Genomic DNA, 72,089 nt, shown 5'->3' on the forward strand with positions numbered 1-72,089 from the left:
GTCCAAAAGAATTCTCTAGTACCTCTATACTATCATATTTCTTTCTATAACAATGTAGGAGGCTTCATTCATGAACTAGTTGGACAAATAATTATTTCTTCACATATTAGCTTTCTTGATTAACATTTGCATGTCAAATTTTTCATGAGCTAAACCACTTTACAGAGGCAGTAGTGTATGTAATCCTTAAAATTGATTAGGCATAATCATAAAACACAATTCCTAAAATGGACTTCAAAAGTCTTACCATATAAATGAGAATCCAGTGATCCATTGCAAATATATTCATAGACCAACAATCTTCTTCTATCCTCAACACAGAACCCAATCAGCATCACAACGTTTTGGTGTTGTGCACAGTTTAAAACCTCAACTTCCGAGCAAAACTCATGATCGCCCTGGGAACTAGCCAATTTATGTTGCTTGATAGCTATTGCATGGCTATCTAGTAAGACACCCCTATGGACAGATCCAAACCCACCTTCGGCCAAGAAATTTGCCTGTGAAAATCCACCAGTAGCAAGTTCAAGCTCATAGTTGAGTCTTCCAAGTCCTTCACAGTAAAGTTTTGAGAATTTCTCCACCAAAGCTTTAGCTATAAAAGAATGAATGTTCTTGAGCCTTTGCGAGCTTTCATCAGAACTTTTTAACGATGAGTTGCTTGAACTAAGAATTTTGGCCATCTATGGTTGAAAACTTAGACCAGTTGAAGGTAGACTTAGATCTGCAAGAGAAGGCTCGATCGATCGGTTTGAAGTTGGAGGCTGGATTGAAATAGAAATCAGATGAAGAGCATAACCAGTTTTCTCGATTTGTTTTTGGGTTGGGCTATTTTTTGTGCAAGAAAAGAGTCTAGAGGTTTTTTATTTTCTATTTTTTGTTTAAGTGTGGCTAGTCTAGCAAACCAAGCACACGACAGACAATTTGTTTCATTTCTATTTAACCTAAATTGTTTACATGGTCTTTTTCTAACTAATTAATTTAATTAAGAGTAGGTATGTTAATAATAACACTTCTGGAAGTCACATTATAAGTGATTTCGAAAACTTGGCAAAGTCACTTTTAAAGTTATGTTAAATATATAGATATTACATCATTTTATAAGTGATACGGTGAGTGACAACACCTTTAAAGTGATGTTGAGCACATAGATATTACATCACTTTATAAGTGACACAACGAGTGACGTAAAAAAGTGTTATTACATCACTATCACAACATCACTTATTAAAATGATGTTCTACAACTCTACTACATCAGTTTCAGAAATAAGTGATGTTAAAAACAATTGTGATAATTATTACATCACATGCTAAGAAAAGTGATGTCATATTTTACATTTGACATCACTTTGCTAAAAGTGATATAAAATTAGTGATACCATATGTCATATTTGTTGTAGTGATGGCAGCGGCGCCATTTGATAAATCTAAAATAAAGCTTTTACTCTTACTTAAACTAATTAAACTAGGCAGAAGTAAAAACACGCTTAATCTATTGCTTACCAAAGTTCTACTCTCAATTATCATGCAATAACTTGAGTAAGAATTCGTTCCACTCCTAGTTGCTTAGAACGTAACAATTTCACTAATTTAAACAATTTAACAATATGATGAGAGTAATAATTCTAATAGAACTAATATGGTGAGAACTAATATTAAAGATATTCTAAATTAAACTATGGCAATTTAATATTAAGATGTGGATATAAAAAAGGAATTAGGGAGATTTGATATCCACCTTGATTAATCCCTAACATGCTAGTATGGAGTTTGTTTCAATCCTAATCTCTATGTTTTCACACAAGATTCAACATAAAGGTTAGGTCATTTATCCCTAATTATTCATGGCATCTTTAACCAAATAATAATTAGCATGAGAGGAAGTTGAAACCCATTCTCATGGTGAATGAACTACCCTCTAGAATTGAATCTCTTAAAGAAACAACTATTCTATACTAACACATCAAGTCTTCATCAAAACTTAATCAAACCCCTCTAATGGAGGTTTAGCTATCATTCATTAGACTATCATGGACATAATAATAAGGGGAAGAAGACATAATTAAAGAACACTTGTATTGGAAATTGATTGGATTGAATTAATGGTGGCTAGGCTAATAAAACAATAACTAGGTTTTTAAAACTAAAGAAGAAAACTAATTTGTTATCAATCAAAGAGAGAGAGAGAGCTAAATTATTCTAACTAATGTAAGGGGGAGATATTAGAGTTTTGCTTAAGTCCTCTTTATATAGGAGAGGGCTAGGTTTACAATTCCATACATAGGCTTCAGAGCTATGTTTTAGGCCATTAAATCAAGTCCAAAACCTAAATACGTAAGTCCAAAAAGGGTTTCTCTGTTGGAATTTACTACAACAGCCTTCTCGTCCTTTTTTACTCCTATGATTGGATCAAGTCTTGGACCATTAGAAATCTCTTTCCGAGTTGGTCGGTTTGACATATAGTAGGCCAAATTCCGAGGTCTGAGTCCAAAGATACGGCCTGCGGAAGTTTTGTTTACTTTTATGCTCTATTTCTGCCCGCGTTGACTTTGACTTTTCAGCTTTGACTGGGCTTTAAAAAGGATTTTTCTCTTTGAAACTTTGTCTTTAACCATAGAACTTCTTTGTAACCAACCTTTTCTCCTTTCTCTTTTAAAAGTGACATATTTCTTCATATATTTGACTCCAAGACCTAAAATACACAAAAGTATAACTCTTATTTATTATAAACATAATTGGTCTAAATGTAATATTATTAAGGGGTTAAAACTACAGTTTTGGGCTCTTATTAGTTTGTTTGCAATGAAATCTCCTCAAATCATACCATAGCAGTCCTTTGAAGAATTGCTCTAGAGTGACACATATGGGTATTAGTTCTGAGACTTGATTATACAGTCAGGGTAGCAGCCTCTAATGGTAAGCGCTGATGAATCTTTTTCTCCTGCACATACTGCTTATTTCTGTGATAATTGTAAGTTTTTTTATCGACCAGATGGGGAACAAGTGTTTTATGTTGACATTGATAGTAAAACAATGGATTTAAGCAAGTTCTTGCTAGCCTTTGCTATTGGACTTTCTATGCCTGCTGCCCAAAACTCATGGGGCTATATGGCTGATAATATGTACATCTACAACTATGAGTATTTGCATCAGACCTATGAGGCGGGAATTTTTTGTGTAGAGGACCAAGGGCAATATAATGTAGCCCTTGGTAGCTTGTCCCTTATCATGGGCACTATTATGTTCTTTATCATGCTGAATATCTTAGAGGAATGACATTTTTCTTCTACGAATAACGCCACTTGTGACGTCTTCCTTGTTCTAGTTTAGAGACATATGCTCTATGACCTTCCCCAGACCTTAGTGTCTAGTTTAGCACGAGCCCATAGAATGAAGCATAAGTGCCTTCTTATGCCTATCTTGGTTTTCCGCATAATGTTATGTTTCTTTCCTATGTTTTGTACCTATTTCATGAATTAGGTTGGGGTTGACATTATGAGACCCACCAATTGCATTATACACTCTTTCCGTGCGATGATTTGGCCGGGGTAGAGGCTACAACCTAATTGGGTTGCACCTTACACCCCATCCGACCAAGTGGTGCTTAACATGTTAGCAAAGGTAGATGATAAATGGCATGAGGCCTGGCAAATTATCATGGCTTGGCAGGACGCAAAGAAACATAACTTCTTTATAAAAGGAGAGGACAACGTTTAGTGCTGGATATGAGGTAAGTTTTACTTTCTGTTAGTGTCTGCTTATATCCTAAGTAATTTAATTTTTGTTATTCCCATAACGGGTGGAACTCATATAGAGCTGCGTCTGTTTTTCTTTGCCTATATTAGTTGTTTTGAATTTGTTTTGCAGATGTTCTAAAATTTTCACGCATTTCCATGGTATTTTCTATCTATCTTATTTCTATACTTTGAGGACAAAACATATTTTTGTTTAGGGGTGGCATAGAAACACACGTAAATTAAGGCACCTATTAGGATATATATGTATAATATGCAATTTGCTTTTTAGTAAAAAAATTAAAAAAAAATAAGAAAAAGTATTTATACTATGCACTTAGGAATATTGTTATTATTTCTTTTTTATGTGATGATAGTAGTCTAGAAGTTTCGCGTTAGCTCTTAAATTAGAATAATTTTTAGAAACTTAGGTTAATATGTAGGTAATAATCATTGCATCTTTTCATAAATATATTGCAAGAGCATCTATATTTGTATTGGCAGTAAGTTTCTGAAATTTAGGCTAGAGTACTTATTCTACAAATCCTGTGAGAATATAGCCTTAAAGCCTTATATGAGTGAAATATCTTAATAATGACACAAAGGAAAAGTAAATTCCGAATAGAGAAATCACACGTCCACTTGCTTGATCACTATACCATATCCTAAGCGAGAATTTATACCTTTTTTGGATCGATATAGCCAGAAATTTAAACCTATATGAAATTATTTTCCGCTAGTCGCCCCTCTGAGCATTTCTTTATCCTTTTCATAAACCACAAATCTTTTTCTCTTTTACAAAAACAAAATAAAAATAAAATTAGCCTACCCATTTTTGAATGAGTCTGAGAATATAGATGAAATGAAGAAAAGAAAAGAGAAAGACCTGTGGAAAACTAAAAATTTGTTAGTTGCTTCAAATAAGAAAAGAAAAGAAAGTTTCCATCAAAAGAAAAGAAATAAAATAAAATAAAATAAAAAGTTAGAACTCCGAAGACATAATCAAAGGAGTCAAAAGCCAATAGAAAAAGAAAAAAATGGCTAAGGATGGAAACAAAATATAGAAGCAAAGTAAGAACAAGGTTTTCTCTAGTTACATATTTTGAAAACCCTATTATCTCAGACTTGTCCTTTTGAATATCTATTTCCTTCCTTCTTAAACCATCACCTAATCCCTACAACACCTAATGAAGACCTCTAACTCAATTAGGAATAGGTTAGTGTGATAGTAAGTGGCAGATGTGTTTGATCGACCTCGGTTTCCTTGTACATCATTGAGTTTGTGAGGAAAAGTGTGCCCACTGCACACTGGAGTGAGTTAAACTTGAGTGGAAAAATTATAGTGTTTTTGTCTTGACATATTTGTGAGGACCTACTTAAGGATGTTATTCCAAAGTTTCAGAAACGGACCTGTTATTGCATTTCCTAGCATAGTTCATTATATATATGATTATTTATAGATGATTGATTATTATGCACGTATTAACTTAGGTTTCCAATTGATTATTCTGTATTTATTGCTATTGGGATGTAGGTATCTTAGATTAAATAAGGAAACATTAATTTTATTTCTTAGTTGTTGTAGTATAAATGAAATTTGTGAGTATCTTCTCTATAAACTCTCACGAGGCTATAACTCGTCCACTAGGGAATTCCTAGTGGTTTAAGGCTTTGTTGTATATGGTCAATGCAATCGCACTCGGTGAAACGAGATTAGTTAGAACTCCATTTTTTGTCACTTATTTTAATTTCTCATATTTGTTTGAGGACAAGCAAAATGCTATTTGGGGGTGGTTTGATAAGAGCACAAAACTGTAGTTTTAACCCATTAATAATATTACATTTAGACCAATTATGTTTATAATAAATAAGAGTTAATAATGTTTAAGTACTTTTGTGTATTTCAGGTCTCGGAGTCAAATATGTGAAGAAATATGTCACTTTTGTAGGAGAAAGGAGTAAAGGTTGGTTGCTAAGAAGTTCTACAGTTAAAGCCCAAGTTTCAAGGAGAAAAAGCCTTTTTAAAGCCCTGGTAAAGCTGAAAAGTCAAAGTCAACGCGAGTAGAAATAGAGCATAAAAGTCAACAGAACTTTCGCAGGCTGTATCTTTAGACCCAGCCCTCAGAATTGAGCCTATTATATGTCAAAATGACCATCTCAGAAAGTGCTTTCTAATGGTTTAGGCCTTGATCCAATCAAAGGACAAAAAGTGGACGAAAATATTGTTGCAGTAATTTCCAACAGAAAAACCCTTTTTGGACTTAAGTAATTAGGTTTTGGGCTTGATTTAATGGCCCAAAACATAGCTCCAAATCCCATGCACGAAATTGTAAACGTAGCCCTCTCCTATATAAAGAAGACTAAGGCAAAACTCTCAATATCTCACCCCTTAGTTTATTAATTAATCTCTCTCTCCCATTAGTTATTTAATTTAGTCTAAACCTAGTTTTATGTTTTATTAGCCTAGCCACCATTAATATAATAAAAGTCAATTTTCAATACAAGTATTCCTTTAAATCATGTCTTCTTCTTCTTATAATTTATTCCATGATAGTCTAATGAACCATAGCTAAACCTCCATTAGACTTGATGTGTTAATATAGATTAGTTGTATTTAAGAGCTTCAATTCTAGAGGGTAGTTCATTCACCATGAGAATGGGTTTCAACTTCCTGTCATGCTAATTATTAGTTGGTTAGAGATGCCATGAATAATTAGGGATAAAAAGACCTAACCTTTATGTTTAACCTTGTGTGGAAACATAAAAATTAGGGTTGCAATAAAAATCTATACTAGCATGTTAGGGATTAATCAAGGTGGATATCAAATCTCTCTAATTCCTTCTTTATATCCACATCTTAATATTAAATTGTCATAGTTTAATTTAGGATATCTTTGATATTTGTTCTCACCATATTAGTTCTATTAGAATTATTACTCTCATCATATTGTTAAATTGTCTAAATTAGTGAAATTGTTACATTCTAAGCAACTAGGAGTGGAACGAATTCTTACTCAAGTTATTGCATGATAATCGAGAGTAGAACTTTGATAACAATAGACTAAGAATAGTTTTTAGTTCTGCCTAGTTAATTAGCGTAAGTAGGAGTAAAAGCTTGTTTTTTACTTTTATCACTTTTGCATTTCATTGCTTATGTTTTGTATAATTATCTTTAGATGCTTAAATTACTATACATATGTTCTTCTGAGTTCAAAGGAGTTTGTCCTTATTTACCGCTAATAAGATGTATGAACTTCTAAAAATAAATAAGGAAACAAGACCCTTTGTACAAAATAGAAGAAGTTTGTGAGTACCTTCACTGGAAAACTCTCATGAGGCTTAAAGCTCGTCTACTACGAAATTCCTAGTGGCTTAAGGCCTTGTTGCATATGGTCAATGCAATCCCACTCTGCAAAATGAGATTAGTATAACGTATAATAAATCACTCATTTGTGATCTTAGTTTTTTCTCTCATCCTTGCTTGGTGATCAGCTCCCAAATGTGCGTTTTATTACCTGTATATTGCTGCATTACAGTCCCCTCTTACGCTTAACGAAAAGACAACTCATAGCTTTTACTGCCTTTCTCAGGTTAAGGAGTATTTCAGACCACTTATCATAAAAGTTGCGTCCTAGCACCAAAAGGAGCATTAATCACACTTATTTTGAAGACTAGTAGCTGCTATGGAAAAGTGTTAAAAAAGTCAAGTCAATCGGTCAAAGTCAATAGTCAAAGGACTCAAATCAGAAGACCAAAGATGGAGGCCCTTATTTCAAATTATGACGACTTATCCCTAAACCTACCTAAATCAAGAAAGCACCCATAAAGCAAAAGCAAAAGTAAAAGTGAAAGGGGTGAGGTGTCTTGTTTAGAATGGATGGGGGCAAATCTGTAAATGGCAAAAGTAGGGGTATATAAACAAAAAGCAAAGGAGAGAGAACTCATCCATTATCTTAGGATCCAAACCATTTGGTTTGTTTATTTTCTTGTCTTGTTTTTAATTTCTTGTTATTTCATTTCTTTTATTTCAATCAACTTGTTACTTGTTCTTTGTTTCAATCTTCATCTTATTTGCTTGTTTTATTTCAATGTTTTAATCAATCTTCATTTCAATGTTTTAATCAATCTTCATTTCATGTTTTCAAGTCATTTTAATCTAAAATCAAAGCTTTCAAATTCATTAGCTTATAACCATTTTAAGATTCAAGAGTTTACCTTTCTTTTTCTATCTCCCTCACTCAAACTCTAAACAATTTAGGATGAACCTCAACTTCTAAATACTTTTGAAGTATAATTCCACCAATACTAAAGCTTCACTGCACCCCGAAAAGGCTTAGAAACAACTTACCCAACTCAGATTTTAACCATCGTTTGAATGTTCTCCTCTTTCGTGACAAAATCAAATTATTGAACAAGACAGTTCACTCATATGTAGATAGCTACTAATCGTGCAACAACGTCCACTGATACGTATATATATACTAAACATGCAAACAAATTCTAGTCATACGTATATATACATGAACATGCGTATATACGGCATTCATCCATATATCTATCCTAACATGCAATTAATAATCCATATCATGCTATACTATACATACTAGATAAAACACAGATGAATTATCCAAATATTATATTAAAAATTAGAACCTGTAAGTGTCTCGCAACTCCGCCTTAGAACCGAAACCGTCGTTTCACACACGTGAACGTGTCGAACTCTTGAAGGTACTGGAAGAATCCAATACAGCTGCAAAGAACTCAGAACAACACTAGAGTGCTACAGAACAGGAGGTTATGTTGTTAAAAATTGATTGGAATCTAGAACATAAATCCAGCGCATGTGAATGAAATATAGGCGCGCGCAAGTCGTATGACTCGCGTGGGCAATTTATTAGCTAGCACACACGATCCAACAAATCTACAATCATCTAAAATTTGAACAGTAGCCTTAGATATTGGTGTACATTCTGTTCCAGGTATGAGTTTGTGGTACCTGTGAGCGCAAAAAAATTACAGGAGACGGATAATTAGCGAAAACGTGAAGAACGAAAACAAAAAAAAGACAAGACAAATGGAAAGGTAAAAGGGGGGTGTGTGGGGGGGAGGAGGGGTTCCCCTTGGAGCTATTCTGGCTTGTAACGTATGGTCCTTTCATCTTTAGGATGGCAGTGGCGCCATTTGATGTTAGCACTTTGATGGTTTTATATGTATGAAAGTTTCACACCCATTAACGTACCAATATTCAAGATTTCCTTACTCATGTATTTTCGTGTGTATGGTTAGAGCAAGGGTTATCGTTCCAACCTTAATACTAGGATGATGTTACAACTGAAATTTTAGCACCTTAGAGAACTATGTGAGTAGGGTGTTGATCTTTTTATTTTAACTTCCTAAGATAACTTAATATGCAAGTTAAGGTAATTGATAAAACTTTATTTGAAAACTAAAGAAAGAGAGAAAGATAGAGGATTAATCCTACTCATGCAAAGTCTAACTACATATTTTTTAGAAAAATCATCACTACCATCTCTAATCCGTTTTTGGTTCATAGACAAGAAAATTGACTTGAATATCGATCCCTAGCAAGATGTACTAATCTCTGAGTCCATCTTACTAGCATGAGGAGTTGAACTGATATTTCATCTCTGAAATACCATCTCAACTCCTGGTTTTATCCTACATCAACCTGTCAAATAGAGGAGTCTGAAATCACCAAGGGCTCATGCACGCGACTAGCCCCAGTGTCACATGGGTCGCACATGCGAGTTCATCTCGAGCTCTAGGCTTTGAATTTGGCTAGACACTACCATTTTGGGGTAGGATGTCAAATGAGTCATAAGTTCCTAAGTCGTGATTCTAGAATCTAAGAATACGTAGCTTGATCCTCACATGAGCATCATTAACCCTCCACCTTGGAGGGTTTTAGCTCATGATCATGGGAGTAAATGATTATGCAAATGGGCTATGCTAAGTTAAGATAAAAATAGAAGAAGAAGAAAGAAAGACCTGATATTTACTTGAAGGACAAAAACTTTTATTTGATGAACAAAGGTTACTCCATTAACACTATTACAAGAAAACTTAAAGCTTAGCTAGAAAATGAAACATGCATGAATGGGAATGAATCCTCCCAATTCCAAATTCAATACATATGAGAGCATTCTCTCATTTACCACGTGAAACCACCTCCCACCAATTACTGACATTTATTACCATCTTATCTTCAAATCTAATCATGCCAAAATTAGCACTATTTTGGCATAAAAAGTCTAGTCAAGGTAATTAATATATGCAAGGTGTCAATTTGTGCCAATAATTTGGCACTTTTGTCTTGACTTGCTCCATGATTGATGACTCATCTCTTCTTGTGGGCCTACAGAGTGGGTCCATATGTTGTGTCCATTGGTGGGTCCGCAAGTCGATTTCTACAAAATCTGGCCTGAGGTAGAGCTTTTCGTACTGATCATCTGGGCAGCTTACTCGCCGAAGAGATATGAGCTTCGAAAGTTTGATACTTTTCTGCACGTAATCCCGTTCTGACTTGATAATGTCCTGTTTGAGTCCCTGGGCTTTAGTCTGGCTTTGTTGAACTTTACATGGGCTGAATAGGAAGACTTCAGATATATACATACACTATTCCCGTGTTTTAATGCAGGTTTAACCATTATTTTCACATTAACTGCGAAAACCTACAAAAGTCCAAAAATATAATTATTTCATGATTATTAAGCACATAATTAACCAAATTGATATGTCTCTATGGGGTTTAATATTACACTTTTGGGTGCTTATCATCATTTACATTCAAGTCTTGTCTTTACTTTTTGTTATTCAATTCAATCTTTTTTTCATTTCAAATTTATGTTTTTGTTCTTCAATCAAAGATTTTCATTTCAAGTTTATGTTTACATATTCACTACAAGTTTTCAATCTTCAATCAATTTGTTTTCTTTGAGTTTTCTTTCAATACAAGTTTAGTCAACAAAAACAAGTCCTAAAAGCTAAGAGTACTACATTTTATCCTTCACAACTCCCATTCAATCCAAGTTCTAAACAATTTATGATGAACCTCAATCAAATAATCTTTGAAATACACACACTAACTACTTCAAATGGCATCGTCGTCATGAATTGAAAAAACATGGATTCTTGGTTGAGCTCTAAGGAGGGAAGCACCATTCCATCCCTTCCATTTCTTGTTGTTTTTTTTTTTTCGTTGATATATTTCGTTATTTTTCAATACTGATCTGTTTTATTTCAAATCTAGGTTCGAGGTTCAACTGTTGGAGAGGAGCTGAAGCTGCTGCTAGAAGCCGATTGAACTTGGCCGAAACCGATCGGGCAACTGCCCGCACGACCGTCGTCACGCAACCACCCAAGCACCTCAGGACACTCGACTTTCATTTTTTTCACAGTTCGTTCATTTTTTATGTGTAGTTGTAACTAGAGATTCAGATTTTGTAATAGAGTAGAATAAATCAGTTGACTTTGTTGTAATAGATAAAGATAAAAAGAAAAGAAAAAAAAAACGAAAAAAATCATAAAAATAAGATTTTTGTTAGTTATGTAGATTAGCATGAGTTGAGCACTTGGTTGAAGTTGTGAACTTTCCAAGAGTTAGAGTTTTCATTGCCTTGGGAAGTTCAAGTGTGCGAGGCAAGCCATGAATCATACGCTCGTGCACTTTGAATCAACTTGATAATAAACACTCTAATTACGATTAGCTCTAGTTAATCTAGATAATCTAGCTAAACTAGGTAATTTATTAGTCTTAGTATTAGTATTAGTTTACTTTTTTGTTTTGGGCCCTTGAAGTCAAAGTTGTTTAATTATTAAAACCTCGGATTGTGGGCATTTTTTAAATATACCTTTTTTTTGTAACCTAAAATAGGGAACGCTCGAACGGTTGGGCCTAATTCTCATATCACGCGCCAACAAATGTTGTCTTATCCTCAAGCAGCGTGTAAGCATGGCTTAAGAGGTAAATTATAAACCTCTTCGAAGCCCATGTAAGAGGATACCTCGTGTGTTCAAGCATGCTTATGTGATTGTTTGAAGTTTAATTTTCGCACTACAATTTCAATTCACGCATAAGGCTGAACCCGAGCCACATAACAACCATTGGGAAGTCATTCCCCAATGTAGATAAATCGGATGTTGCTTGATTCTTGAAGCACTAGACCAAACAAACAAATTAAAATCAGTCAACCAAAGCCTAAAGTAGTCACGCTCCTCTAGAAAATGACAAAAATATAGTCACGAAGATTTAAAGTAATCAGTTACCAAATTCTGGTAGATCAACTACCTTCCTCACTCCCCTCTCCCATATTCATCATGAGTGAGATTCTTGGTAACACACCACTTAGTGAAGTGATTGCTTACTCTTCTGAGCCGTATAGTAGATCCATCCTAGTCTCGTGCCCAATTGTTTCTTAGAATAGTAATTTATAAACCCAACAAAGATTTTCAAAACCCTAAACTTGCAAAAACGAATTTCGATTGCTTGAGCATACACTGCATAGTTGCGAATGTTAGGATAGTTTTGCTATCTTGCTAAAAGTGAATGATACTACGTTCAAGCACTACAAGGTTTAGCGAGAATAAAACTTACTCACGTAGTAGAGCACGTCGTCCTAGATAATCTCTAATTTCTTGTTCTCTACCTACTAAGATGGTGGATAAAGTCATGCAAGATGAAAAGCCTCTCTCCAACTTCTACACACCATTGCAAGATGGACCTCCATCTTGTATACGACTCACACCGCTCACGAGCGATTTTCGCATTCCACCAAATGTGTTCAATCTTCTACCCATATGTTACGGATTTGAACACGAGTTACTATACAAACATCTACGCTGAATACATGAAGTATGCAATAATTTCCACCATCCGGGCGTTACTGACTATTAAGTGAAGCTACGAGTGTTTCCTTTCACTCTAGCTTATCAGAGTCACGCTTGGCTTCTTTCTCAGAAGCCCGATTCCTTCGATACATGGGAAAAGGTTGTGTTCTCCTTCATGAAGAAGTATTTTTCACCGAAGAAAATAGAAAAGATAAGAAGTAAGATACAGTTCTTTAGACAGAGTCTGAGTAAGACATTTTTCGAAGCATGGGATAGATTCTCTTACCTACTCCATTCATGTCCTCACCATAAACTAGAAAAATCCACTTTTGTCCAATGTTTCTTCAAAAGGCTTCTCTAAGAACACAAAGTAACCCTCGACAACATGAGTAATGGTAATTTTTTAGATAGAGGTGCCACCGAAGCTTTAACATTTCTTGAAAACCAAGCTGAAAAGAGTACCCATTAGAGCAATATAAACAATTCTAGAACAGCCCAACCCAGTACATCTAAGGCTAGTGGTATTTTTTAGGTGAAATCCGATCTAGAAATCAAAACTTTAATCAAAACCCTTACAAGAAAGATAGATGCCCTATCAACCAAACAAAAATACTAAACTCCACATCCTATCATGAACATAAATACCTCACCATGTGATATAACATTTCAAATGAATAGTTTACCTACGAAATGAACGATGAACTCAAAACGTAAGTAAACTAAAACTTTCTTATGAGCCTATGTTTATCAAAGTTTCTACTCTCAATTCTATCGAAATAAAGTGGAGTAACAAATTTGTTACACTCCTAGTTCTCTAGCATGGAATGTTTTATAGTCTAATTTGTCGGTCTTAAGTCTAATGAGAGTTTTACGAGGGGGGAATTATACTACGATGCAACTACCCACAAGATACAAACTATAATTGATTCAACTACGGAAATACTATGTTGATTCTATAATAAGGAATTAGGGGGGATTGATTCCACCTTAACTCAACTTAACTCACTAACGATTTAATCGTCGTAATCGAATTGAATTGCTTTCTGAGAACAATTAGTTCTTCCTAATCCCTAATTACACATGACATTTCTACCAATTCATAACTAGCATGTGAACGATTAAACCCATTCTCATGGCAAATTAATCGTTTCTAGAGTGGAATAGAAATTACGACGACTCTACGATAATCGGAATCAAGCTTTCATCAAGGCTTCTCAACCCCCTCTAATGGAGGTTTAGCCGAGAATCATTCCACAATCATTTCCATATGAATCTAAACTAAACATAATATCAAGATTTGAAATTTACTAATCTAAATTAAACAATAATTAAAATCTAATTAACAACTAAGAAATGATAATCAACAAGAATTAAAACTAGATCTAATATATTGAAATAACAAAAACCGAAATGACAAGAATAATTACTATTTTATTTATCTAATGAATGATATTCAATGATTCAAGAAATTAACCTAAAACAAGAAAATGAAATTCTAAAACTAAGTTCTAAAACTCATTAATGGAGGCTAACTAATCTAATTCTAATCTAGGTCTAGCTATCTACCATTAACCAAGAGCTAAGCTTTTGTTTTTATACTTTCAGATCCAAAAATCGTGCATGGGCTTGGAGCCATGTTTTGGGCCAGAGAATCAGGCCCAAAACTCAATTCTTTCAGTCCAAAAAGGCCTCTTCAACTGCAGTTGGCTTCAACAGACTTTTCGTCCACTTCTTCTCCTCTGATTGGGTAAAGGCTTGGACCATTGGAAAGCTCTTTCCGAGCCGGTCGTTTTGACATAAGGTAGCCCCCATTCCGAGGTCTAAGTCCAAAGATACGGCCTTCGGAAGTTCTCACGACTTGTGTCTTTGTTTACGCCCAGCGTCGACTTTTCAGCTTTTGACCGGGCTTTAGAAAGGCTTTGTCTTCTTGAATCTTGGCCTTTAGTCACAGAACTCCTTAGTAACTGACCTTTGTTCCTTTATCTCTCTAAAGTGGCACATTTCTGCACATAATGGACTTTGAAGCCTGAAATGCATAAAAACACGTAATCAGTGTTAACTCTTAATTATTACTCACATAATTGGTCTAAAAGTATGACTGTTACAGGGTTAAAACTACAGTTTTGGGTTCTTATCAAACCACCCCCAAACAGCATTTTGCTTGTCCTCAAGCAAAGATGAGAAATTAGAATAAGTGACCAAAAATGGAGTTCTAACTACTCTCGTTTCGCTGAGTGCGATTGCATTGACCATATGTAACAAGGCCTTAAACCACTAGGAATTCCCTAGTGGACGAGTTATAGCCTCGTGAGGGTTTTCCAGTGAAGGTACTCACAAACTTCATCTATACTACAACGACTAAGAAATAAAACTATTGTTTCCTTATCCATACTCTAAATTAACTATTCCTCTCACTAGCTATGAACAAGAATAACCAAGTCAAAAACCTAAGCTAATATATGCATAATAATCAATCATCTACAATAAACATATATACAATGAGTACTACTATGAAATGCAATATCAGGCCCGTTTCTGAAACTGGGAATAGCGTCCTTAAGTAGGTTCTCACAATAATAGTCGAGATACAACACTCTGATTTTTCCACTCAAGTTTATTTACTCTAGTCTTGCTTGATGGGCACACTTTACCTTACAATCTCAATGACACACAAGGAAGCCGGAGTCGATCAAACACATCTGCCACTTACTATCACACTAACCTATTCCTAATTGAGCTAGAGGTCTTTATTAAGTGTTTCGGGGATTAGGAGATGGTTTAAGAAGGAAGAAAATGGATATTCAAAATGGACAAGTCTGAGATAAAAGAGTCTTCATATTATGTAACTAGAGAAAACCTTGTTATTTACTTTTGCTTCTACACTTTGTTTCCATCCTTAGCCATATTTTTTTTTCTTTGGCTTTTGACTCCTTTTATTCTATTTTTTAGAGTTTTTATTTTATTTCTATTTTTATTTTTCTTTTCTTTGGATGGAAACTTCTTTTCTTTATTTCTGAAGCAACTAACTAATTTTTGTTTACATAGGTTTTTCTCTTCTTCTTTCTTCCTCATTCTATTATCAGACTTATTCTAAATTGGGTAGGTTGATTTTTTTTTTTTTTTTTATTTTGTTTTGTTTTTGTAACAGGGTAAAGGATTTGTGATTTATGAAATGCTAAAGAAAGGCTCAGAGGGGCGACTAGCGGAAAATAATTCATAGGTTTGAATTTCTGGCTATATCGATCCAAAGAGGGCCTAAATTCTCACTTAGGATATGACATAGTGATCAAGCAAGTAGACGTGTGATTTCTCTATCCGGATTTACTTCTCCCTTGTGTCATTTCTCAAATGTTTCGCTCATATAAGGCTTTAGGCTATATTCTCACAGGATTTGTAGAATAAGTACTCTAGCCTAGCTTTCAGAAACTTCCTGCTAACAATCATAGATACTCATGTAATATATTTATAGATAGATACAAAGATTATTACCTACATATTAACCTAAGTTTCTAACAATTATTACGATGCAAAAGCTCATTGAGACTTCTAGATTGTTAAGAGCATAGAAAGAAAACAATACCAATATTCCTAAGTGTATAGCATAACTTATTTATTTATATTTTTGAATTTATGAAATTTTAACTAAAAAACAAGTGCATATTATACATATCTATATCCTAACAGATGCCTTAATTACACGTGTTTCTATGCCCACCCCCAAACAAGAAGCATACTTTGTCCTCAAAGCATTTAAATAAAGAAGGTAGAAAAGTACTATGGAAACACGTGAAATTCTGGAACATCTGCAAAACAAGGTTAAAACATACTAATATAAAAACTGACGCAACTCTATAAGAGTTCCACCCATTATGGGGTTAACAGACTTAAATTACTTGGGACATAAGCAGACACTAAATGGAATTAAAAACTTACCTTATCTCCTGGACATGCATATTATCTACCCAATAGCACCATGGGTCTTGTATTTCAACGGGCATGGCAAGTCCAAGAACAAATGCTAGCAAGAACCATAAGCGGTTCCCAGCCTACGTGTGTGATCACCTCGCGAGTCCAAGCACCATAAGTAGTGCTTGGGAACAAATCTTTGAAAAACTGTTGTTCGGTATTATTGTAGGAGATGTCATCTCGAAACTACGCCTGAAACAGCTGCAAATGACCGGGAACAACCCAGAAAAGCTGGAAATTTTTCTGGTCTACGGAAGTCGAGCAGAGTCGCCTCGGGTTTTTTTTTTTTTGACAAGGGGCGAGGTGGGGGTAAGAATAGGAATTTGAGTGATCAAGAATGGAAAAAACCAACACCCCCCCAAACAAATTTTTGAAAACAGGTTTGTAAAAAAATTTGTTTTAAAAACGGGTCTTTTAAGGTCGATTCGAGACTTGCTAGATTACTATTTTTATAGCTTTAAAATTTTTTACTTTTTATGAATTAGGTTTAATATAAAAGGAAAACAATAAGCAGTAAAGACATAATTCACACCATAGAGAAACATGACTCAAAACCAAGAAAACATGCAAGAGTGGAAGCGTGAATTATGTGAACCGTGGACTTAGGATCCGGTACTTACAACCACACACTCCATAGGGAGGGCCCGGTTACCTGAATGGTGTATTCACCAATATATGGAAATGAAAGGAAATGCACCAAACACAAAAATTGAGTCGTTTATAGTCAGATACTCGAGACTTTATCTAAATATATGTATGAATATGCAGTTTATCATATATCAACAACCGAAATAGTTGTGGATCGTTCCATAAATAAATATCACAGAAAACATATCCAAACACAATCAAGCACCAAGATTTCCTCTGGCCTGACGCCCTAATGGAATGAAAGCGAAGTCGGATAGACCGATAACATAACCGAGCATGCACCTTATGTTTCATCTTTGAACGAGAAGGTGTCCTAGTGAATAAGTGTGGAAAAGTGAATGGTTGTGGAAGATATGGTGGATTGGGATAAGTTTTAGAAAAAGCATGGAAAAAATGAGGATGTGGGTTTAGCACAAAAACTCATTCATGGTGTAGTTAGGGACCTGTCTCAAGACTGAAAATGAAGGTGTCAAGCGGTTTATCCTTGGGAAGTATTTGTTTACTAGGTGGATTTAAAAATCATGAAGCACGGGGAGAAACTAAAGGATCGAGTGCAAACTCGAGGTTCCTTTGAAAAGGTGGAGGGTGGGGAATATTGGTGATGGAAGGTGAATGATTCTCACTAGAGCCCTCAAGTCCATATCATCGAGAAATCTTGATATATGCAAGACATTCCTCAATAGGTGGGTCAAAAGGATCACTGGGATAGAGATTGAAAAATTCATCTTCCGTCATAGCATCAAGGGATGAATGGTTGTTGGCAAGGGGACTCGTGAAGTGGTAAAGCGGTGCAAAAGAGTTGCAGGGAATTCTTCTTCGATTTAGTCTACTACCAGGAGTCATTGTTAAAGTCGAATTTCGAAGGAAAGGAATTTGTTAATCTGTTTCTCCGGAAACATGTTTTTGAAGTAATCTTGAGCTAAGCTCTCGATCATGCTAACCTCGCCATTTGTAGATGAATCGGATCTTGTGTCCTCATTTTGAAAACATTTTACCTTATGAGAAAAGATGGCCAAAGGACAAGGACATCGAACCATCTTGGCGGTTTATGGCTAGCGTTGGCGTGCCAAGAAGGGGCCTTTAAAATGATAGGTACAGAGTCGTTAGTGACTTCGCGGTCGAGGATAACGAAGTCAATTTGGGTAGTAAAAATATTGGACTTTAACAAAGACGTTTTCAACCACACCCTTAGGATACTTAATAGACCGATCAGCTAATTGCAATGTCATTTTAGTAGGTTGCATCTCCTCTAGACCTATTTGTTTATACAAATAAAACGGGAGTAAGTTAACACTAGCCCCCAGGTCTAGTAGCGCGGTCGTCGTGTGAGAATCTCCTAAGGTGCATTGTACAGTAGGACAACCAGGGTCCTTGTACTTAACAATTCCATTATTTTCGGATAAAGTTGGGAACTGTTCAGTTAGAAAGGCGTCTTTAGGTATGTTGGTCTTACGCCTAGTAGTGCACAACTCCTTAAGAAACTTAGCGTGGTTAGGTAGCTTTTTTATAGCTTCGAGAAAAGGAAGGTTTATCGTTAGATTTTTGAAAACGTTCCTAATCTCCTCAAAGTTAGTATCCCTGGTTAGCATGGCTAATTTATGAGGGAACGGTGGTTTCGCTCTATATTTAGCGTATCGCTCGACTTGATGTGTAACCTTGGCTTTCTGTTTCTTAGGTTATGGTTTAACTGGTATCTCTACAGTGGTAGGTTCTTCACTTTCTATTTCGGTATCTAGTTCGATATCGGTGTGGAGAATCTTGATGGGGTAACTATAGGCATAGTTACTTTGTTATCAACCACTCTTCCAGAACGGAGAGTGGTGATGGAATTTAGCTCACCTACGGTTGTAGTTTTCGTACTAGTATTACCGTTTACCTCAAAGGCTGTGTTTGCTGTTCTAGGGTTGGGTATCGCTTGGCCTGGAAACACGCCTTTTGGTTGGGCTTTCTCTTGGGCTAACTGTTGGTTTAAATTATTAACGGATTATAGAATGTGTTGGTTATATTGAGCCATGGTTTGGAAAAGTTGTTGGCTCACTTGTATGAAGGTGTCAAGGCGATCCGGTTGTGTGGGTGCGATAGTCACGGGTGGTGTGTTTGGAACTATCTCAAGCGTTGATTATTTATGGGCGGATTGTGATAGTTATTATTTACGGAACGATACCTCTATTAGCATTATAATTATTATAACTACATTGACCTTGTGCTTGACCTTGTCGAGGGTTGCTTTGGTTGTTATAATTATTATAATTACCCGATCCGCCCTTGTTGTGGTGGAGCTTGGTTATAAGCGTGCATTGGCCTAACATATTGATTATTGTACCTGTAGGTGTGACTTGTTGGTTATTTCTCCAACCCGAAGTTGGGATTTTGTCTCCAAGGGCGTTAGGTTCACTATTAATGGAACAAGAATGTTCATAGGCTATAGGGCCGATGGGAGTCGGGGATGCTCGGGACTCACCCGAAACTACATGGATTTGAATTTACATTCATGCGGGGATAGCTTTTGTTGTTGTGAAATGGCCTCTACCTTTTGTGAGGGATTCAATTAGAGTTTTAAGCTCGGGATCTGATTTAACCTCAAACATCTTGGTAGCCTTAACTATTGAAAATGAACTAGCGGGGCGGGTAATAATCGTCACTACCCCGATTATTATTACGCTTAGTCGATCTTCCAAAATTTATATGCCTCGGAGGCTCCTTTACTTAGGAAACTACCCCATTCATTATGTCTAGGACTTCTATATGGTGGTGTACAAGTCCTTTGAAAAGGCCGCGAACTAACATGTCTTTTGCTAGGTGATGGTGTGGACACTCTATAAGGAGATCGGTGAACGATTCCAAGCCTCGAAAATGATTCATGAGGATTACGTCGAAAGAAGTGAATCTTGGAAAGCATTTCATCCGTCTTTAGGGGTGGGTAAAATGTTCCATAAACAAATTTGAACAAGTTTGGCCCACGAGTCCATAGAATTAGGCTTGGGCAGTTAACCAAGGCGCCTTATCGGCTAAGGTGAAAGGGAATACCCTCAATTTAATTTTGTTCCGCACCAATCGTAGGATGGTGGAATGTTATAAGGATTTGTTCAATCCTACGCGTATCTTCGATAAGGTTTTTCATGGTCTAAACCATGAAAAATGGGTAACAAATTAAATATATTTTTGGGGATCGGAAATCCCCCCATCGGTCCGCTAGAACGATGCAAGATTTAGGGCTATCGCTCGAGGCTTTATAAAAGTCGAGAGAGGAGTCTCTCTTTCTTCATCCATAATATCGGTGGTGTGTGTGAAATAGTAGCTAGAGGTGTAGTGGGTGGGAAACTAGATAGACTTGTTTGTTGACATTGCCATGTAATTCGTTAGTTGTTTTTCTTGACCGGACCTTAATCTCATGCAAGACTAACTTCGAACTTAACTAAACATGCAACACTCCAAACAATTACGATATACTAGTAGAAACCTCTGGCGGAGATCGCGAGGTGTGGAAGAAAGGAATACCTGATTCGTCCTTGCTTCGCTTATGAATAGCGTCTTGTTTACCGTGTTAGGTGTATATAACAAGTTAAAACACTGAAAAACTTGAAAAATCGAAATTGAAACAAACTGTGGAAATCCGGCAAATTTCAGCTTAGAGGCGAGTGCTTCGCTTTGAAGCCTTGGTCTCGCTCCGTGTTCGATAACTTAAGCGTGGGTCGCTTTCGGTATGGGGCTGGTCGCTCTATGTTCTAGTAACTTAGCGTGGTCGCACTTTCGGTATGGGGCGGTCGGCTCAAGGTTCCAGCGTTTGGTAAGTCGCTTCGCTTTGAAGCGTGATCGGACTCCGTGTAATTTTTCACGGAACTTTTCAATGCTAAAACGAACAAGCACAGTATAAATCAAACAAGGGTGGGTGGGTGAAATGGGACTTAAAAATGACTAATTATACTATGAAAACAATGCTAAAGTGAAACTAAGATGGCAGCAGCGCCATTTGATAAACATAAAATTGAATAGTTTACCTACGAAATGAACAATGAACTCAAAACGTAAGTAAACTAAAACTATTTACGTGTATATATTTATCAAAGTTTCTACTCTCAATTCTATCGAAATAGAGTGGAGTAACAAATTCGTTCCACTCCTAGTTCTCTAGCATGGAGTGTTTTCTAATCTAATTGATCAGTCTTAAGTCTAATGAGAGCTTTACGAAGGGTGAATTATACTACAATGCAACTACCCACAAGAAACAAACTATAATTGATTCAACTACGGAAATACTACGTTGATTCTATAATAAGGAATTAGGGGGGATTGATTCCACCTTAACTCAACTTAACTCACTAACGACGAATCGTCATAATCCGAATTGAGCTCTGTGAGAACAATTGGTTCTTCCTAATCCCTAATTACACATGACATTTCTACCAATTCATAACTAGCATGTGAACGATTAAACCCATTCTCATGGCGAATTAATCGTTTCTAGAGTGGAATAGAAATTACGACGACTCTACGATAATCAGAATCAAGCTTTCATCAAGGCTTCTCAACCCCCTCTAATGGAGGTTTAGCCGAGAATCATTCTGCAATCATTTCCATATGAATCTAAACTAAACATAATATCAAGATTCGAAATTTACTAATCTAAATTAAACAATAATTAAATTCTAATTAACAACTAAGAAATGATAATCAACAAGAATTAAAACTAGATCTAATAGATTGAAATAACAAAAACCGAAATGACAAGAATAATCACTATTTTATTTATCTAATGAATGATATTCAATGATTCAAGAAATTAATCTAAAACAAGAAAATGAAATTCTAAACCTAAGTTCTAAAACTCATTAATGGAGGCTAACTAATCTAATTCTAATCTAGGTCTAACTATCTACCATTAACAAAGAGTGAAGCTTTGGTTTTTATACATTCAGATCCAAAAATCGTGCATGGGCTTGGAGCCATGTTTTGGGCTAGAGAATCAGGCCCAAAACCCAATTCTTTCAGTCCAGAAAGGCCTCTTCAGTTGCAGTTGGCTTCAATAGATTTTTTTTGTACACTTTTGCTCCTCTGATTGGGTCAAGGCTTGGACCATTAGAAATCTCTTTCCGAGCCGGTCGTTTTGACATAAGGTAGGCCCCATTCCGAGGTCTAAGTCCAAAGATACGGCCGCCCGGAAGTTACGGTGACTTGTGTCTTTGTTTTACGCCAGCGTCGAATTTTCAGCTTTTGACCGGGCTTTAGAAAGGCTTTATCTTCTTGAATCTTGGCCTTTAATCACGGAACTCCTTAGTAACCGACCTTTTCTCCTTTATCTCGCTAAAGTGGCACATTTACGCACATAATGGACTTTGAAGCACGAAATGCATAAAAACAATGTCGGTGTTAACTCTTAATTATTACTCACATAATTGGTCTAATAGTATGGTATTCTGGGGTTAAAACTACAGTTTTGGGCTCTTATAGTATTTATCTCAACCCCCTCAAGATTCACTTCTTTTCGACGAGAATCCTCATGAATCATTTTGAGGAGGCTTGGAATCGTTTTCACCGATCTCCTTATAGAGTGTCCACACCATCACCTAGCAAAAGACACGTTAGTTCGTGCCTTTTCAAAGGACTTCTACACCACCATAAAGAAGTCCTAGACATAATGAATGGGGTAGTTTCCTAAGTAAAGGAGCCTCGAGAGGTATATAAATTTTTGGAAGATCGGACTAAAGCGTAATAATAATAGTGGGGGTAGTGGCGATTACTCCGCTCCGCTAGTTCTTCTTCAATGATTAAGGCTACCCGGTATGTTAGAGGTTAAATCAGATCCTGAGCTTAAAACTCTAATTAAATCCCTCACAAAAAAGGTAGAGGCCATTTCTGTACAACAAAAGTCTATCCACGTCATGAATGTAAATTCAAATCCATGTAGTTTACATTTGGAGTCACGAGCATCCCGACTTAACGGCCCTATAGCCTATGAACATTCTTGTTCCATTAATAGTGAACCTAACGCCCCTTGGAGACAAAATCTCAACTTCGGTTGGAGAAATAACCAACAAGTCACACCTACAGGGTACAATAATCAATATGTTAGGCCAATGCACAGTTATAACCAAGCTCGCCACAACAAAGGCGGGGATCGGGGTAATTATAATAATTATAACAACCAAGCGCAACCTCGACAAGGTCAAGCACAAGGTCAATGTAGTTATAATAATTATAATGCTAATAGAGGTATCATTCCGGTAAATAATAACTATCACAATCCGCCCATAAATAATCAACGCGAGATAGTTCGGTCCACCACCCGTGACTCTGCGCACCCACAAACTGGATCGTCTTGACACCTTCATACAAGTGAGCCAACAACTTTTCAAAACCATGGCTCAATCTAACCAACACATTCTACAATCCGTTAATAATTTAAACCAATAGTTAGCCCAAGAGAAAGCCCACCAAAGCGTGTTTTCAGGCCAAGCGATACCCAACCCTAGAGCGAGCAAACACGGCCTTTGAGGTAAGCGGTAATACTAGATGCGGAAACTACAACCGTAGGTGAGCTAAATGCCATCACCACTCTCCGTTACGGAAGAGTGGTTGATAAAGTAACTATGCCTATAGTTACCCCATCGATACTCCTACACGGATATCGAACTAGATGCGAAATAGAACTGAAGAACCTACCACTATAGAGGTACCGGTTAAACCACAACCTAAAAACGAAAGAAAGCCAAGGTTACACATCAAGTCGAGCCATCGCTAAATATAGAAGCGAAACCACCGTTCCCTCATAAATTAGCCATGCTAACCGGGGATACTAACTTTTGAGGAGATTAGGAGCGTTTTCAAAAATCTAACGATAAACCTTCCTTTTCGAAGCTATAAAAAGCTACCTAACCACGCTAAGTTTCTTAAGGAGTTGTGCACTACTAGGCGTAAGACCAACATACCTAAAGGCGCCTTTCTAACTGAGCGGTTCCCAACTTTATCCGAAAATAATGGAATTGTTAAGTACAAGGACCCTGGTTGTCCCTCTTTGTACAATGCACCTTAGGAGATTCTCACCACGGCGACGTATTTACTAGACACGGGGGCTAGTGTTAACTTACTCCGTTTTATTTGTATAAACAAATAGGTCTAGAGGAGATGCAACCTACTAAAATGAGATTGCAATTAGGCGTCGGTCTATTAAGTATCCTAAGGGTGTGGTTGAAAGCGTCTTTGGTTAAAGTCCAAAATTTTTACTACCTAGCTGACTTCATTATCCTCGACCGCGAAGTCACTAACGACTCTGTACCTATCATTTTAAAGGCGTCCCTTAGCTCACGCCAGCGCTCATAAAGCGCGATGGTTCGATGTCCTTGTCCTTTGGCCATCTTTCGTTAAGGTAAATGTTTTCAAAATGAGGACCACGGTATCCCGATTCATCTACAAATGGCGAGGTTAGCATGATCGAGAGCTTAGCTCAAGATTACTTCAAAAACATGTTTCGGAGAAACAGTTAACAAATTCCTTTCCCCGGAAATTCGACTTTAACAATGACTCCACGGTAGTAGGCGAAATCGAAGAAGAATTCACGCAACTCTTTTGCACGCTTCTTTACCACTCAGCGAGTCCCCTTGCCAACAACCATTCATCCCTTGATGCTATGACGGAAGATGAATTTTTCAATCTCTATCCGGTGATCCTTTTGACCCACCTATTGAGGAATGTCTTGCATATATCAAGATTTCGATGATATGGACTTGAGAGCTCTAGCTGAGAATCATTCACCTTCCATCACCAATATTCCCCACCCTCCACCTTTTCAAAGGAACCTCGAGTTTGCACTTTCGATCCTTTAGTTTTCTCACATTGCTTCATGATTTTTTAAATCCACCTAGTAAACAAATACTTTTCAAGGATAAACCACTTGACACCTTCATTTTCAGACTTGAGACAGTCCCTAACACTACACCAGAAAAAGCGTTTACTAACGGTTATATCCGTTACTTATATTTTTACTAACGGTTATATCCGTTAGCTCTGGGGCGTCACTCTCACTTAGGCCAAAATTAGTAACGGATATAACCAGAGCATCGATAATAATTTTAGTGCGATTATATCCGTTACTAAAATTCTTTGTAACAGATAACTAATGGTTGATGACCCAATTAAATTTGTCATTACTAACGGATATATCCGTTAGTAATGGATATGCTATTTACTTAAGTATTGTTTGTAACGGAAATATCCGTTAGTAAATTGTAGCCACTAAAATTTAAAAAAAAAAATCCTGGGTCAAATAATATTATTTAGCCCATTTTGTTTTGTGCTACTGTTGGCTGAACTTTGCACTAGCACACCATAATAAAAAAAAAAAATGAACTCCATTCATTTAAACTGACTGATCTGCCATTCCAAACACAAAGTGCACCAACTCAATCATTCAAGTCACAAAACACACGTACCTCATTGATTATAAATATCAAGCAGTCTTGACCAAAAAAAATTTACCGACAAAATCAACCATATACAGATCTAATTCACTACAATTGCACCTAATCTGTCGAATCCAAAACTTCATCTTTTTCTCTTATATGTTTCTACATGCGAGGCTTGCTTCACGACACCTGCAAATTAGCAAATGGTATCAAAAGAAAGAGAGTTATTACAATTGACACTACCACTATATAGTAAAAATAAGTCTAGCTATACTAGAAAAAGAAAAAACCAATAAAAATAAGTCGATCTGCTAGAAAAAGAAAAACCAAAATAGAAACGGTGCATATATAGGGTAGCAACTACAGTCCTACATGAAATATATATAATATGCAAAGTATACCTAAAAAAACAGGTCGATCTCCTAACTCAAGTACAAAGCTTTGATTTGTAGATAATAGCTTCTTGTAGTTTTGTAATGGAAGTGGGTCACAGAAGTGACAATCGAAGAAACCCTTCATTGATAAAGAAAATGCACAATAAAACTTACATATTATATGAAAATCTAAAGCTATTCAGTTCAACTTGATTAATTTTATAATATTAGAGATACCACACCATGGCGGAACATTTCTAACATATTTTTAGTGTAAGGTCGTAAAATCTAAAAAGTGTATCAAAGAAATGTATAAAGTCTATATGTATATTGTATCTTATGCCCGCATAAAGCCCACTTATCTCATTAGACTCACATACTATGTATGAGCGTTCACGATAAAGAATACGATTCACATACGTGTTAGGTCTAGCTCCTTGTTGAACCACTTTGGTTAATCTGCATCGATTGGAATCGGGTTAGCATTTGATGGAATTGACAATGAAGGACATAGAAAAAGTTCAAAAATTTAGCACAAGGACACTACCATCAACTAAAAATCTACCTCGGCATTGATGCACAATCATACAAATCTGAAACTTATGGACAACAAAACTATAGATACATGGCTTTTACTGAACCCACAAAAGTCCAACCACATATATATAACCTAGCTTGCAAGCACTTCAAACCTACCTAATCCAACAAAACATACTAAGAAAATTGAGGAGTATGACAAATTTTTGTTGTAGTAAGTTTTAAATGAGTTTTCACTAACCAGATAGTTTAAGCCAATAGGGCATTTGTTTTCCAGTTGCGAAAGTTGCCTTCACTTTTCCCTTTCTTTCACCAATTATCTGGCTAGTAAGAACTATATCTCAAATTTTCACTTCAATGTCCAACCACGTAACCCAAGCTAAAGTTAGCAAACACAATTAAATTTGTCGGAGCTGTATTGAGTTCTGTCCGTAGCACTAGGAAGCAAAATAATTTATCATATGATGATGCATGGTATTCAGGGATTTTAATACGCTATAACTGATAAAAGAAAACCAAGATAAGCATTTAAAATGAATCTCTTCGCCTTAAGTAAGCATGCCTATTTTGCAACGAACTCCATGACTTGAGCTGCACTTAGATTGCTACCAGTTTTTCTCACAACAAATGCCATGGGAATCTGCCCTGCTTCTTCATCAGGGTACCTGTCATAGTGATGCAAAAGAGTGAATCAGAAAATTATGAGCAGCCTTCAGGTCAACAACACGAAAAATCAATTAGCACGACTGCAACTCGTAATTAGTAAATTTCACAATGGCAAATTTATCTGGAAAAGGACCATGAGGTTAGATTTAGATCTTGCAGTACACTAGAGTTCCAAGCTTCTTTTTTAAATCAAAGAAATCGAGTGAAATGATTCATATAAAGTTAACCATTAATAGGGGACTACAGGTGACAAGATATTAGATTCTCCACCAGACTAAAATAGAATTCTATTCAATATTAGGTTTTCTATGTCATATTTATTAATTTGTATCGAAAGACAACAAAAACAAAACAAAAAATTGTTTGATAGTCCAAAATCTTCAGAATTTCTGCAGAGCTAGTTTCCACGTGTACACTGTTAAGGAAAATGTAGTGTGATCATCAAATTCATTTACTTATAGGTATATTTTGTCTTCTGTGCATGTTAACTATTATTTTCTTACAAGGTTGTCCAACATTTTAACATATGCAAGAAGAAGAAGTATAGCAAAGTTAAATTTGTCAAACACATACGGGATTAGAGCAACATAAGCAATTTTTGGGTGGGACTGAAGCAGATGTTCCAACTCAGTTGGAGGGACCTGTAAATTGTCTCACAATATTGGTTATGATGTGATAAATCAATAGATACTAACTTAATGTGATCAATCTAAACAATTAAATGGTACCTGGTATGCCTTATATTTTATTAATTCCTTTAGTCTATCAACAATGTAGAGGAAGCCATCAGAATCTATATAGCATAAGTCACCAGTCTTTAACCATCCATCTGAATCCATCGTAGAAGTAGTTGCCTCGTCATCTCCAACATAACCTGCAAATACAAGCATTATGTTAATGAAACAAGATGAACAAAGGATTTTTTTAAGTGCAGTAACTTTAAAAACACATCCTCATGACCCCAAATAATCAATAACATGTATCTAAACCGTATTTGTGTGTGTGTGTGTGTGTGTGTGTGTGCTGCCATGGCAGGATTGAATATAATTTAAGAGTAAAGTAAAGATCTGTTCAAGTAGTTCACCTGTTCTGGTGACAACATATTATCGGAGATATTGATAAGTGGATACTTCTCAGTCACTGAATACTCTGTCTTCTCCTCAACCTCGGCTGGCTCACCCTTTGATCTGCGTAGAGATTGTGGGACCCGAACAAGAGCAGACTCAATTTCCTGCTTGGATACATAGCCAGTCCGAGACAGGAAAGCTTGTACCTCACTCTCTTTCACATTTTCAAGTTCCTTTAGAAGAATTTCTAATCCTTCCAATTCGGTTTCCAGCTCTGATATTCTATTAGTCTTCTTTTTAACGCGCCATATCACGCGGCCGTTGACCCTGTTTTTCCTTTATAGCTGCCTTCCTTGCAATTTCTTCTTGAGGAAGGTCGCTCTTCCGTGGGAGGTGGGATCCATAGGAGCTGCCAAAGACCGGTCTTTTGTTCAACCGTTTCCCCTCTCTGTAATAACTATTGTATTACTTGTACATGATTTCTCATTTCCAGCGTGCTCTTGAATTGAGGTAGATGGAATAACTGCAAATCCAAACAAAGAAAACATCAAACACTGGGCTACATATAAACAAAATAATATTGCAATCAAGTTCAATAAAAAAAAAGCAAACCAAACGTCTTAAGCGTCTTAGATTGACACATAACCAAACGAACTTTCCCACTTTCCTTGTGCTTAAGTAGCTTGACAGTTCCCATGCGACAAAGATGCTTCAGTCACACAAAAAATGGTTTCACACTTTCACCAAATAACACTAAGTACAGAATAACTCTTGAATAAGTTTGGTAAACACCAGCGCCGAAAATAACCTGAAGTTAGTGGACTTAAACAGGCGGATTACTGACATCGATTGCTGCCGCCGGCATGCAACAGAACAACAACATCGATACATTGTTCAATAAGAATTATATTAGCATATATAACACTTGCCATGTTGCATTTTAACCTAAATTCTCAAATACAAAGACATCCCAGACTCCAAGCTTATATGAGAAGTTAATTAATTAGAAAGAAGTTCAATATGCTTTAAAGTAAGAATAATCTCATTACCACTAAGTCTGCCTTGATGGACTCTAGCCACTCCACTTCAGTTTCTAAAATTGATGCTCGAGGTGCTACAAAATTTTTTCGAATACTACATTTCAAAAGAAAACAGAGAAAAACCAATACTCAATAGCATCACAGTTAAACTAAAGCTAAGATTCAGATATTCACATATTTACCCCCATACCTTCTCCAAAGAAGCAAGTCGATCCACAGTCAAAGCATCTGCTTGAACAGCTCCACAATCCAACAAAACCTATTACACCCGGCCAATAAGTAAAACAATTCTAACACAAACAAATAAAAGTAAAAGTGTGAAAACAAGCCATATCTTACGAATGAAGAGCCTAGGAAATTGAATTTCAGAAGTGAAAACAAAATCAGGAGCACCAGTAACAACATGTACATCATGTCCAGCTGATATCAAATGCCAGGTCACCTAAACAAATCTTACTTGATGATCAATAAATAAATAAAAAACAACAACAATGACATTCATTCATTCATATGTTACCTCGAAGACACGAGTCGTGGCGTGACCGAAACCATGACCGGTTATGTAGTAAGCAAATACAAGATGTTTTGGTGGAGTAGAAAGTTGATGATCATCATTATCGTTATCATTGATCCTCATTTTCTTTCTGTTTCTGTTTCTGCTGCAGAAATAAAACAATAATGAAATGAAAGTTTGATTTATATTGTTTTGGTTTGCAAAGGAATCGGGAAAAGAATCGAATAAGTTTTGGAGGTTTCCTTAAAACTGGCGAGTGATGGTTATTGAGTTCAAGTCTAAGTTTTATATATATATAGAGAGAGAGAGAGATCTGAAGAAGTGGTAAAGTGGCTTACAGATCTAGAAGAATGTGTTCGTGTTCTTCACCAGTAGTGACAGCTACTTCTTCGAGCTTGATAATAGGAGAGATCTGAGCACCAGTGTCTTCTTCCTCATTCGTTGTTGTTGTTTCTTCCTCTTTCTCAATTATTGGATCTGCTGTTCCTGAACTTGCCATATTTTATTATTACTGTGTACCTCTGTTCTTTAGAAAAGACGAGCCTCATTAAACCTAGGTTTCAGATTCGAGATTGAGAGAAGATTTTGGGTTTTGGGTTTTGTTTTATTTTCTTTTTTTCTCGGTAAAACATGTTAAAAGCTGAGTCAAAAAAATAAATTGGGATATATACTAACAAAAAACTTGATAAGTAACGGATATATTCGTAAGAAAGTTGGTAACAGATATATCCGTTAGAAATGAAAAAAGTGGTCTGTTAGGAATTGACCATTCTGGTGTAGTGTAACTACACCATGAATGAGTTTTGTGCTAAACCCACATCCTCATTTTTTCCATGCTTTTTCTCTAAAACTTATCCCAATCCACCATATCTTCCACAACCATTCACTTTTCCACACTTATTCACTAGGACACCCTCTCGTTCAAAGATGAAACATAAGGTGCATGCTCGGTTATGTTATCGGTCTATCCGACTTCGCTTTCATTCCACTAGGCTGCGTCGTAGGAAATCTTGGTGCTTGATTGTGTTTGGATATGTTTTCTGTGATATTTATTTATGGAACGATCCACAACTATTTCGGTTGTTGATATATGATAAACTGCATATTCATACATATATTTAGATAAAGTCTCGAGTATCTGACTATAAACGACTCAATTTTTGTGTTTGGTGCATTTCCTTTCATTTCCATATATTGGTGAATGCACCATTCAGATAACCGGGCCCTCCCTATGGAGTGTGTGGTTGTAAGTACCGGATCCTAAGTCCACGGTTCACATAATTCACGTTTTCCACTCTTGCATGTTTTCTTGGTTTTTGAGTCATGTTTCTCTATGGTGTGAATTATGTCTTTACTGCTTATTGTTTTCCTTTATATTAAACCTAATTCATAAAAATGTAAAAAAGTTTAAAGCTATAAAAATAGTAATCTAGCAAGTCTCGGGAATCTGACCTTAAAAGACACACGTTTTAAAACAAATTTTTACAAACCTGTTTTCAAAAATTTGTTTGGGGGTGGGGTGTTGGTTTTTCCATTCTTGATCACTCAAATTCCTATTCTTACCCCCACCTGCGCCCAAGTGGAGCGCGCCTGCGCCCTGACTTCCGTAGACCAGAAAATTTCCAACTTTCTGCGGGTTGTTCCCGTGTCATTTGCAGCTGTTCCAAAGCGTAGTTTCGAGATGACATCTCCTACAATAATACAGGAACAGTCTTTCGAAGATTTGTTCCCAAGCACTACTTATGGTGCTTGGACTCGCGAGGTGATCACACCGTAGGTCGGGAACGCTTATGGTTCTTGCTAGCATTTGTTCTTGGACTTGCCATGCCCATTTGAAATACAAGACCCATGGTGCTATTGGGTAGATAATATGTATGTCAGGGAGATAAGGTAAGTTTTAATTCCATTTAGTGTCCGCTTATGTCCCAAGCAATTTAAGTCCGTTAACCCCATAATGGGTGGAACTCTTATAGAGTTTGCGTCGGTTTTATATTAGTATGTTTTAACCTTGTTTTCTGAGATGTTCGAATTTCCGTGTTTCCATGGTACTTTTCTACCTTCTTTATTTAAATGCTTTGAGGACAAAGCATGCTTCTTGTTTGGGGGTGGGCATAGAAACACGTGTAATTAAGGCATCTGTTAGGATATAGATATGTATAATATGCACTTGTTTTCTAGTTAAAATTTCATAAATTCAAAAATATAAATAAAGTTATGTTATACACTTAGGAATATTGGTATTGTTTTCTTTCTCTATGCTCTTAACAATCTAGAAGTCTCACGTAGCTTTTGCATTAGAATAATTTTTAGAAACTTAGGTTAATATGTAGGTAATAATCTTTGCATCTATCTATAAATATATTACATGAGTATCTATGATTGTTAGCAGTAAGTTTCTGAAATCTAGGCTAGAGTACTTATTCTACAAATCCCGTGAGAATATAGCCTAAAGCCTTATAAGAGTGAAACATTTGAGAAATGACACAAGGGAGAAGTAAAATCGGGAGAGAAATCACACGTCCACTTGTTTGATCACTAAACCATATCCTAAGCGAGAATTTAGGCCTTCTTTGGATCGATATAGCCAAATTCAAACCTATGAATTATTTTCCGCTAGTAAGCCCCTCTGAGCCTTTCTTTAGCCTTTCATAAACCACAAATCCTTTACCCTGCTACAAAAACAAAACAAAATAAAAAAAAAAATAAACCTACCCAATTTAGAATAAGTCTGAGAGTAGAATGAGGAAGAAAGAAGAAGAGAAAAACCTGTGTAAACAAAAATTAGTTAGTTGCTTCAGAAAATAAAGAAAAAAAGTTTTCATCCAAAGAAAAGAAAAAAAAAATAGAAATAAAATAAAAACTCCAAAAAATAGAATAAAAGGAGTCAAAAGCCAAAGATATATATATATATATATATATATATATGGCTAAGGATGGAAACAAAGTGTAGAAGCAAAAGTAAATAACAAGGTTTTCTCTAGTTACATAATATGAAAACTCTATTATCTCAGACTTGTCCTTTTTGAATATCCATTTTCTTCCTTCTTAAACCATCTCCTAATCCCCAAAACACCTAATAAAGACCTCTAGCTCAATTAGGAATAGGTTAGTGTGATAGTAAGTGGCAGATGTGTTTGATCGACTCCGACTTCCTTTTGTGTCATTGAGATTGTAAGGTAAAGTGTGCCCACTACGCACTAGAGTAGCGAAACTTGAGTGGAAAAATCAGAGTGTTGTATCTTGACTATTATTGTGAGAACCTACTTAAGGACGCTATTCCGAGTTTCAGAAACGGACCTGCTATTGCATTTCATAGTATTACTCATTATATATATGTTTATTGTAGATGATTGATTATTATGCATATATTAGCTTAGGTCTTTGATTTGGTTATTCTTGTTCATAGCTAATGAGATGTATATATAATTTGGAGCATGAATAAGGAAACAATAGTTTTCTTTCTTAGTCATTGTAGTATAGATAAAGTTTGTGAGTACCTTCACTGGAAAACTCTCACGAGGCTATAACTCGTCCACTAGGGAATTCCTAGTGGTTTAAGGCCTTGTTGTATATGGTTAATGCAATCGCACTCAGCGAAATGAGAGTAGATAGAACTCCATTTTTGGTCACTTATGCTAATTTCTCATATTTCCTTGAGGACAAGCAAAATACTGTTTGGGGGTGGTTGATAAGAGCCCAAAATTGTAGTTTTAACCCCTTAATAATCATACTTTTAGACCAATTATGTGAATAATAAGTAAGAGTTAATACTGATTACGTGTTTTTATGCATTTCAGGCTTCAAAGTCCATTATGTGCAGAAATGTGCCACTTTAGCGAGATAAAGGAGCAATGGTTGGTTGCTAAGGAGTTCTGTGATTAAAGGCCAAGATTCAAGAAGACAAAGCCTTTCTAAAGCCCGGTCAAAGCTGAAAAGTCAAAGTAAATGCGGGCAGAAACAGCACACAAGTCAGCAGAACTTCCAAAGGCCGTATCTTTGGACTCAGACCTTGGAATGGGGCCTACCTTATGTCAAAATGACCGGCTCGGAAAGAGCTTTCCAATGGTCCAAGCCTTGACCCAATCAGAGGAGCAGAAGTGGACGAAAAGTCTGTTGAAGCTAACTGCAGCTGAAGAGGCCTTTTTGGACTGAAAGAATTGGGTTTTGGGCTTGATTCTCTGGCCCAAAACATGGCTCCAAGCCCATGCACGATTTTTGGATCTGAATGTATAAAAACCAAAGCTTCACTCTTTGTTAATGGTAGATAGTTAGACCTAGATTAGAATTAGATTAGTTAGCCTCCATTAATGAGTTTTAGAACTTAGTTTTAGAATTTCATTTTCTTGTTTTAGATTAATTTCTTGAATCATTGAATATCATTCATTAGATAAATAAAATAGTGATTATTCTTGTCATTTTGGTTTTTGTTATTTCAATCTATTAGATCTAGTTTTAATTCTTGTTGATTATCATTTCTTAGTTGTTAATTAGATTTTAATTATTCTTTAATTTAGATTAGTAAATTTCGAATCTTGATATTATGTTTAGTTTAGATTCATATGGAAATGATTCTTGAATGATTCTCGGCTAAACCTCCATTAGAGGGGTTGAGAAGCCTTGATGAAAGCTTGATTTCGATTATCGTAAAAGTCGCCGTCGTAATTTCTATTCCACTCTAGAAACGATTAATTAAGCCATGAGAATGGGTTTAATCGTTCACATGCTAGTTATGAATTGGTAGAAATGTCATGTGTAATTAGGGATTAGGAAGAACCAATTGTTCTGCGTAGCAGTTCAATTCGAATTACGACGATTCGTCGTTAGTGAGTTAAGTTGAGTTAAGGTGGAATCAATCCCCCCTAATTCCTTATTATAGAATCAACGTAGTATTTCCGTAGTTGAATCAATTATAGTTTGTATTTTGTGGGTAGTTGCATTGTAGTATAATTCCCCCCTCGTAAAACTCTCATTAGACTTAAGACCGAAAAATTAGACTATAAAATATTCCATGCTAGAGAACTAGGAGTGGAACGAATTTGTTACTCCACTCTATTTCGATAGAGTTGAGAGTAGAAACTTTGATAAACATATAGGCTCATAAGATAGTTTTAGTTTACTTACGTTTTGAGTTCATCGTTCATTTCGTAAGTAAACTATTCAATTTTACATTTTATCAAAATACTATGAGCCTATGTTCATTTCGTTCATTTCGTTCATTATCGACAAATGATTCATAGGCTCATACTATGAGCGTAGCAGTTCAATTCGGATTACGACCATTCGTCGTTAGTGAGTTAAGCTTTCATTACATTCTCTTGGAATCAATCCCCTCTCATTACATTTAAGTGTCCACGGAAATAATATGAGCCTATGTTTATCAAAGTTTCTACTCTCAATTCTATCGAAATAGAGTGGAGTAACAAATTCGTTCCACTCCTAGTTCTCTAGCATGGAATGTTTTATAGTCTAATTTGTCGGTCTTAAGTCTAATGAGAGTTTTACGAGGGGGGAATTATACTACGATGCAACTACCCACAAGATACAAACTATAATTGATTCAACTACGGAAATACTACGTTGATTCTATAATAAGGAATTAGGGGGGATTGATCCCACCTTAACTCAACTTAACTCACTAACGACGAATCGTCGTAATCCGAATTGAACTGCTACGCAGAACAATTGGTTCTTCCTAATTCCTAATTACACATGACATTTCTACCAATTCATAACTAGCATGTGTACGATTAAACCCATTCTCATGGCGAATTAATCGTTTCTAGAGTGGAATAGAAATTACGACGACTCTACGATAATCGGAATCAAGCTTTCATCAAGGCTTCTCAACCCCCTCTAATGGAGGTTTAGCCGAGAATCATTCTGCAATCATTTCCATATGAATCTAAACTAAACATAATATCAAGATTCGAAATTTACTAATCTAAATTAAACAATAATTAAAATCTAATTAACAACTAAGAAATGATAATCAACAAGAATTAAAACTAGATCTAATAGATTGAAATAACAAAAACCGAAATGACAAGAATAATCACTATTTTATTTATCTAATGAATGATATTCAATAATTCAAGAAATTAATCTAAAACAAGAAAATAAAATTCTAAAACTAAGTTCTAAAACTCATTAATGGAGGCTAACTAATCTAATTCTAATCTAGGTCTAACTATCTATTAACCAAGAGCTAAGCTTTTGTTTTTATACTTTCAGATCCAAAAATCGTGCATGGGCTTGGAGCCATGTTTTGGGCCAGAGAATCAGGCCCAAAACCCAATTCTTTCATTCCAAAAAGGCCTCTTCAGCTACAGTTGGCTTCAAAAAACTTTTCGTCCACTTCTGCTCCTCTGATTGAATCAAGGCTTGGACCATTGGAAAGCTCTTTCCGATCCGGTCGTTTTGACATAAGGTAGACCCCATTCCGAGGTCTGAGTCCAAAGATACGGCCTTCGGAATGTTTGCTGACTTGTGTGCTGTTTCTGCCCGCGTCGACTTTTCAGCTTTTGACTGGGCTTTAGAAAGGCTTTGTCTTCTTGAATCTTGGCCTTTAGTCACGAAACTCCTTAATAACCGACCTTTGTTCCTTTATCTCGCTAAAGTGGCACATTTCTGCACATAATGGACTTTGAAGCCTGAAATGCATAAAAACACGTAATCAGTGTTAACTCTTAATTATTACTCACATAATTGGTCTAAAAGTATGACTGTTACAGGGTTAAAACTACAGTTTTGGGCTCTTATCACCATGCAATTTTTGTTTAAGCTTAATTCATATAGATGCCATTTGTCCCTTGATCACAAACCTATCGCCACTTCAACCAGAAGAAGTATGCACTTTCAATGTACCAAATGCACCATGGAGACAACATCCAAACTTCGCATGGACTAATAATCCACAAACCCAACCACCTCCAGGTTTCAGTAAACCACCAAATACATTCAGACAAGGACAAGGTACTTATAACAATCAGAATAGAGCATTGGTTCCATCCCATTTTAACTAGAATTACCAAAACCCACCTATCAACAACCAAAGAGACCTGTTTCAAATTACACCATCAACTAGTGTCCAAACAGATAAGCCCACCGAGATAATGTTATTTGTCATGCAACAACAAACTCAAATCCTAGCATCCATGCAACAATATTTGCACTTGTTAGCCCAAGAAAAAACCCAAAAAGGTGTGTTCCTAGGACAAGCTATGCCAAACCCTAAATCAATAAACACAGCCTTTCTAGCAGCAAGTGATGTGAGCGAAGCTGGAGCACTAAAAATTCTTTCATGAAGATCCTATCTACGAGGATTAAATCCTCTTTTCCACGATGTATTCCTTCCCCATTCCATTCCACCTTTTTCTTTAAAGGGAATACATAAATAAGGTAACCAGACCTTCCATTTGGAGTGTGTGGTTGTAAGTGCCGGAGCCTTAGTCCACGTATATCTCGCATATTTTTTGTAAAACTTTTTTTACTCATCGTTTGAGTAAATGTAACCATAGAGAGCGAGTATACAAATTTTCTTTTCTTTATTTTACATTCTTATATAAGTTCTTTCCTTCAATCTTCACTATTGACGCTTGAGTAGTTTTTCCTCTATAAAGAAGAGATGTGAAACAAAGCAAAGGTAAGATGGTGATTGAGTGGAGGTGTCTTACGGTTCCTTTTCATGGTTGTTTTGCATGCTTCGTCTTATATAGGCATGCCAAACCATGGGATGGTTGACAATTGGAGCCCTTTTAATTCAAAAAAATTTCCTTCTGTGGGCGATTTCTAGTTGTTTTGAGTTTTGTCTTACAATCTAGTTGGAATGACTTTAACTAGGGCTAACTAAAGAGTAGGAGAGGAGAGACTAGATTATCTATAAATAGAGCTAGTCCTCTTCACTAGATTTGCCTACTTGCAAAACAAGAGGTGGAAGATCTAGGGAGGCCAAACTATGGGGTGGATCACTCTTCTCATAGTGATTTTTCTTAGTAGTTTTCTTTTTTTCTGTTATTGTTTTAAGTAATTTAGGAACAAAAAGAAAAAAGAAAAACCCTACTCTCACCATTTCATAAATAGTTGTTTTCTCCGTTCTATTAATGCAAGATTCTCGATACATAGTTATGTGATTTTCTAAAAACAAAATAGGCAATGAATTCTACACAAACCAACCCCTAGAAAAACGCACAGACCAACCCCTAGAAAAACACAATCCAGAGGTAGTTTAAGATCAGTTTTGCTTATTAAGGGTCGCCTATAGCACCACGCTATTCGCACGGGTCAGGACATTTCATGTCTTATGCAGTAAATCCCCTAACTCGCATAGCTGAAGCTCTATCTGTCTAGATTGGGTTCGCCCCAGAGCCAACACGAAAGTTGCCTAAGATTACCTGTTATGGTTTGTTTTCAAAAATCAAAGTAAAAAATCACAGCTTTTTTAGTACAAGTATCTTAAAACATATCTCCGTAGTTTTCAAAACTAGAAGATATAAAAATGAAAATTATATGCCCCGGAGTAACCAAAATGATACCGGATTCACATATAATTTTATCTTATTGTCAAAACCTCTATATGGTTAGAGATATCTTTTGCTTAGGAAAAAAAAAAAGACGAGGCGTCTCCAAACTAAAATTACACAAATAGAGTAACCCAAAGTGATACTATTCTCTATTTAATTCTATCTTTTGCCTCCACCTCTCTATTTGTCTCGAGAATCTGACGTTAAAAGACTCAAACTTGTACAAATTTTCAAAAATTCTTCCTTTCTTCTCAAAATCTTTTCCCTTCTCAATCTCTCTCTTTCTAAAGACCTTCAAATATTTTCAAAAATGTCTTCTGTTACGAACAAAAACCCTCCACCTAGCAATACTAGATGGATCAGTTTTAATTATTGTGTGCAAGAACTTCTTAGAGAACTGCAAATGCAGATATGGACACATATACCAAAATCCATTCCTAGTTTAGGTAAGAGTTCATACGTACATAAAAGACGAGTTATGAGAGAAGGCTAGTGCTCGAACTGTCAAACACCAACTTGTCCCGGTCTTCAACCTCATAGTGAAAATTTAGTTTTCAAGGTTTTCATGTGACAGCCGCCTGCGCACCGAACACAGCTGAAGAGAGTAATCCAACCATCTGGTTGGGATTGACTCAAGTTTTCAAAAACTTAAAAGTCTTGGGATTATGACTTAAAACAACCCACCTTTTAAAATTTTAGTCCAAACTTATTCAAAACCAAAAAAAATTAATTAAAATTTTTCCTTCTTTTGTTTGTATATATTTCTCTTCAGTTCTTTTTTGGTCTTTCCTTTTTTTTTTGTTCTTCTTCTACTGCTGGATATGAGTGTACCATATACCTTTGCGTAGCATTTTCGATGCTGATCATTTTGGTACCTCACAGGTCAAGATCGGATGAGTAACGTAGCACGGATCAGTTTTTTAAGTTGGCAAGGGACTAAGAACATGATTGGAATTACCTGATTTCATAAAGGTGTATCGCCATTTTTGCTAATGTTTCTATGGCAATCTATTTTCTTATCTCTTCATACTTTAAGGAGAAAGTTTAGTTCTATTTGGGGGTGGTATAGTAATATTTTGGAAAAACTAGATATTTTCTATATAGTAGATATAATAGTATATTTCTATTTGGGGGTGGTTGAAGCTTTCATATAGTGGTAAGTTCAAAGTATTTTAGTAAGGTTCACCATAAATTGTTTAGAACCTGGATGAATGGGAGTTATGAACGAGAAATGGTAGAAATCTTTAGCTTTTAGGACTAGTTTTTGTTAACTCTATTTGTATAGAAGAAAACTTGAAAAGACTTTGTTGAATGATTGATTGAAAACACAAACTTAAAGGAAATAACTTGATTAAAATGAAGAACGCAACTTGAAAGAAATAACTTGACTAAAATTAAGAACAAAACTTGAAAGAAATAACTTGATTGAAATGAAGAACAAAAAGTAAAACAACTTGAATGTCAATGACTTGAAAATTAAAATCCTACACTACTCCTACATAACACTAGAATAAGTCTAGGTGCTTTCTCTCCTCCTACTTTCTGGTTCTTATACCCCTACTTTTACAAAAGTCTTATTTACCCTCTCCATCTACAATCAAGACACCTCACCATGGTTGCTTTATTCTTTTCCTTTTTGCTTTTGCTTTTACTTTTTCATTTCTTCTTGATCAAGCTAGGTTTAGAGCAAGCCTTCTTTTGCGTCAAGGCCATCCATCTTTAGTCTTCTGAGTTAAGAATGTGACTTTCAATTCTCTTGTTTTGAGTCTTTGACCTTTAACCTTTGACTTTGAGTTTTTCAACACTTTTTCATAGAAGCTTCGAGTCTTTATAATAAGCGTAATAAGGCTCCTTTTGGTGCTAAGATGCAGCTTTTATGATCAGTGGTCTGAATTGCTCTGTAACCTGAAAAAGATAATAAAAACTATAAGTTGTCTTTTCATGATACGTAAGAAAGGTTGTAATGCAATAATGTAAGGGTAATAAAACACACATTTATTTAGGAGTTGATCACCACCCACAAATAGCATTTTGCTTGTCCTCAAGTAAGGATGAGAGAAAAAAAAAACAAATATCACAAATGAGTGATTTATTATTTATTATACTAATCTCATTTTGCAGAGTGCAATTATATGACCATATGCAATAGAACATTAAACCACTAGGAATTCCTTAGTGGACGAGCTTTAACCCTCATGAGAGTTTTCTAGAGAAGGTACTCACAACCTTCTTCTATCTAGTACAAAGGGTCTTCTTTCCTTACTTATTCTCAGGAATCTATATATCTCATTAGCGGGGAATAAGGACAAACTCCTTTGAACTTAGAATAACATATGTATAATAATTTAATCATCTAAAGATAAATGCAAAAACATGAGCAATGAAATGCAAAAGCAGAGTTGTTTTTTAAACTTTTGGAGAGCGTCCTTAAGGTGGGTTCTCACTGGGATGTGTTAAAACACAAACTCTCTGATATATTTACTCAAGTTTTGTTCTCTCAAATGCAGCAGGCATTTATATTCCTCACATACACGAATGACGTCCAAAGGAAACTGGGGTCGATTGATCACACTTGCCACTTACAATCACACCATCTTATTTCTAATTGAGCTAAAGGTCTTTTATTAGGAGTTACAGGGCTAGGGTGATGGTTTAAAAAGAAAAAGGAAGGGAAAAACAAAAATCTGATAAGTTGAGAAATTGGGTCTTCAAGATAATTATAACTAGAGAAGATCCTCGTTTTGTTCTTTGATTCCAAATTGTGATTCATTCTTTAGCCCTTTGGCTTTGTGACTCCATATGATTTTGAAATTTTTGGGAGTTCTAACTTTGCTTTTATTTCTTTTTGTTTTTGTTTCAAATATCGTCTCCTTTTGATTTTGAACTTTTGGGAGATTCAATTTTTTTCACTCCTTTGATTTTTTTGGAGTTTTGGTTTTTGATAGGTCTTTCTTTTCTTCTCTTTCTTTTCTTTTTGAAGCAACTAACTAATTTATTTTTGTACAAGGTCTTCTTTTCCCTTTTTCTGATATCCATCCAATTCTCAACTCGTCAACTGGGTAAGTTTTTTTATTATGTGTTGTAACGGGTTTGGGATTTATGGTGAAGAATAAAAAGGCTTTTAGAAATTGGTATAGACTCAAGAGGAGGGGTAACTAGAGGAAAACTATTTTTTTGGGTTTTTAATGTTTATTTGGCAATATCGATCCAAAAAGGGCCTAAATTCTCTCCTAGGATATGATGTGGTGATCAAGCAAGTGGACGTGTGGTCTTACTGTTCAGACATCCTTTGTGTCATTCAATAATCATTCAAATAAGGTTTTTCTCTAGATTCTCATAGGATATGGAACTTAATTGTTCTAACCTTGGTCTTGGAAACTCACTGCTATATACAATCAAATGTTTATACATGTCATTCATGAAAAGATGCAGAAACTATTATACGTATATTTGTCTAAGTTCGAAAAACGAATCCTTACTCTATTGCTATAATTAGACTTCTAAACTTTTTATTCATCATGGAAAAAGGAAACAAGACTTTTAATACTATACAGAAAAATAATTTTGGTCTTTTTTTCAAAAAATATATTAAGAAAGGAAGAAATATACTATTATATTTCATAAAAGAAAATGCCTAGCTTTTGCAAAATGTTACTATACCACCCCCAAATAGAAATATGATTTGTCTTCAAAGTATGAAGAGATGATGAAAGAGATTACCATAGAAACATGAGCAAAAAACGACGATACACCTGTATCTGTTCTTCATGACGAAAATATGCTACCCCCTAATAAGTTTGGGGCGTGGGTTGTTTGATATAGAACGAGAAATACATGGTTTATTGTACTAAGGATAATTATTCTACTATGAACTTTTTGGGTTTTTGTATTTTTGAAAACATATGTAATGCAACAGATCTAACATGCATGCATAATTATTATTACACTACGATTGAAGAAATAAAAAGTGCAAAACATAAAGTATGTAAACAACTATCTAAACGGACACATATGAAATGTGTGTGTGTCTGTGTTTGTGTTTGTGTGTTTTAAAGTAATTGTTTTTCTCAATCAAAATGTATCTCTAACCATATATAAGGTTTCTACACGAAGATAACATTATACGTTGATCTGGTATCATTTTGGTTACTCCAGGGCGTATAATTTTCATTTTTATATCCTCTAGTTTTGAAAACTATGGAGAGATATTTTAAGATACTCATTATTAAAAGTTGTGATTCTTAATGCTAATTTTTTAAAACAAACCATAACAGGTGATCTCAGGCAACTTTCGTGTCGGCTCTTTATCGAACCCAATCTAGTCAGACTGTGGCTTCAGTTATATGTGTTGGTTACAGCGCAAGACGTAATGGAAGGGTGTATCTTATTAGACACTAGTGGATGGTGTAATTGGAACTAGGTCTCTTTGGTTCTTGATTGGTGGATTTTAGTATTTCTGATTAAAAATGAGATGGAGTCAATGCTCTGTTCTGATTCTTGTTGATAGGGTTATATACTAAAAGCATTACTTTTGTATTAACTCTAATTCTTTATATTTTGAATGAGGATCATATGGGCAAATGTTATGCATATTATATATGTTATTAGTTATATGCATGTGTCTAATACTTTATGTTGTAGATGATATGGTGTGGACACACAAAAGATCATATCATCAGTACCTTATAAAGTATAAGTAATCGTTCACAACCTAGATGGATTTGGTCAAACCATTGGTACGGTTGTAGTATAATCTGGTATTGGTCTATCTTGACTATAGGATTACACTAGTACACTTTGTGTGTATTAAACAGGACCAAGTGAGGTTGTTTCTCCTTATACTGACTATATAAGAGAACAAATGCCTCTGTTATTATGGATGATTGTCCTCCTAATCCGGATATAATAACGGGCACTTACATGCATTGTACATTGCTTTAAATCATCAATGAGTGAGATTCATATATGAATCAACAAACTCGATGGATTGGGTAATGACATTGTATGTAAGGTGTGTTGTTGATTATAGAAGGAATCCGTGTCCCGCAAGAAGTCAGGTTGATGATGTCCCCTTGAGGAGCTCAAAAGATTGTCATGTAAACCCCGGGTGGATTTATTCTGACATGACAATGAAGTTGAGTGGTACTACTCAAGGATATAAGAAGTTGATTAATGTAGTTGTCAGTAACTTGACTTAATCAACGGACATTCGATATCTTAAACACGGAGAGATCAACGAGCATATAATATGGAGCCCATAAACGCTAACATGTAATTTGGGATTAGGGCAGTAGTGCAACAATGGCCTTTAGTGGAATAAGCTATTTGTTGACGGACTTGGGCCGTGTGTTATGGGCGAACATGGGAAGCCCAAGCCCGTCAGGAGGCCCAACCCTAATTTCTCCTCATGGTCCCTGTTGTAGCCTATAAATAGAATACTCTCTCTCTGGCCGAAATTCACTATTCACTGGATTAGAAAAAGAGGCAAGGAAAGATAGATCCAAAATTGGATCTAGCTTTGTGAGAAAGAAGGGGATTGGTAGATCGTTGCCCACACAACGTCCAATCTGTTCTAAAGGAATACAACAGAAGATCAAGGGGCTGATTTCGGATTTGATAAAGCTTTGATTCTCAGAGATTACATCTAAGCCGATTCTCAAAAGGTATGTTCTCTATTCAAAATTGTGAGAACCCCATTGATTCCGTTGCACGTGGGTTCTCGCGGTTTGTAGAAATTTTTGTTCTGAAATAACAGTTCCTATAGTTGTAGGTACCTTGTCCTTGTCTGAATGTATTCGGTGGTTTGACGTGATTAGTGAATGAACCCTGGAGGTGGTTAGGTTTGTGGATTAGTACTCCATGTATAATTTAGGTGTTGCAACCATGGTGCATTTGGTACATTGAAAGCTCAGACTTCTTCTAGTTGTGGTGATGATATGTTGGTGAGCAAGGGACAATTGGTATCTATAGGGTTTAAGCTGAGACAGGAAGTGCATGGTGATATGGGCGACCCTTAGTAACACATAACTAATCCTCAAACCGCCCTTAGAATAATAGAGATTGCTTACTTCTAATTGTTGCTCTGTGTGGAATCTAATCAGCTCCCAAATGTGCATTTTATTACCCTTATATTACTGTATTACAGCCCTTCTTAAGTTTAATGAAAGGACAACTCATAGCTTTTATTGCTTTTTTCAGGTTACAAAGAATTTCATACCACTTATCATAAATGCTGCGTCATAGCACCAAAAGAAGCCTTAATCACTCTTATTATGAAGACCATAAGCTGCTATGAAAAAGTGGTGAAAAAGTTAAAGTTAACGGTCAAAGTCAAAAGTCACAGTCAAAGGTCAAAGCCCTCAACTCAGAAGACCATAGATGGAGGCCCTTATCTCAAATTATGGCATTCTCCAAAACCTATCTTAATCAAAAAGAAATTAAAAAGCGAGAGGAAAAGCAAAAGCATAAAGTAAAGTGTGAGGTGTCTCAAATGTAATGGAGAAGGGCAAATTAGTAAAAGGCATAAAGTAAAGGTATATAAACTAAATATTGGGGAGAGAGAAGGCATCTATTGCATTTAGGGTCCAAACCATTTGGTTTGTAGGAGTAGAGAATGAACCTAGACTTAATCTTGTGTCATGTAGGATTTAATTTCTAGTCATTTTACTTTATTTTTCTTCATTTCAATCTTGTTATTTTGCTTTATTTCAATCAATCAATCAATCTTATTTTGTTGTTTAAAAAAAAAAAGGCAAGGCATCTCCAAATGAGAATTAAACAAATAAAGTAACTTAAAGTTATACTATTCTCTGTTTAATTCTATATTTTGCCTCCACCTCTCTATTTTGTCTCGAGAATCTGACGTTAAAAGACTCAAACTTGTACAAATTTTCAAAAAATTTCGTTCTTAAAAATCTTTCCCCTTTCGTTTAAATCTTTTCCCCTTCTCAATCTTTCTCTTTTCAAAAAACTTTCAAAAATGTCTTCTATAGCAAACAAAAACCCACCACCTAGCAAGACTAGATTGATAAGTTCCAATGATCGTGTGCAAGCACTTCCTAGAGAACTGCAGCTGAAGATATGGACATATATACCGAAAATCATTCCTAGTTTAGGTAAGAGTTCTTACGCACATAAGAGACGAGCTATGAGAGAAGACTGGTGCTTGAACTATCAAACACCAACTTGCATGCCCCGGTCTTCAACCTCATAATAATTCTATTTATAAAGTCTACACGTGTTATCCTCCAGTGCATTATGCTTGGAATAAGAGAGTAATCCAGCCATCTGGTTGGGATTGACTCAAGTTTTCCAAAACTTCTAAGTCTTGGGGATCTGACTTAAAACAACCCATCTTTTTAAATTCAGTCAAACTTATTCAAAACCTAAAAAAATTAATTAAAATTTTCCTTCTGTTATCTGTACATATTTCCCCACAGTTCCTTTTCGTTTCTTTCCATCATCTGTTTTTCATCCACCATTGGATGTGAGTGTACCCTATATCCTTACGTTGCATTTTCGATGTTGATCGTTTTGGTACCTCATGGGTCAAGATCGGATAAGTAACGAAGCGTTGATCGGCTTTTGAAGTTGGCAAGGTATTGAGAACAAGATCGGAATTTCCTGATTTCATTTGGGCTTGGGCCAAAAATTCAATTTCACTTAAAAAGCACGTGCGAGGCACGTTCCATCAAATCTACTTAGCCCACGTGACCACCCACATTCATCTTCTTCCTTTCAAAAATACCCACCCCTAGCCGCCTGATCAGCTCCTAAATGTGCATTACAGCCTTTCTTACATTTAATGAAGAGACAACTCATAACTTTTATTGCCTTTTTCAGGTTACAGAGAATTTTACACCACTTATCATAAAAGCAGCGTCTTAGCCCCAAAAGGATCCTTAATCACGCTTATTATGAAGACCAAAAACTGCTATGAAAAAGTGTTGAAAAAGTCAAGGTCAACGGTTAAAGTCAAAGGTCAAAGCCCTCAACTCAGAAGACCATAGATGGAGGCCCTTATCTCAAAATATGGCATTCTCCAAAACCTATCTTTGTCAAGAAGAAATAAAAAAGGAAAAGCAAAAGCAAAAGCATAAAGTGAAGTGTGAGGTGTCTCAAATGTAATGGAGAAGGGCAAATCAGTAAAAGGCATATAGTAAGGGTATATAAACTAAAAATGAAGGAAAAAGAAGGCATCCATTGCATTTAGGGTTCAAACCATTTGGTTTGTAGTAGTAGAGAATGAACCTAGACTTAATCTAGTGTTATGTAGGATTTAATTTCTAGTCTTTTACATTTTCATGTCTTTACTTTATTGTTCTTCATTTCTTTCATTTCAATCTTGTTATTTTGCTTTATTTCAATCAATCAATCAATCTTTGTTGTTGTTCTTTGTTTCAATACATCATTTCAATCACTTTCTTCCAATGTTTTCATGTCCTTTAAATCTTCAAGCAACTTAAGTTTTCATGTACGTTCTTCATTAGCTAAAAACTAAACAAGTTCTAAACTAAGGGTCTACCTTCCTTCTTCTTCAACTCCCACATTCAAACTCTAAACAATCTAGGATGAACCACATTCAAATCAACTTTGAAGATATTGCTCAATATACAACTTCAAATGGTGCCGCCGTCATGGATTGAAGGAGCAAGAGTGCTTGGTTGAGCATTTAAGGAGGAAGCACCATTCTCACCTTTCCATTTCTTTTTTTTTTTTTAATTTTTCATTGTTTTTAATTACTGACTTACTTTTTTGCAAATCAGCGTTCAAGATCAACAAGCTGGAGAGGAGCTGAAGCTGGACAAGAAAACCGACAAACTTTCACTGAAACTGGACGGGCGACCGCGACCTATCCGGCAGGCGACCACTTAGGCACCTCCACACACGCGTGTCCAATTTTTTGCCAGTTTAGTTTTTTTTTATGTATAGTTGCACTCCAGGCCCGGATTTTGTAATAAAGTAGGATAAATCAATGGAACTTGTTTGTAATAGTTAAAGATAAAAAGAAAAATGAAAACAATTATGAAAAATGGTTTTTGATTGATTTTTTTGGATGAACATGAGTTGAACTTGGTTGATGAGGGTGTATACTTACCAAGGGATTAGAGTTTTCATTGCCCTAGGAATTTCGAGTGTGCAAGGCAAGTTGTGAATCATCGCTCGCACACTTTGAATCAACTTGGTAATCAACACTCTAAGTCTAATTAACTCTAGTTAATCTAGATTATCAATCTAAACTAGTTAATCTATTAGATTAGTATAGTATTAGTTTAGTTTTAAGTTTTGGGCCCTTGAAGGCAAAGTTGTTTAATTATCAAAAACCCAATTTGTGGGCTTTTTAAGTGGACCTTTATTGTAACTTAAAACAGGGTAAAGCTCAAAAGGTTGGGCCTGATGCTCAGATAACGCGCCAACCCACGTCGCCCTCTCCTCAAGCAGCGTGTAAGCACGACTTGAGAGGTAAATTCTAAACATCCTCAAAGCCCAAGTAAGAGGATACCTTGTGTGTTCAGGCATGCTTACATGATTGTTTGAAATTTAATTTCCACACTGTAATTTACATTCGGGCATAAGGCTAAACCCGGCCCACGTAACAACCATTGGGAAGTCAATCCCCAATGTAGGTAAATTGGACGTTCCTTGATTCTTGAATCCCTAAAGCAAAAAAATGAATTAAAATCAATCAACTAGAGCCCGAAGTAGTCACGCTCCTCCAGAAAATGACAAAAATATAGCCACGAGGATTTATAGTAATCAGTTACCAGATTCTGGTGGACCAACTACCTTCCTCACTCCTCTCCCCCAAATTCATCATGAGTGAGATTCTTGGTAGCACACCACTTAGTGAAGCGACTGCCTACTCTTCTGAGACATCTAGTAGAGCCATCCTAGTCTCGCGCCCAATTGTTCCCTTGAACAAGGCATAGTAAAATATAGACCAAAGCAAATATTTTTAAAAAAAAAATGAATTTCTACTGTTTGTGCATCATCATTGATTGAGCTTTCTTGTCTTATCAATATACATCACAACCATCATGGGATTAAAATGCAAACCCAGAACCTTGTTCTTTTTGCAGTAGTCCTTATCATTGGTTATCCTATTGTCCATCATATACTGAATTCGAGTCTACTACGGGAAATCCTTACGATTACGAACATCAATTTTCAAACTTCCCAAGTACCCAATACACTCAAGAGCTTTCTAGTCATGCCGACAATTCATGGAGTTCTACCATAAATAGTCAACCACCATTCATATATCCACCTGGTCAGTCAGAGTACGGTTTCACTCAAAACCAATTACCATTCACATCACCATCCATATCAAATTCATATTCCACTCCACCATCCATCACAGACCAACTCTACTAGGAAATGGCCAAGCAAACAATACTAACTCAACAAATAGCAACTGCATTATGTTTTCTCCAATCCGACATAAAAGATGCCACTTCTGAGACTAATATTCTTCCCACCAGTCTAGAACCCAACCAACAAGAGAAACAAGGTGTTACTATAACAAAGCCCATTGCTAAAGCCCATCCTGATACTCATGACCATTAAAAACCCATCATCATCCACCTGATTATTGTGAGAATTCCAAATCTTATGATGATGACTATAGGCCCAAAGTCACAGTTTCTCTCATATGTCTTAATGCATCATCACCCATAAATGAGAAAACTCTGGCAGAAGAAACTCAAGAGCATGTATTGGACTCGACACACTTGGACAATGGCATTGAGAAAATTTATGAAGATCTAGGCAGAGAGGACAAAGAAAATGAAGTACTTAGAAAAGAGGGAATAAAATCTATGATGGAAAGTGGATTTCAATGTAGTTTGGCAGTTAAAGACTTATCGATGGAACAAATCTGTGACATCCTTACTATTTCAGATATGAACCATAATCTTGTGGAAACGCCAAAACTAGATGAAGAATTCTCTGAGTCTTTGAGATCATTTGAAGAACCACCACCCAACCATCACCATCCCAATTTAACACCTCTCGAAATCCAACCTCTATTCATCAAAAATCCACCAATTTCTGAGGACAGCACCACGAAACCATTTCAAAGAAACCTCAAAATCGTACTTAAGCCAATTGCCTTTTAGATCATTCATAATTTTCTAAACCTTCCCAGTAAAGAGACTTTGCCCAATATACAAACGCAAGAGTCTATCATTTCAGTAGTTGAGAAACCTGGTATGTCATATTCTCCATCAATTGAGCCTCATGAAGGACATATACTACTAGCCACTCACTCTTTTGGACAATTCAAACTTGACGGGATATTGCATAAGTTCCATGATGGGTTACACAAGCATTCTCTTATCATTTTGCATCTTACCCTCCAAATACATCATTTCATTCTGTTTGGGGGTGTATATTTTCATATGGTTTTCTATAAAGATCCCCAACTGTTTAGGTTATTAGTATATAGTTAACAGCATATCATCCATTTTATGCATAGTCTTGGGGAATCTGACTTAAAACGACCCCACATATAGTCTTGAATATCTTACTATAAAATATTCATGTTATGTTTTCTCAATGCATTCCATGGGAGTGCATCATTAAGGTAATCGGACCACTCCATTTGGAGTGTGTGGTTGTAAGTGTCGAAGCCTTAGTCTACGTATATCTTGCATATTCTTTGTAAAACATTTTTTACTCGTCGTTTGAGTAAGTGTGATCCTGTGGAGCGAGTATACAATTTTTCTTTTATTAATTTTACATTTCCTTTTCAAAATAGTTGTTTTTCTTCGTTCTCAGAATAGATGATTCTCAATACATCAATAGTGATGTGATTTTCCAAAAAATAAAATGGACAATGGATTCCACATAGACTAACCCTTAGAAGTATGCAATCTCCATTCTTCTAAAAGCAGTTTGAAGATCTGTTATGTGTTACTAAGGGTCACCCATATCACCATGCACTTTCTGTCTCAGCTTAAACAATATAGATACCAATTGTCCCTTGCTCAACAACATATCATCACTTCAACCAAAAGAAGTCTGTGCGTTCAATATACCAAATGCACCATGGAGGCAACACCCTAATTTCACAAACCCACCCACCTTCAGGTTTCAATAACCACTTCAAACCACCAATTACATTCAGACAAAGACAAAGTACCTACAACAATCAGAACAGAGCATTGGTTCCATCCCATTTTAACCAAAACTATCCAAAATCCACCAAAGAGACCTAGTTCCACCACCCACTACTGTCCAATTAGATAAACCCTTCCATTACGTCTGGCACAGTAAATCCCCTAACACACATAACTGAAGCCACAATCTGACTGGATTGGGTTCAATAAAGAGTCGACACGAAAGTTGCCTGAGATTACCTGTTATGATTTGTTTTCCAAAGCTTAGCATTTAGAATCACAGCTTTTTTAGTACGAGTATCTTAAAACATCTCTCCATAGTTTTCTAAATTAGAGAATATTAAAATGAAAATTATACACCCCGGAGTAACCAAAATGATACCGAATCAACGCATAATTCTATCTTCTTGTCAAAACCTCTATATGGTTAGAGATACCTTTAGATTGAGAAAAACAATTACTCTAAACACACACACACACACACACACACACACACACACACACACACACACACACACACACACACACACACACACACACACACACACACACACACACACACATTTCATATGTGTCTGTATATATAGTTGTTTACATACTTTACATTAAAAACTTTTTAGTGTAATAATAATCATGCAAGCATGTTAAATTTTTTGCATTTCATTTGTTTTCAAAAATACAAAAACCCAAAAAGAATTCATAGTAGAATAATTATCCTTAGTATAATAAACCATGTATTTCTCGTTCTATATCAGACAACTCACACCCCAAACTTATTTGGGTGGATGGGGAGGGGCATATTTTCATCATGAAGAATAGAATACAGGTGCATCGCTATTTTTGCTCATGTTTTTATGGTAATTTCTTTCTTTATCTCTTCATACTTTGAAGACAAAGCATAGTTCTATTTGGGGGTGGTATAGTAATACTTTGCAAAAACTATGTATTTTCTATATAGTATATATAATAGTATAGTTCTTCTTTTCAAAAAAAAAATTCGAAAAAGACCAAAAATATTTTTCTGTTTAGTATTAAAAAGTCTTGTTTCCTTTTTCTATGATGAATAAAAAGTTTAGAAGTCTCATTATAGCAATAGAGTATAGATTCGTTCTTTGTACTTAGACTAATATACGTACAATAGTTTCGACATCTTTTCATGAATGTACATCAGCATTTGTTTGTATATAGCAGTGAGTTTCTAAATCCAAGGTTAGAACAATTAATTTCCATATCCTATGAGAATCTAGCCGAAAGCCTCATCTAAATGATTATTGAGTGATGACACAAAGGATGTCCAGATAGAAGGACCACATGTCCACTTGCTTGATCACCACGCCATATCCTAGGAGAAAATTAAGGCCTTTTTTGGATCGATATAGCCAAATAAATGTTAAAAACCCAAAAAGATAGTTTTCCTCTAGTTACCCCCCTTGAGCCTTCACCATTTTCAAAAAAAAAAAACCTTTTTATTCTTCACAAAAAATTTCTAACCTGTTACAACACATAATAAAAAGCTTACCAAGCTGACAAGTTGAGAACTAGATGGATATCAGAAAAAAAGAGAAGAGCAGACATTGTACAAATACATAACAGTTATTTGCTTTAGTCAAAAAAAAAAAAAAAAAAAAAACCATCAAACACCAAAACTCCAAAAAAATCAAAGAAGTCAAAAATCGAATCCCCCAAAAGTTCAAAATCAAGGGGAGACAATATCATAAACAAAAAAAAAAAGAAACAGAAGCAATGTTAGAACTCCCAAAAATTCAAAATCATATGGAGTCACAAAGCCAAAAGGCTAAAAAAATGTATCAAAATTCGGAAGCAAAAGAACAAAATGAGGTTCTTCTCTAGTTACAAGTATCTTGAAGACCTAGTTTCTCAACTTATCAGATTTTGTTTTTCCCTTCTTTTTTCTTTCTAAACTATCACCCTAGCCCCGTAACTTTTAATAAAAGTCTTCTAGCTCGATTAGGAATAGGGTAGTGTGATAGTTAGTGGCAAACATGATCAATCGACCACCCCAGTTTCTTTGGACGTTATGTGAGTATGCGAGGAATATAAGGGCCCACTGTACTTTAGAGAATGAACCTTGAGTGAATCTATCAGAGAGTTGTGATTGCAACACACCCCTGTGAGAACCCACCTTAAGGACGCTCTCCAAAAGTCTCGAAAATGACTTTGTTTTTGCATTTCATTGCTTATATATGTTTTGCGCATTTATCTTTAGCTGATTAAATTACTATACAAATGTTATTCTAAGTTTAATAGAGTTTGTTCTTATTACCCGCTAATGAGATGTATGGACTCCTGAGAATAAATAAGGAAACCAGACCCTTTGTATTAAATAGAAGAAGTTTGTGAGTACCTTCACTGGAAAACTCTCACGAGGCTTAAAGCTCGTCCACTAGGGAATTCCTAGTGGTTTAAGGCCTTGTTGCATATGGTCAATGCAATTGCACTCTGGGAAACGAGATTAGTATAACTTATAATAAATCACTCATTTGTGATCTTAGTTTTTTCTCTCATCCTTGCTTAAGGACAAGCAAGATGCTATTTTAGGGTGGTGATCAGCTCCCAAATGTGCATTTTGTTACCCTTATATTACTGCATTACAGCCTTTCTTACATTTAATGAAGAGACAACTCATAGCTTTTATTGCCTTTTTTAGGTTACAGAGAATTTTATACCACTTATTATAAAAGTTATGTCTTAGCACCAAATTAAAATGAGCCTTAATCACGCTTATTATGAAGACCAGAAGCTGCTATGAAAAAGTGCTAAAAATTCAACGATCAATGGTCACAGTCAAAGGTCAAAGCCCTCAACCCAGAAGACCAAAGATAGAGGACCTTATCTCAAAATATGGCATTCTCCAAAACCTATCTTGGTCAAGAAGAAATCAAAAAGCAAAAGGAAAATCAAAAGCATAAAGTGAAGTGTGAGGTGTCTCAAATGTAATGGAGAAGGACAAATCAGTAAAAGGCATAAAGTAGGGGTATATAAACTAAAAGTGAAGGAGAGAGAAGGCATCTATTGCATGTAGGGTCCAAACCATTTGGTTTGTAGGAGTAGAGAATGAACCTACACTTAATCTAGTGTGATGTAGGATTTAATTTCTAGTCTTTTACATTTTCATGTCTTTACTTTATTGTTCTTCATTTCTTTCATTTCAATCTTGTTATTTTGCTTTATTTCAATCAATCAATCAATCTTTGTTGTTGTTCTTTGTTTTAATACATCATTTCAATCACTTTCTTCCAATGTTTTCATGTCATTTAAATCTTCAAACAACTTAAGTTTTCATGTTCTTCATTAGCTAAAAACTAAACAAGTTTTAAACTAAGAGTCTACCTTCCTTCTTCTTCAACACCCACATTCAAACTCTAAACAATCTAGGATGAACCACAGTCAAATCAACTTTGAAAATACTTCTCAATAAACAACTTCACCGCCCACACCTGCTCGCAACCGCCCTCTTCTACCTCGCGACCACTTGCTCACCTGCCCACCACCCAATATTTTCACAGTCTGCTCCATTTTCAACTCTCATTCCAACTCAAAATCCCAATTTTATCAATCCCTACTCTAAATGGCTCGAGTTCTTAAAATTGTGCTAGAGCAAAATTTTCAAACCCTCTTCAATTCCGATCTATTTGAAGTGCACTTCAAGGCTGAGATTAGAAGAAGAGGATGGGGACCATTGGTTTTGTTGGAAGGTACGGCTTATTCTCCTTCTCTTACCCTTTCATTTTATAATTGTATGCTTAGAGGGGAGGATGACCGCATCACGGTTGTCAAGGATGGTCACTCGCTTGAGCTTACCAAGGAGGTGGTGAGTGGAGTTCTGGGGATTCCTCTGAACACTTATGTTTAGATGGAATAGTCCCCGGACAACAAGACCATCGATGTGTTAATGGTAAAGACACTTCTCGAGGGGGTGAAAACCCCAAGTCTCTCCTTGGCGTTTCACGGTTATTTGTGAAAGAATCGATTAGCGATATCTCGATTGAGCGACTTACAACCTGCTAGGCTCAGCCAAGCCATCTGATATTAGTAAGGCGATGCTCCATATTCTATGGATTCTTCAAGAGCAGAAGAACAGCTTCTGCATCGTCACCTTTATTTAGGAGCAACTCTGTAAACCCAAGAAGTCCACCGCTCCTCTACCAGTGCTGGTCACCAGGATCTATGCCCACTGCATCCATAAATTATGGCTTCCACCTGCTACCAGAACCGCTGAGCAAGCACGCCCGACTGAGAAAGTGGACTACTTCGCTGAAGATGCCACTCGACAGTTCACTCAGCCCATGAACGGAATTCACTTCCTCCATGGAGGCTAGAGGATTCTGCATTCGTATCTCCACCAGCTCAGGCAAACTCTAGGGAACATCATAGCTAAACAGCAGACCATCAGTGCAGAATAACAGACCTTCAGAGAGGAGCAGCGGTCCTTCCAGTAGGAGCAGCGACGTTTTCAGCACAGTGTCACTAGAACACTCCACGTAGAGCATTAGAGACGCGCTCCCACATAGTGATAGACATGTTAGGACCCGACGTCATTAGGGAGAAGGATCTTCTAGACGTCGAGACGACTCACGCGTGAATTCTAACTAGGAAACTCCCTAGTGTATAGATAGTTTATAGTCTATGTTTTATGTTTTATTTTTCTTTATTACCACATTTAGTATAAGCTTGATTATATGTTTAATATTATATATGCTTGTTTTAATTGTTTTCTTGTGGAATTTGGTATATGAGTAGAAGGTAAAACATATACTTCATGCCAAAATTTTCCATTTTTCTTTCATGCATTTCAATTATGTTTTCAAAAATACAAAAACCCAAAAAGATTTCATAGGAGAATAATTATCCCTAGTATAATAAACCATGTATTTCTCGTTCTATATCAAACAACCCACACCCCAAACTTATTTGGGGGTGGCGTATTTTCATCATGAAGAACAAAATACAGGTGCATCACATTTTTGCTCATGTTTCTATGGTAATCTTTTTCCTTATCTCTTCATACTTTGAGGACAAAACATAGTTCTATTTGGGGGTGGTATAGTAACATTTTGCAAAAACCATGCATTTTCTATATAGTAGATATAATAATATATTTTTTCCTTTCTAAAAAATTTTTTTTTGAAAAAGACCAAAAATATTTTTCTGTTTAGTATTAAAAAGTCTTGTTTCCCTTTTCTATGATGAATAAAAAGTTTATAAGTCTCATCATAGCAATAGAGTAAAGATTCGTTCTTCGTACTTAGACTAATATACATATAATAGTTTCTAAATCTTTTCATGAATGGCATGCATTATCATTTGTTTGTATATAGCAGTGAGTTTCCGAGACCAAGGTTAGAACAATTAATTTCCATATCCTGTGAGAATCTAGCCAAAAGCCTTATCTGAATGAATATTGAGGTAATGACACAAAGGATGTCTGGATAGAAAGACCACACGTCCACTTGCTTGATCACCACGCATATCCTAAGAAAGAATTTAGGCCCTTTTTGGATCGATGTAGCCAAATAAATGTTAAAACCCTAAAAAAAATAGGTTTTCCTTTAGTTACCCTTGAGCCTTCACCCTTTTCTAAAAACCTTTTTATTCATCACCAAAAATTCCTAACCCGTTACAACACAGAATAAAAAGTTTTCCCAACTGACAAGTTGAGAACTGGATGGATATCAGGAAAAGAGAAGAGAAGACCTTGTACAAAAATAGAATAGTTATTTGCTTAGAAAAGAAAAGAAAAAGAAATAGAAGAAAAGAAAGACCCATCAAAAACCAAAACTCAAGAAAAATAAAAGGAGTCGAAAATCGAATCTCCCAAAAGTTCAAAAACAAAAAGAACCAAACCGCAAAGTTAGAACTCCCAAAAATTCAAAATCATATTGAGTCACAAAGTCAAAGGGCTAAAATAATGTACCACAATTCGGAAGTAAAAGAACAAAACGAGGTTCTTCTCCGGTTATAAGTATCTTGAAGACCCAGTTTCTCAGCTTATCAGGTTTTGTTTTTCCTTCCTTTTTTTTTTCCTAAACCATCTCCCTAGCCCCATAACTCCTAATAAAAGACCTCAGGCTCAATTAGGAATAGGATGGTGTGATAGTAAGTGGCAAGCGTGATCAATCGACCCCGGTTTATTTAGACATCATCTAAGTATGCGAGGAATATAAGTGCCCGCTGCACTTGAGAGAACGAACCTTGAGTGATCTATCAAAGAGTTATGATTGCAACACACCCCTGTGAGAATCCACCTTAAGGACTCTCTCCAAAAGTCTCAAAAATAACTCTGCTTTTGCATTTCATTGTTCATGTTTTGCACCTTTATCTCTAACTGATTAAATTACTGTACATATGTTATTCTAAGTTCAAAGGAGCTTGTCATTATTCTCCGCTAATAAGATGTATGGACTTCTGAGAATAAATAAGGAAACAAGACCTTTTATACTAAATAGAAGAAGTTTGTGAGTAGCTTCACTAGAAAACTCTCACGAGGCTTAAAGCTTGTCCACTAGGGAATGCCTAGTGGTTTAAGGCCTTGTTGTAAATGGTCAATGCAATCGCACTCTGCTAAACAAGATTAGTATAACTTATAATAAATCACTCATTTGTGATCTTAGTTTTTTCTCTCATCCTTGCTTGAGGACAAGCAAGATACTATTTGGGGGTGGTGATCAGCTCCCAAATGTGCATTTTATTACCCTTATAGAGAATTATAGCCATTCTTACATTTAATAAAAGGACAACTCATAGCTTTTATTACCTTTTTCAGGTTATAGAGAATTTCATACCACTTATCATAAAAATTGTGTCATAGCACCAAAAGGAGCCTTAATCACACTTATTATGAAGGCCAGAAGCTACTATGAAAAAGTGCTGAGAAAGTCAAAATCAACGGTCAAAATCAAAGCCCTCAACTCAGAAGACCAGATATGGAGGCCTTTATCTCAAAATATGGCATTCTTTAAAACCTATCTTGATCAAGAAGAAATCAAAAAGGAAAAGGAAAAGCAAAAACATAAAGTAAAGTGTGAGGTGTCTCAAATGTAATGGAGAAGGGCAAATCAGTAAAAGGCATAAAGTAAGGGTATATAAACTAAAAGTTAGGGAGAGATAAGTCATCCATTGCATTTATGGCCCAAGCCATTTGGTTTGTAGGAGTAGAGAATGAACCTAGACTTAATCTAGTATCATGTAGGATTTAATTTATAGTCATTTATTTTTCAAGTCATTTTACATTATTGTTCTTCATTTCTTTTCATTTCAATCTTGTTATTTTGCTTTATTCCAATCAATCAATCAATCAATCTTATTTTGTTGTTCTTTGTAAATCTTTATTTCAATACTTTCTTTCAATGTTTTGAATCATTTCTATCTCAAACAACTTAAGTTTCAATGTTCTTCATTCATAAACTAAAACACTAGACAAGTTCTAAACTAAGAGTCTACCTTCTTCCTTCAAACTCCCAACATTCAAACTCTAAACAATCTAGGATGAACCACATTCATATCAACTTTGAAGATACTCTAAACAATACTACTTCAGAATCCATTGCCTATTTTTTTGGTTTTAGAAAATCACATGACTATTGGTGTATCGAGAATCTTTCATAATGAGAATGGAGAAAACAACTGTTTTGAAAAAGAAATGTAAAATGAAGAAAAAGAAAATTGTATACTCGCTCCATAGGGTCACATTTACTCAAACGACGAGTGAAAAGTGTTTTACAAAGAAAATACGAGATATACATGGACTATGGTTCCGACAGTTACAACCAAACACTCCAAGAGGATGGTCTGGTTACCTTAAGGATGCACTCCCATGGAATGCATCGAGAAAACATAACATGAATCTTTTATAGTTAGATATTCAAGACTATATGTGGGGTCATTTTAATTCTGATTCCCCAATGATATGTATAAGATGGATGATATGTTGTTAACTATATACTAATAGTCTAAACTGTTGGGAATCTATCCAGAAAAACATATTAAAGTAATTACCCCCAAACATAATGAAATTATGCATTTGAAGAGTAAGATATAGAATGATAAGAGAATGCTTGTGTAACCCATCATGGAATTTCTATAATAACACGTCATAGTTGACTTCTCCAAAAGAGTGAGAGGTTGGTAGTAGACATCCTTCATGAGGCTCAATTGATGGGGAAGAGGACATATCAGGTTTCTCAACTACTGAAATGATAAACTCTTGTGTTTGTATATTAGGCAAAGTCTCTTTACTAGCAAGGTTTAGGAAATTATGAGTGATCTCAAAGGCAATTGGCTTAAGTGCGAATTTGAGTTTTCTTTGAAATGGTTTTGTGGTGCAGTCCTCATAAATTGGTGGATTTTTTTATGAATGGAGGCTGGATTTCAGGAGGTGTTAAATTGGGATGGTGATGGTTGGATGGTGGTTCTTCATATGATCTCAAAGACTCAGAGAATTCTTCATCTAGGTTTGGCGTTTCCATAAGATTGTGGTTTATATCTATAATATTAAGGATGTCACAAATTCACTCCATCGATTAGTCTTTAACGACCAATCTAAATTGAAATCCACTTTCCGCCATAGATTTTATTCCCTCTTTTACAAGCACTTCATTTCTTTTGTTCTCTCTACCTAGATCATCATAAATTTTCTCAATGCCATTTTCCAAGTATGTCGAGTCCAATACATGCTCTTGAGTTTCTTCTGCTAGAGTTTTCTCATTTATGGGTGATGATGCATTAAGGCATGTGAAAGAAATTGTGACTTTGGGCATATAGGCATCATCATAAGATTTGAAATTCTCACGATAGTTAGGAGGCAGTTGATGGGGATTTAATTGGTCAGAAGTATCAGGATGGGATTCAGCAATTGGCTTTGTTATAGTAACACCTTGTTTCTCTTTTCAGTTGGGTTCTGGACTAGTGGAAAGAATATTAGTCTCAAATGTGGCATCTTTTGAATCAGATTTGGGAAAATATAAGGTAGTTGCTATTTGCTGAGTTGATATTGTTTGCTTGGCCATTTCCTGGTAGAGTTGGTCTGTGATGGATGGTGGAGTGGAATATGAATTTGATATGGATGGTAATGTGAATGGTAATGGATTTTGGATGAAATTGTACTCTAACTGACCAGGTGGATATATGAATGGTGATTGACTATTTATGGTGGAACTCCATAAATTGTCAACATGATTAGAAAACTCTTGAGTGTATAGGGTACTAGGGAAGTTTGAAAGTTGATGAAGTTCGTAATCGTAAGGATTTCCCGTAGTAGACTCAAATTCGGTATATGATGGACAATGGGATAACCAGTGATAAGGACTACCGCAAAAAGAACAAGGTTCTAGGTTTGCATTGTAATTCCATGACGGTTGCGATGCATATTGATAAGACATGAATGTTTAATCAATGATGATACACAAATAGTATAATTTTTTTTTTTTTTTTTTTTTAAATATTTGTTTGGTATATAAGTTACTATGCCCTGTTCAAGGGAACAATTTGGTGCGAGACTAGGATGGATCTACTACACAGCTCATAAGAGTAAGCAATCACTTCACCAAGTGGTGTGCTACCAAGAATCTCACTCACGGTGAATCTGTGGGAAGGGAGTGAGGAAGGTAGTTGGTCCACCGAAATCTGGTAAATGATTACTCAAAATCCTCGTGGCTATATTTTTGTTCTTTTCTGGAGGAGCGTGACTACTTTAAGCTCTAGTTTATTGATTTTAATTTATTTGTTTGGTCTAGTGCTTCAAGAATCAAGCAACATCCGATTTATCTACATTATGGAATGTGACACTAGTAGATCGTGGTTTGAGTTGGGGTTTTTGTTAATCATCTTAAATCTAAGTGGGAATAAGGGTGATGGAGAAAACCCCACCTTTTTCTTGATTCCTCTATTGTTTTTCTTTTTGTTTTTTATGTAAAATGAAGTTAAGAACTAGCTATTGTTGTTTTGATATTGAAAACATGGAAAGAATAGTTGTTTCATAATGAAAAGCATGAAGAACTTGATATGAACAAAGTAACTTGGTTAGCAAGTTATACTCATTTGATTGATTCAAATGAGTTTAACCAACTTTGGTTGGGTGAATGAATGAAATAAAAGATGTTTTGAAGAACTATTGTTATGAAAAACAATATAACACAACTTGAATGGAAGAAAAACAATAAGATTCAACAAAGCTTCAAGCTTTAAGTAATGAAAATGGAAAATAAGGTAAATAACAATTAAACTATTAATTTTAAACATATTAATCTACTCCTAATTACCAAAGATTAATTATAGGGTAAGTTCTATCTCCTCTCACTTTGGCTTATATACTACACCATTTACATATTACAACTTTGCACTTAACCTTTAGAAATAAAACACCTCATTAAGGTTTAGGTGTCTTCTTGAACAAGCTTGCTAATGATCCCCACTTTTGAGTTGAGGACATAATTTTTGGTCTTTTGGGTTAAGGAGATGATCTTCCGTCTCTTGGTTTTGAGTCCCTAATTGTTGACCGTTGACTTTGACCTTGACATTTTGGGACTTATTCTCCTAAGCTGGAATCTTCCCAAGCAGCGTCAATAGCACTCCTTTTGGCTCTAAAATGCATGTATTAGAAATATAAGTCCTAAATGGCATGTATCCTACAAAAGCTATAAATTGTCAATTTATTAAGCATAAGAAGGGCATATTTGAAGCATTGTAAAGGTAATTAAACGCACATTTGCCTTAAACGCATAAGAAGGGCATATTTGAAGCATTGCAAAAGCTATAACTGAAGCTTTTTTTTTATTCTTAAGAAGATAAAATCATACGTTTATCCAGTATCATTTTGGTTACTCTGAGACGTAAGATTTTAAATTTTAAATCCTCAAGTTTTTGGAAAACTATATAGAGATATATGCAAAGAACTCGTACAAAAGCAGCGATTAAAAACATACCATAACAGATTGTCTTAGGCAACTTTTGTGTCGGTTCAGGTGAACCCAATCCAGACAGACAGAGCTTCAGTTATACGAGTTGGGGGATTTCGTGCGCAAGACATGGAATGTCTTGACCCGTGCGAATAACGCAGTGATATAGGCAACCCTTAATAAGCAAAAATGATCTCAAACCACCCCTAGATTGCATTTTTCTAAGGGTTAGTCCGTGTAGAATCCATTGCATGTTTTTTAAAAAATCACATGACTAGTGTTGTATCGAGAATCCTCTATTATAAGCACTAGAAAAACCAAGAACTTTTGTAAAAACATCAAAGAAAAGTTTTTTTTTTTAAATATAAAATAAAGAAAAAGAAAAATGTATACTTGCTCCATAGAGGTACACTACTCAAACTATGAGTAAAAGTGTTAACAAGGAATACGCAAGGTATACATGGACTCAAGGCTCCGGTACTTACAACTAAGGGTGCAAACGGATATGTTCGGATGCGGATATGTCTGTATCCGAATCCGAATCCGAAAATTTATACCGATATCCGAATCCGATGGATATTAAAAAAATTATCCGAATACGATTTCGGATATCCGAAACGGATATCGGATAATATCCGATCCGAAAATAAAAATTAATTAAAATTTTATTTGCTTTGAATAATTCATTTTACCACTATAAAAACTAGTATAAATATATATATTTGTCATTTATTATTATTATTTTGTTATTATAGTTTTATATTATTAGTTTATGATTTTATATAATATTTTATACAATAAAAATTTAATTAATTAATTATATATAAAAACTATTAATTTTTTAAATCGGATGCGGATATGTCAGTATCCGAATCCGTATCCGAAACCAGTTCGGACATAAAAAAAATCCGAATCCGAATCCGAATCCGAAATTTTCGGATAATATCCAATTTTTCGAATACAAATTCAAATCGGATTCGAATATTTGGATATCCACTTGCACCCCTACTTACAACCACGCACTCCAAGTAGAGGGTCCGGTTACCTTTTATGATATATTCCATTGAAGCAAATGTAAGAGAATGAATGAATTGGAATACATCATGGAAAAGAGGACTTAATCCTCATAGATCGAATCATGGAGAAGGGTTTCTTCTACATCCGTAGACCGTAACTCATGATAGTGCTTACTTGGGATCACTTGTAGCTTCAAAGGTTGTGTTTGCTTGTTTAGGATTGGGAACTGCTTGTCTTGGGAACACACCTTTCTGGGCTTTCTCTTGAGTTAGTAGGTTTAAAGATTGTTGTATGGACACCAAGATTTGAGATTGTTGTTGCATCAAAGATAGCATCATCTCGAATGTTTTATCTAATGGGACACTAGTAGGTTGGGCAGCTGGAACTAGGTCTCTTTGGTTGTTGATTGGTGGATTTCGGTAGTTCTGGTTAAAATTGGATGCAACTATCGCTCTATTCTGATTGTTGTAGGTACTTTGTCCTTGTCTGAACTAATTGAATATATTTTGTGGTTTGACATGATTTGTGAACCCTGGAGGTGGTTGGGGTTGTGGATTAGTATTCCATTGAAAATTTGGGTGTTGCCTCCATAGTGTATTTGGTATATTGAAAGCGCAAACTTCGTTTGGTTAAAGTGATGCTATGTTGTTGAGCAAGGGACAATAGGTAGATACATGATTTAAATCGAGACAGAAAGTGCATGGTGTTATATCTATGTTCATGACTAGTTAGGGAGTATGCTCTTTTTGTTTGGTTGCGAGGGCATCTATCTTTCTTGTGAGGGTTTCGATTAGTGTTTTAATCTCTGGGTCAGATTTTACCTCAAAGATACCATTAACTTTAGAGGTACTAGGCTGGGATGTTCTGGAATTGTTTGTGTCACCCCAATGAGTACTCTTTTATGCTTGGTTCTCAAGAAAGGTTAGAGCTTCTATAGCACCTTTATCTAAAAAGTTTTCATTACTCACGATGTCTAGTGTGACTTTGTGTTCTTAGAGAAGATCTTTGAGAAAACATTGGACAAGAGTGAATTTTTCTAATTTATGGTGAGGACATGAATGGAGCAAGTCAGAGAATCTATCCCATGCTTCAGAGAATGTCTCACTCGGACTCTGTCTGAAGAACTGTATCTTGCTTACTATCTCTTCTGTTTTCTTTGGTGGAAAGTATTTCTTCATGAAGAGGAACACTACCTTTTCCCATGTATCGAAATAATCAGGCTTCTGAGATAGAAGCCATGCATGGCTCTTGCTAGCTAGAGTGGAAGGAAACACTTTTAGTTTAACTTGATCATCAGAAATGCCCAGATGATTGAAAGTATTACATACCTTATGTATTTGGTGTAGGTGTTCGTACGTTAACTTGTGTTCAAAATCGTGAAAGATGGATAAGAGATTTAACACATTTGGTGGGATGCAGAAATTGCTAGTGAGCTGTGTGAGTCATATACAAGATGGAGGGGCATCTTGTAACGGTGTGTAGAAAGTAGAGAGAGGCTCTTCAACTAGAACTACCTCATCCACCATCTTATAGAAGTTGGGGGATGAGAAATAGGAGTATGTCGAGATCAACGTGCTCTCTTACGCGGGTAAGTTTTATACGCGCTAAGCTTCTGATTGCCTGAGCGTAGTCTCATGCACGATTGCGAGACTATTTAGAATCTACCTATATGCACACACAAATGTATTGGATGCTCAAATAGTGAAATTCATTTGTAGCTTTGAAGTTTTTGAAAAGTTTTCATGCAATGTCTATAGATTAGAAACTATGCCCTGTTTGAATTTAACAATGGGCGCGAAACTAGATTTTAGGAATTACATGCGTCAAGGGAGAAGATTGCTACTTCACCAGATGGTGTGCCACCAAGAATCTCACTCACGGTGAATCTAAAGGAGGGGAATGAGTAAGGTGGTTGAACCACTGGAATCTGGTAGCTCACTACTCTCTTTGTTCGTGCTAGATGTCTGTCCTGATGGACGTGACTAGATTGGCTCTGCTTGATTGATTTTAAGTTTTAGTTAAGTCTATCTATCAATTTAAGCAATCAACGTCCGTTCTAAGTGGGGCTTAATCCCACTTTTGTTCTTTAAGGGCTCGGGTTTAGCCTTAGCGTTAAATATAAAGACAAGACTAAATCGGAAATTACACCATCATGCATGCATGCTTAGTAACATACAAGTATCCTCTTACACTTTGTAGCGAGGAGGTTTAGAAAGTACCACCCAAGGTGTGCGTACACGACCCTTCGGGTGAAGGGGATATGGTGGGGTTGACGAAGTGTTTTGTGTCTTGCGTGTCAACCCACCATTCGAGCGTTTTCTTACGGTTACAAGTTTAATCTATCTAAGACCCACAAGTCGGGTCGAAATGTGGCAAAGCCAATAGGTTTACAAATTTGCCTTCATAGGCTAAATTGACAGAAATGTAACTACGTATAACAAAACTTAACAAAACGTGATTTAACTATTAACTACGTGATTATGAAAATCTAACAATAAATGTCAAAGATTGAATTTTTAATTTCCGAGTTGATTAGTAATGCACGAGCATATTGTTAAACTACTCGCCTCGTGCATTCGAATGTCCCAAGTTAATCAAAAATATAACACATGGTAAGTTTAAACACTTAAACCAAAAGACAAATATTTCCTATTTTACTCCTAAGTTTGATATTATCCTAAACCTTATCTTTAAGCAAGTTGATATTATCCTAATTAATAATGATAAAAGCAAAATGTAAAATTTTCTAAAAAACTTAAACTTTATCTAAAAATGATAAGGCTTAATTACATAAATATGCAACGTACTTAGGTCCATTTAACACTTGTATCAACATACAATTTTTTTTAACAAACGTATCAATGTACTATGCACAATTTAACAAAAATAGCAATCCGTTAGGATCCGATCCGTCAGTTAAGTGATGATGTGTCCCTTTTTTTTCAATTTTGGTTTTTTGCATTTTCCACATGGAAAAATACAAGCAACTTATGTGGCAAATTGTTTACACATGAAACAAAATGCCGACATCTACTGAAATACTAAAATTTTCGTATATATCAAAATATCAAAATTGCAAATCAAAATAAAAATTTTGGCATATACTATAAATCTCGAGATATTTTGAAACCCGATCTGAAAACCAACCCATTTGTCCCTTCTTCTTCACCCATTAAACCTATTTCATGTCAACTCAGATCTGCAAACAACAACACAACCCACCCACCCACCCCAATTATCAACCTTGACCTACACAAGTGGTTTTAGAACCCACATTTTAAAAAGTTATGTTAGGTTCTTAGTAGCAGTCGGCGACCTTTTCTTATTTTCTTCTGTTAACCCACAGTAAACATATGATGAGCCCGAACAAGAGATCCAAGAACACTAATACTGATTATGGCATAAACCATGCCTAGATACTCGAAGACCGGTTTTCCCGAAAAAGTAGATACGATATGACTTATGATACCGAATCCAGGCAGAATGGGAATATACACCTCTGGATGACGAAGAACCGAAAGAGATGCTGATATAATATTAAGTTCACCTGTAAGAAGTCGTCCTTTCAAGGCACTGGTTCGTAAGATATTCAGGTGAACTAGTGGGGCTATTACAGCGAAAGGGCCAAAACCCCAATGTTGGCTCGATAACCCAACACTTCAGGGTGGGTTTGTCTACTCAAACCGTGGGTTTTAGAAAGATCCATATTTTGTAACCAACATTTTGCCACATCACATCCTTGTATTATGTCGGGTGGAAATTGCAAAAAAATAAAATTAAAAAAAAAACAGACACATCAGCACTTAACTGACAGATCCTAATGGATTGTTATTTTTGTTAAATCGATATTAGTACGTTGATACATTTGTTAAAAAAAATTGTATGTTGATACAAGTGTTAAGAGGACCTAAGTACGTTGCATATTTGTGTAATTAAGCCTAAGAAGCCAAATTATAATAAACTAAGATGTTTTTATTTTCTTTTGTTTATCTCTATTATTTTATTTTATTTTTTATATTTTTGAATTTGAAGAACACTAAATCTTTGAAATCTACCTAGTTTTAAACCATTAACAATTAGACAAATACGAGTTAAGCAGAGAGTTATACGCTTCAAAATCTTCAATCTGAGCCAAGGAATTGTCTTGGTTTAGCGAGGTTGGCGGATGCGGGTCAATGCGGGCAGGCGCAAGTCGGGCGCGGGTGGTCACGGCTGGTGCTCCAGCCACTTTTGATCAGCTTCCTCCAGTTGGTTCCCAAGGTTGTTTCCAACTCAGATGGAGACCTGAAATCACAAACAAAATGGATCAGTAAGATCCAACACGAAAGAAACTAAAAATTAAGAAAAACAAGTTGAGAAATTTTAGAAAAAGAGAAAGATACTCCCCTTTTGATTCACTATTCTTCTCAAATTTGTAGATCCATAACGGCGGCGCCATTTGGTACTAGTAGATAGTGGTTTGAGTTGGGGTTTTTGTTGTTCATCTTAAATCTAAGTGGGAAGAATGGTGATGGAGAAACACCTTTTTCTTGATTCCTCTATTGCTTTTGGGTTTGTTTTTTATGTAAAATGAAGTTAAGAACTAGCTATTGTTGTTTTGATATTGAAAACATGGAAAGAATAGTTGTTTGATAATGAAAAGCATGAAGAACTTGATATGAACAAAGTAACTTAGTTAGCAAGTTATACTCATTTGAATCAGTATAGCCAACTTTGGTTGGGTGAATGAATGAAATAAAAGATTTTTTGAAGAACTATTGTTATGAAAAACATGATAACACAACTTGAATGGAAGAAAAACAATAAGATTCAACAAAGCTTCAAGCTTTAAGTAATGAAAATGGAAAATAAGGTAAATAACAATTAAACTATTAATTAAAAACATATTAATCTATTCCTAATGACCAAAGATTAATTTTATGGTAATTTCTCTCTCCTCTCACTTCGGCTTATATACTACACCATTTACATATTACAACTTTGCCCTCATCCTTTAGAAATAAGACACCTCATTAGGGTTTAGGTGTCTTCTTGAACAAGCTTGCTAATGATGCCCACTTTTGAGTTGAGGACATAATCTTTTGTCTTTTGGGTTAAGGACATGATCTTCCGTCTTTTGGTTTTGAGTCCCTAACTGTTGACCGTTTACTTTGACCTTGACTTTTCTACACTTTTTATCCTTAGCTGGAATCTTCCCAAGCAGTGTCGATAGCACTCCATTTTACGCTAAACTGCATGTATTAGGAATATAAGTCCTAAATGGCATATATCCTGCAAAAGGTAGCAAAAGATATAAGTTGTATGTTCATTAAGCATAAGAAGGGCATATTTGAAGCATTGTCAAGGTAATTAAACGTACATTTGGGGACTGATCAGAATGACTTCCCAATAGTTGTTATGTGGCTCGGGTTCAGCCTTATGCGTGAATTTAAATTGCAGTGAGGAAATTAAAATTCAAACAAGCACGTAAGCATGCTTGAACACACAAGGTATCCTCTTACATGGGCTTTGAGGAGGTTTAGAATTTACCTCTCAAGCCGTGCTTACACGCTGCTTAAGGAGAATGCGACGTTGGTTGGCGCGTGATCTAAGAATCAGGCCCAACCGTTCGAGCGTTCCCTATTTTAGGTAACAAAAAAGGTCCACTTAAGATGCCCACAATCCGGGTTTTTAATTAATTAAACAACTTTACCTACAAGGGCCCAAAACATAGAAGTAAACTAACACTACTACTATGACTAATAGATTAACTAGATTACCTAGATTACCTAGATTAACTAGAGTCAGTCGTAATTAGAGTGTTGATTACCAAGTTGATTCAAAGTGCGCAAGCGTATGATTCACGACTCGCCTCGCACACTTGAACTTCCTATGGCAATGAAAACTCTAACTCTTGGTAAGTCACAACTTCAACCAAGTGCTCAACTCATGTTCATCCACATAATCAATCAAAAACTTTTTTTTTCTCTTTGTTTTCGTTTTTTTTTTTTTTATCTCTATTTATTACAACAAAGTCCACTGATTTATACTACTCTATTACAAAACCTGGCTCTTTAGTTACAACCACTAATAAGTGCTCAAAAAGTGCAATTTAACCCTCGATTATGCCTCTTGTTTAGCCATCTTAGTGGACTAATAGTGTTTGTAAGTTATGTTTTATGATTCTACAGGTGAAAAAGAGAGTTTTGTAGAATAATAGAGAAAAATGGGTAAAATAGAGCAATTCGGAGCATTAAAGATCACATGGGAAGCCCGTGGACAATCATAAAGAAGGCCAACGAATTGAAGCTATTAAAGATGTGACTTGGACCTATTTTAAAGCCTATTTGGAAGCCCAAGGCCAAAGGATTCATTGCTTGGACCAAAGCCCGCAAAAGAGGAAAGAAAGATAGAGCAAAAGAGGGAAAATAGAGTCTCACGTCTGAGACGCGAGTCTCGCGTCTGAGACGCATGGATCGTGCGTCCAGATGCATGAAATGACACTGTAGTCACATCCTTCTCAATTTTGGAGACAAAGTTTGACTCTAAAAGAAGTTGATTTGTTTTAGGAAACAAATGGCGGTTTGGAATGCTTTTAGAACTCATTGTAACCCCTATAAATAGAAGACCTAAGTGCCTCATGTAATTTGCCAATTCACTTATACTCTTGTCTCCAGAACTTGAGGCAGGTGATGTGCTGATGGCTTTTGGTGGCAGTTCGGCAAGACAGTCTGTGCTCTATCAAGAGCTTCTTGGAGTGCTGAAAGGGCTGGAAGGAACTGCGGATTTAAATATCAGTGCTACAAGTCAATCGGATTCTATGAGAACCATTCAGATTTTGAGCTTCAAAGAAGAGCCTCCTTGATGCTGCAGAAACTTGTTTTTGCAGACTAAAAAGTGGTCTCAAAGTTTGTACATGTCAATTTTAAGCATGTATTTAGGGAGGAAACCAAGCTGCCGACTATCTAGCAAAAGTAAGTAGAAATTGTGTAAATGAAACCATGTACTTTATTCCTCCTATGGATCAAAAACTTGATGAACTGATCAAGGGGGATAAAGAAGGAAAAATGTACTTGCGAGGTTGCCATTAAATAAAAGGTCGGGGAATCCTTAACCCCTAGTTAGTTCAAAAAAAATAATAATAATAATAAAAGATTCGGTTTTAACTAACTTAGTCTTAATAAATTAGTCTTTCTAGTCTTATGTTCTTCGACTCTTCTTCTTCTCGTTCTTTGTGTTCTTCCTTCTTTATGGAAGGCTAATCTTCTCCTTCAAGGGAGGAGATGAAGTCGGTGCTTAGGGTTTGTTGATTCTTTTGGTTCATGGTGTTCTTCAATCAGGTTAGTTCTTTATGTTTTTAGTTATTAGTTTCATTGCCCAGTCCAAGGGATGGAAGTATAGATTAAGATTTTTATTTATTGCAATCGAATATCATGCTAGTTTAAGGTTTTATTTATTACAATTGAATATTTGCTAGTGACATGTTTTTATTTATTGCAATCGAATATAATTCTAGAATAGGGTTTTATTTATTGTAATTGAATATTATACTATTATTCTCTACTTTTCTTCTAGTTGTGTAGTGTTTTAGAGTAAGGGAAGTATTTCTTGTGTTTACCTTAGATGGTGATTCAATGAATAGCTGCCCAAGCTCACATAAAAGGAAAGAAAATACAAGTAACATAAACTTAGGAACAACCTTAAGTAGAGTTAATTGTTAACGATGTTTCGTCCAAGAGGGCATCAATACTCGCTCGATTGCCTAATTGTAGTCTACTTGTAAGAACAACCATGAAGCAGAAGGTCATAGATCAAAAGTATTGGTGGATTCTAATCTCTTGAATTCCCTCTCTTATAAATTCTCAATAGTTTAGTTAATTTAGTTTAGTTTAACATTAGAATCTACAATATCTATAATAATAGTTTTTAATCCCTCAAACCCCCTTTCCAGTCCTGTCCTTCATATAAACATACATTTAAAAGTGGAACGATATCCTACTCATCCTTTACTTATTGAGGGATAATTAGGTTTTGATACACTTCTATTTTGTTCAACAACCATCATCTATCTACATCATCCATATACCATCTCATACACAAAAAGAAGCAGGTCAATGGCGTCGCTGCCGTTTTAAGTTGTTTATGTTTAACGTTTTCTTTCAAGATTAGATCTTTGGATATTGAGTAATTTTAGCCGCATCATCCATCCTTTTAAGAAAGAGAGAAGCTTAAAGGACATCTCGAAGATAAGATCTACCATTCAGGTTAGTCGAATCTTCATTCTTTTTATTTTATTATTAGTATAGTTGCATCGTAGTTTAGTTTTATTTCATTCTTAGTATAGTTGCATCATAGTTTAGTTTTATTGTTTTCTAGTATATTTGCATGTAGGACCTTTTCAATAATTGAAGTTGTAAGCCAACACAGCGAAACATCAAACTCTAGTGTTTCTTGTCTGAATCTTGACAAACGAACTATCGTCTATGGGCTGTGGTACTTAAGCAATCCAAATGATTCACCATAACCCTAGAAGAGACAGCTTTAGACAACGGGCGAGATACTAGCAGCAAAGCCCAACCCAGTTGAAGGAAAGTAGTTTTATTTTTATTTTTAAAAATCCAAAAAATTAGTATAATTGCATTTTAGTATAACTTAGAATAGTTGCATATTAGTTTAATTGCATTCAAGCATAGTAGGATAGTTTTTCGTCATCTTTGCATAGCATTTTCTAGTGTATGCCCCATCGTCCCAATCATCGTCCAGTAAGAACACAACAGTGGACAAGGTTTAACAACCGACTCACAAGAATACTAGACGAGATTGATACAATGGCTGCATGCAATGATGGAGGTGCTATGGACACCAATAATCCTGAAGCTATCCCACCCATGCAAGCACAACAGAGGAAGAAGCTGAGCGATTTCTATTCACCAATCATTGGAGACCCACCCAGCAGTATTGTTTTTCCAGAGACAGAATCTAACCAATTTGAACTTAGAGCATCAGTAATCTCTATGCTTCCAAAGTTCAATGGTTCAGACAATGTTCAGTCATATGTTCACATGAACAAATTTCTATCCGTCTTCAGAACTTTCAAGAACCAGAATATCACAGATGAGAGTCTCAAGTTGATTCTTTTTCCGCTCTCACTCGGAGGTAAAGCCTCCGAATGGTTAACTACACAACCAAACAATTCAATAGACAACTGGGAGAAGTTGAGAACGAAGTTTATGAACAAGTTCTACCCACCCTAGAAGACTGATGCCATGCAGCAAGCTATCAGCAATTTCAAAGGAAAAGCAACTGAAGAATATCATTATAGTTAGGAGCGATTCAACAATCTGCTAGTCTCGTGTCCACATCATGGATACGACAAGAGCACACTGACTCATTTTTTCTATTGAGGACTCTCGATGATGAACAAGCAGATGATACAGTCAATGCACAAAGGCAAGTTTACATTATTGGATGGAGAGGAAGCTTACAACTTTCTCGAGAATTTAGCTGAAGAAACACAACAATGGACTACTAGCAATGAGGATGTCGCTAGCATGGAGGGGGAGCCAAAGCAATTTGGTTACCAAGCACATGAACAATCAGATCAAGAATTGAAGTCTACATTGGCCAGCCTAGCCACCAGCATTGAAACTTTGAGTAAGAAATTCAATCAGTTCTCCATGAATCCCTCCAAGATCAACAAGTCTCAAGCTAAATCTCTCTCAGTTATGCAAGCTAGCCGATACTGTGA

General features: G+C 35.8%; 2 protein-coding genes and 1 pseudogene across 4 annotated transcripts; all 3 read right to left on the bottom strand.

Annotated features, from left to right (window-relative positions):
- The window catches only part of LOC147516288 (putative proline-rich receptor-like protein kinase PERK11), a 1,866-nt pseudogene extending 1,447 nt beyond the window's left edge, over positions 1-419 (bottom strand).
- A 25,971-nt stretch (positions 420-26,390) lies between these two features.
- Positions 26,391-28,531, bottom strand: LOC147516289 (4-coumarate--CoA ligase-like 5). 2 transcript variants are annotated; one of them, XR_015213635.1, is made up of 5 exons: positions 28,258-28,531; positions 27,902-28,047; positions 27,747-27,814; positions 26,749-27,172; positions 26,391-26,429 (listed from the first exon to the last, which is right to left on the bottom strand). XR_015213635.1 is itself a non-coding variant. In XM_086594567.1 (4 exons), the coding sequence occupies exons 2-4, from the start codon at positions 28,010-28,012 to the stop codon at positions 27,070-27,072; spliced, it is 282 nt and encodes a 93-aa protein (XP_086450693.1). In that variant the 5' UTR covers positions 28,013-28,047; positions 28,258-28,531; the 3' UTR covers positions 26,439-27,069. The 2 variants fall into 2 exon arrangements, 1 of the variants encoding a protein (XP_086450693.1); XM_086594567.1 differs by lacking the exon at positions 26,391-26,429 and having other exon boundaries at positions 26,439-27,172.
- A 945-nt stretch (positions 28,532-29,476) lies between these two features.
- Positions 29,477-30,411, bottom strand: LOC147516290 (uncharacterized). 2 transcript variants are annotated; one of them, XM_086594569.1, is made up of 3 exons: positions 30,133-30,411; positions 29,798-29,936; positions 29,477-29,722 (listed from the first exon to the last, which is right to left on the bottom strand). In XM_086594569.1, the coding sequence occupies exons 1-3, from the start codon at positions 30,291-30,293 to the stop codon at positions 29,543-29,545; spliced, it is 480 nt and encodes a 159-aa protein (XP_086450695.1). In that variant the 5' UTR covers positions 30,294-30,411; the 3' UTR covers positions 29,477-29,542. The 2 variants fall into 2 exon arrangements, with proteins under 2 accessions (XP_086450695.1, XP_086450694.1); XM_086594568.1 differs by having other exon boundaries at positions 29,798-29,939.
- Positions 30,412-72,089: the final 41,678 nt, after the last annotated feature.

This window comes from Coptis chinensis, chromosome 2 (assembly GCF_015680905.1).
Source record: "Coptis chinensis isolate HL-2020 chromosome 2, ASM1568090v1, whole genome shotgun sequence".
Taxonomy (NCBI): domain Eukaryota; kingdom Viridiplantae; phylum Streptophyta; class Magnoliopsida; order Ranunculales; family Ranunculaceae; genus Coptis; species Coptis chinensis.

Bases quoted from the DNA above. Each gene is read 5' to 3' on its own strand.
- LOC147516290 (XM_086594568.1), bottom strand. From the start codon at position 30,293: ATGGCAAGTTCAGGAACAGCAGATCCAATAATTGAGAAAGAGGAAGAA. The intron at 29,940-30,132 runs GTAAGCCACTTT...TTATTTCTGCAG, and splicing joins GAACACATTCTTCTAGATCT to CAGAAACAGAAACAGAAAGA. The intron at 29,723-29,797 runs GTAACATATGAA...AGATTTGTTTAG, and splicing joins CCACGACTCGTGTCTTCGAG to GTGACCTGGCATTTGATATC.
- LOC147516289 (XM_086594567.1), bottom strand. From the start codon at position 28,012: ATGGATTCAGATGGATGGTTAAAGACTGGTGACTTATGCTATATAGAT. The intron at 27,815-27,901 runs GTACCATTTAAT...GACAATTTACAG, and splicing joins TAAAATATAAGGCATACCAG to GTCCCTCCAACTGAGTTGGA. The intron at 27,173-27,746 runs GTATGTGTTTGA...TCACTATGACAG, and splicing joins GCTTATGTTGCTCTAATCCC to GTACCCTGATGAAGAAGCAG.